The sequence below is a fragment of the Oncorhynchus keta genome, chromosome 6 (genome assembly GCF_023373465.1).
Source record: "Oncorhynchus keta strain PuntledgeMale-10-30-2019 chromosome 6, Oket_V2, whole genome shotgun sequence".
In the NCBI taxonomy this organism is placed as follows: Eukaryota; Metazoa; Chordata; class Actinopteri; order Salmoniformes; family Salmonidae; genus Oncorhynchus; species Oncorhynchus keta.
The window spans coordinates 20,192,928-20,245,884 of NC_068426.1; the positions used below are offsets into that span (position 1 = coordinate 20,192,928).

Below are 52,957 nucleotides of genomic sequence, written 5' to 3' on the forward strand. Positions count from 1 at the left end.
AAACATTTCAAATTTAAAAAGTAAATATGTTGTGTGAGCAAAAAGGGTGTGTGCCATAATGTATGTATGCCTTGATAATAATGGTGTTCAGTTATGACTTTACTCTGGCCAAATTTTAAAAAAGGCAGTGATCAATTCAAAACTCACAATTACCGGTTGCTGAGCAGCTATACCATGCCCATACCACCCTACATCATAGACAGATATCGTATGCTTATAGGTTCAGATAAAATGCTAGAACGTGACATGTAGCCTAAATTAGGTTATAAAAAGCTATTTTGAAATCAAATTTGATCAGATGTGTCCTGTCCTGTGAAACGTTCTGTGATCATTAACACATGGCAGCACTTTGAGTGTCCTGAGCAAATTTCCCACCTGACCCTATCATGCTATCCATCTAACCCCCCCCCAAAAAAAAATGCTAACGTGGCGACTTCTGACACAAAATGGCTGATCCATCTCATACAGCTGGGTTACTACACATCGGCATTAAATAATCCATACACACCAAAGTGCTTCAAGATCTGATGCAACGCTATTCACTACTGTGGGTTATCAGTGTTTCTGAACAGCTGGGGTAGAATGTCCCCAGACTGCATCTGAGTGAATGAACTGATTAACCTTAGAGACTGTCCGTGCTGGAGAGGGGGTTGGATGCCAGCCTGACTGACTGTATCATCAATGTTATATAAATCAGTGGCCGACAGGACTTTAAAGCCGTTGTATTGGACACCGTGAGACGGTGTCTGGGTAAGAGGTATGGCTTGACTTCCAGAGGAGATGGAGATAGAATACACCCACTGTGTTTTAGGATGTATTTCATAAGAACTGTCTCTCCAGTGAAAGTATAGACAGATGGAGCAGGACACACCCATGTCACTTGGACAGGATTTGGATGCATTTCATATGAAGGAAAATGTGAATGTTATGAAGTTATGTAAATTCAGATTTGTTCAACATGAATAACATTGCATCTTTCCAGGCATAAACCCAATGACCTTTATAATGATCTAAAATAAAAGACGATGACTCCATATTAAAAAGGTCAGTCATTTTTATGGCGTTTATTTGATATTATTTTTTGATTCAAGGCCTCTTCGATGGATCACATACGGGCGTAAATGAGGGAGGGAAATGTAACATTGACATTCATATCATTTTTATTTTCAGTTTGAAAATTCCAACATAAAATTGAGAACAACAAAGACAGATGTTCTCGTGGATATGCTTGGGGGTTCATGATGCAGAGAGTCAGGAGACTTTTACTTTTTCACCAGCTGGATTACATCCTCATCTTCCATGACATGGTCTTTTCCCACCTTCTGGGGGTTGTGTTTCACTGAAGCACCCCATACCAGAGCACTGAAAGGACAGGAAGACAGAGAGTTAGAAAAATGCCAGGCAGGTGCAACATTGTGTCATATGTGTCTGTGTGCTGTGCTCTCCCTTGTAGGGTAATTCTACCGTTATCATTGGACACCTAAGTGCATTTGGTGATTTTTAAATGTTTTAAGGACATTATTTCTTACGGATTGTTGCTTTAATCGGTTAAATACTGGGGCGGGTATACCTCAGTCTTTTCCAAAACATTAGCACAAAAGCCATTAGCTAATAGTATAGTACTCACTATTTTAATTCTTTGAGGAGGCTTTTATGAATCTTCAGACAGAAGTCCTCCACTGCAGTATGTTCAGTAGGTAGAACGACTGGAGATGTGTAGTCAGGAAGCTGGCCTTTGGGTTTGGTGTATCTGGGGGACAACACATTCAAATCATTTATTAATTTAGACACAAAACACACATTTATCCAAGCAGTGTAATATGGATTCCAATAACCCTATATGTCTCTTCTAGGGGCTGTTAGGTTGAGAGAGCGCCTCCTTACATGCGCACTAGGTGCAGGTAGTCCCACATCTTCTCCAGTAGGTCATCAAAGTTCCAGCGGGAATGGGCAGAGATGGGCACACAGTGGGGTACCTTGTAGATGATGTCCAGCTCTTCAATGGAGATCTGGTCGATTTTGTTGAGCACATAAATACAGGGGATGTACACTCTGGTGGGATTAAACAGAGCATGTATGTCAACAGGTCTGTGGGGGAACGCTGACCATACTTTGGAATGGGGTATAGAAGTCTTTTTGGCTAAGGGGTATAGGTCAGACCCAATTCTAGATGAATGGAGGATTATGTCAGAAAAACATTAATTCCTGCTTAATCAGGAAGATTACATCCCTGAGTTTGTAAAGTGCTCAGCTGCTTACCGGTTTCCCTCCACCACGTCGATGAGGTCATCGGCAGTGGAGTCGCTGCGCAGGGTGATGTCAGCGTTGTGGATCTTGTACTCGGCCAGGATGCTCTTCACTGCGTCACCGTCCAGCTCACTCTGTGGACACTGGAGAGAAGGAGAGAGACAGGAATAACACCAGAGTAAGCCAGCTCTAAAAAGAGACAGAGACACAAGAGAGAAATGGGGACAGATTGAGCTGGACGTGAAACCTTTGTGTTAAACACACGTACTGTGACGGTGAAGTTGATGCCTCCTTTGTCCTTCTTCTTGAAGCCGATGTTGGGCGGCTGCTTGTTGAGGCGGATTCCGAAACCCTCCAGCTCGTGTTCAATCAGCTTCTTGTGGCCCAGAGGCTTCAGAACATCCAACACTATGAGGATCAGGTTGCAGGTCCGAGCCACTGGGAAGAGAAAGACCACAGTAACAAACTACCTTCAAGGTATGTGAGTGTGGCACATGTGTGCTCTAAACTATCACATGTAGTTTGTGTATGGTTCTGATGCTTCACTGATGGTTATCACCTGCGATGACCTGTCGTCCTCTGCCCTTGCCATCTTTGGCCCCCTCGATGATACCTGGAAGATCCAGGAGCTTGGAGACACAAAAGTAGAATACGCATCCTAATACTAAAACATCTTAAATAGAAAAATAAACACAATTGTTACAGATTGGCCTCTGTTGGCCTTAAGGTGCCGTGTGAAAGGTACAAGACGCATGTAAAGTACCTGTATTTTGGCACCCTTGTAGCGGATCACTCCTGGTACTGTGGTGAGGGTGGTAAACTCATAGGCCGCCACCTCTGAGTACACCCCTGCCAGGTTACTTAGTAAAGTAGACTTGCCCACTGAGGGGAAGCCTACAAACCCGATACGGGCGTCACCTGTTTTTGCCACATCAAAGCCTATACAACAGAGTGACACATTAGTATTCATTACAATGTGACATGAGCTTGTAAATCTCAACTTGCTACATCTCCACTGCACTGTTGTGTTGCAAAGGGACACATTCTAAAAGTGAACGATGATCAGGAGTCAGGACTCACCTTCCCCTGTGCCTCCTCCACTGCCTCCCTTTGGTGTGATAAGTTCTCTCCTCATCTTGGCCAGGCGAGCTTTGAGCAGCCCCAAGTGGTTAGATGTGGCTTTGTTCTTCTGAGTCCGAGCCATCTACCCAACACAGAAAGGATGCTTTAATCCATTCATATTCTACACAATACAACAAATCGGGACTAGAATATTAGCTAGGCCTACTTGTTCAGAGCCAAGTTGTGTGATGGCTGGATTTCGACTGATCACTAATAAAGAAAACATATTGTCATCATGACACCAACACTACCATTACACTTGTTTATACTGAGCTGCACTGAGGTCGGAACGTAATCATGGTTGCATTAAGACACCGTGGTGCCGGCGCGATACATGGGTCGAAAAACGTACCTCAATGCAGGGATGGGATATGCCACTGTAGTGCAAATTTGACCTTTATCCACTTTAAATACTACCATTATATATATATATACTCACACACACACACACACAACCGTTCAAAAGTTTGGGGTCACTTTGAAATTTCCTTGTTTTTGAAAGAAAAGTAAATACATTTTATGTTATTTAAATGGACAAAAAATGTATCAGAAATACAGTGTAGACATTGTTAATGTTGTAAATGACTATTGGCTGGAAACAGCTGACTTTTTTAATGGAATATCTACATAGGCGTACAGAGGCCCATTATCAGCAGCCATCACTCCTGTGTTCCAATGGCACGTGTGTGGACGAGCGGTTTGCTAATGTCAACGTTGTGAACAGAGTGCCACATGGTTGCAGTGGGGTTATGGTATGGGCATGCATAGACTACGGACAACAAACACAATTGCATTTTATCGATGGCAATTTGAATGCACAAGATCCTGAGGTCTATTGTCGTGCCATTCATCCACCTCCATAACTTTATGTTTCAGCATGATACTGCTGGGCGGCAGGGGAGCCCAGTGGTTAGAGCGTTGGGCTAGTAACCGAAAGGTTGCAAGTTCAAATCCCCGAGCTGACACGATACAATTCTGTCGTTCTGCCCCTGAACAAGGCCCTGTTCCTAGGCCGTCATTGAAAATAAGAATTTGTTCTTAACTGACTTGCCTAGTTAAATAAAGGTTAAAAAAATGCATGGCCCCATTTTGCAAGGATCTGTACACAGTTCCTGGAAGCTAAAAATGTCCCAGTTCTTCCATGGCCGGCATACTTACCAGACATGTCACGCATTGAGCAAGTTTGGGATGCTCTGCACAACAGTGTTATTCCAGTTCCGGCCAATATCCACAATCTTCGCACAGCCATTGAAGTTGAGTGGGACAACATTCCACAGGCCACAATCAATAGCCTGATCAGCTCTATGTGAAGGAGATGTGTCGCGCTGCATGAGGCAAATTGTAATGAATAGGGAGAAAAAGGAAAAAAACGCAGGGGGCGGCAGGTGTTTATTTAGCCTTCGCAGAAGGTAGGAACCGTGGTCACAGGCAGGGAAAAACATGCCTTTTCTATTAATATACTGTCAATACACCATATATACTTTATATATATACTTACTTTCTCTCATCTTTTTATATGTGTGTGTGTGTGTATATATATATACACACACACACACAGTGGGGCAAAAAAGTATTTAGTCAGCCACCAATTGTGCAACTTAAAAAGATGAGAGGCCTGTAATTTTCATCACAGGTACACTTCAACTATGACAGACAAAATGAGAAAAAAAAATCCAGAAAATAACATTGTAGGATTTTTAATGAATGTATTTGCAAATTATGGTGGAAAATAAGTATTTTGTCACCTACAAACAAGCAAGATTTCTGGCTCTCACAGACCTGTAACTTCTTCTTTAAGAGGCTCCTCTGTCCTCCACTTGTTACCTGCATTAATGGCACCTGTTTGAACTTGTTATCAGTATAAAAGACACCTGTCCCCAACCTCAAACAGTCACACTCCAAACTCCACTATGGCCAAGACCAAAGAGCTGTCAAAGGACACCGGAAACAAAATTGTAGACCTGCACCAGGCTGGGAAGACTGCATCAGCAATAGGTAAGCAGCTTGGTTTGAAGAAATCAACTGTGGGAGCAATTATTAGGAAATGGAAGACATACAAGACCACTGATAATCTCCCTCGACCTGGGGCTCCACGCAAGATCTCACCCTGTGGGGTCAAAATGATCACAAGAACTGTGAGCAAAAATCCCAGAACCACACGGGGGGACCTAGTGAATGACCTGCAGAGAACTGGGACCAAAGTAACAAAGCCTACCATCAGTAACGCACTACGCCGCCAGGGACTCAAATCCTGCAGTGCCAGACGTGTCCCCCTGCTTAAGCCAGTACATGTCCAGGCCCCTCTGAAGTTTGCTAGAGAGCATTTGGATGATCCAGAAGAAGATTGGGAGAATGTTATATGGTCAGGTGAAACCAAAATATAACTTTTTGGTAAAAACTCAACTCGTTGTGTTTGGAGGACAAAGAATGCTGAGTTGCATCCAAAGAACACCATACCTACTGTGAAGCATGGGGGTGGAAACATAATTTATTTAACCAGGTAGGCTAGTTGAGAACAAGTTCTCATTTACAACTGCGACCTGGCCAAGATAAAGCATAGCAGTGTGAACAGAAAACAACATAGTTACACATGGAGTAAACAATTAACAAGTCAATAACACAGTAGAAAAAAAAGAAAAAAATAGTCTATTTACATTGTGTGCAAAAGGCATGAGGAGGTAGGCGAATAATTGAGTGATAAATGATCAGATGGTCATGTACAGGTAGAGATACTGGTGTGCAAAAGAGCAGAAAAGTAAATAAATATAAACAGTATGGGGATGAGGTAGGTAAATTGGGTGGGCTATTTACCGATAGACTATGTACAGCTGCAGTGATCGGTTCGCTGCTCAGATTGCAGATGTTTAAAGTTGGTGAGGGAGATAAAAGTCTCCAACTTCAGCGATTTTTGCAATTAGTTTCAGTCACAGGCAGCAGAGAACTGGAACGAAAGGTGGCCAAATGAGGTGTTGGCTTTAGGGATGATCAGTGAGATACACTTGCTGGAGCGCGTGCTATGGGTGGGTGTTGCCATCGTGACCAGTGAACTGAGATAAGGCGGAGCTTTACCTAGCATGGACTTGAAGATGACCTGGAGCCAGTGGGTCTGGTGACGAATATGTAGCGAGGGCCAGCCGACTAGAGCATACAGGTCGCAGTGGTAGGTGGTATAAGGTGCTTTAGTAACAAAATGGATGGCACTGTGAAACTGCATCCAGTTTGCTGAGTAGAGTATTGGAAGCTATTTTGTAGATGACATCGCCGAAGTCGAGGATCGGTAGGATAGTCAGTTTTACTAGGGTAAGTTTGGCGGCGTGAGTGAAGGAGGCTTTGTTGCGGAATAGAAAGCCGACTCTAGATTTGATTTTAGATTGGAGATGTTTGATATGAGTCTGGAAGGAGAGTTTACAGTCTAGCCAGACACCTAGGTACTTATAGATGTCCACATATTCTAGGTCGGAACCATCCAGGGTGGTGATGCTCGTCGGGCATGCGGGTGCAGGCAGCGAACGGTTGAAAAGCATGCATTTGGTTTTTACTGGCGTTTAAGAGCAGTTGGAGGCCACGGAAGGAGTGTTGTATGGCATTGAAGCTCGTTTGGAGGTTAGATAGCACAGTGTCCAAGGAAGGGCCAGAAGTATACAGAATGTTGTCGTCTGCGTAGAGGTGGATCAGGGAATTGCCTGCAGCAAGAGCAACATCATTGATATATACAGAGAAAAGAGTCGGCCCGAGAATTGAACCCTGTGGCACCCCCATAGAGACTGCCAGAGGACCGGACAACATGCCCTCCGATTTGACACACTGAACTCTGTCTGCAAAGTAGTTGGTGAACCAGGCAAGGCAGTCATTAGAAAAACTGAGGCTACTGAGTCTGCTGATAAGAATATGGTGATTGACAGAGTCGAAAGCCTTGGCCATGTCGATGAAGACGGCTGCACGGTACTGTCTTTTATCGATGGCGGTTATGATATCGTTTAGTACCTTGAAGATGAAACGAGTCTTTCAGCATGACAATGATCCCAAACACACCGCCCGGACAACGAAGGAGTGGCTTCATAAGAAGCATTTCAAGGTCCTGGAGTGGCCTAGCCAGTCTCCAGATCTCAACCCCATAGAAAATCTTTGGAGTGAGTTGAAAGTCCGTGTTGCCCAGCAACAGCCCCAAAACGTCACTGCTCTAGAGGAGATCTGCATGGAGGAATGGGCCAAAATACCAGCAACAGTGTGTGAAAACCTTGTGAAGACTTACAGAAAACGTTTGACCTCTGTCATTGCCAACAAAGGGTATATAACAAAGTATTGAGATAAACTTTTGTTATTGACCAAATATTTATTTTCCACCATAATTTGCAAATAAATTCATTAAAAATCCTACAAATGTGATTTTCTGGATTTTTTCCCCTCATTTTGTCTGTCATAGTTGAAGTGCCCCTATGATGAAAATTACAGGCTTCGTCTTTTTAAGTGGGAGAACTTGCACAATTGGTGGCTGACTAAATACTTTTTTGCCCCACTGTACATACGATCCCCTTGCCTCCAGAACAGACTGAATTATTCAGGGTATTCCACAAGGTGTCGGAAACGTTCCACAGGGATGTTGGTCCATGCTGAAGCAATGGCATCACGCAGTTGCTGCAGATTGGACGGCAGTACATTCATGCTGCGATCAGCCGGTTCCATCTCATCTCAAAGATGCTCTATTGGGTTGAGGTCTGGGGACTGTGCAGGCCACTCAAGTAAACAAAACTTACTGTCATGTTCCAGGCAATGTTTTTCCACTTCTCAATTCTCCAGTGTTGGTGATCACGTGCCCACTGGAGCCGCTAGGAGCTGATAGGAGTGGAACCCGCTATGGTCATCTGCTGCAATAGCCCATCCGTGACAAGGATCAACGAGTTGTGCGTTCTGTACACCACTATTGTACTAAGCTGTTATTTGTCTGTTTGTGGCCGCCTGCTCGCTTGCATGATTTTTGCCATTCTCCTTCGACCGCTCTCATCCATTTCTGAGATACTGGATCTGGCGAGCTTGGCACTGACGATCATACCACACTCAAAGTCGCTTAGGTCACTCGTTTTGCTGATTCTGCCTGCTTCACATAACAAGCCACATGATCCATTTGTGATTTTTATATATATATATTTTTTTTACCTTTATTTAACTTGGCAAGTCAGTGAAGGACAAATTCTTATTTTCAATGACAGCCTAGGAACAGTGGGTTAACTGCCTTGTTCAGGGGCAGAATGACAGTTTTTTACCTTGTCAGCTTGGGGATTCGATCTTGCAACCTTTCGGTTACTAGTCCATTGCTCTAACCACTAGGCTACCTGCCACTCCACAATGGGGCGGTGTACGCAATAAACTGGCCGGTATACAAAACATTCCAAACACCTTTATTTCCATGGCAGACTGACCAGGAGAAAGCTATGATCCCTTATTGATGTCACCTGTGAAATCCACTTCAATCAGTGCAGATGGAGGGAGGAGACTGGTTAAAGAAGGATTTTCAAGCATTGAGACATGTGTATGTGTGCCATTTGGTGAATGGTCAAGACACAAGATTAAAGTGCCTCTGAATGGGGTATGGTAGTACTGTAGGTGCCAGGCACACCGGTTTGAGTGTACCAAGAACTGCAACGCTGCTTGGTTTTTACGCTAAACAGTTTCATGTGTGTATCAAGAATGGTCCACCACCCAAAGGACATCCAGCCAACTTGACACAACCATGGGAAGCATTGGAGTCAACATGGGCCTGAATCCCTGTGGAACACTTTTGACACCTTGCAGTGTCCATGCCATCACGAATTGAGGCTGTTCTGAGGACAAAAGGGGTGTTGCTAATGTTTTGTACACTCAGTGTATATCTATTTATGTTCCGGACTCTGACATTGCTCATTCTTGGATTATGTGCGTATTACTGCACTGTTGGAGCTAGAAACACAAGCATTTTGTTGCACCTGCAACATCTTCAAATCTGTGTACGTGACCAATAAAATTTGAATAGATTGAAAGAAATTTGCAGTACAGTGGCATGTCCTATCCCTGCATTGAGGTACATTTTCCAACCCATATCTTGACCACACAAATAATGTAACCATGATTGCGTTCCGAACCCAGTGCAGATTGTCATGTAAAAATCTTCCCAGCATGAAATAGTTCTCAATCGTTCTGACATCATGCAGTAAAATGTCTCCCAGGGTGAACATTTCCCCCCTTCGATAATTGCACGCGCATCTCTTTATGTGGATGGCTGAGATTGTTTCTCTCACATCGTCCCTCAACAACGAAAAACTGTTCTGTGGGCACGCGCATTTGCTTCACACATCTGCCAATCAATGGTGGCCAGGAGTATTGACTCTGACCAATCAGAAGCTTGTGAAGTGTGAGGTCAGCATATAAATACCCAAACTTGCGCGTCAAAGTGCTGAGGGTTGATTTGAGGAGAGATTTAAAATAAAAAAATTTACATTTTAATTTTTAAAAATTACATTATTTTTATAAATATATATTTATACACTGCTCAAAAAAATTAAGGGAACACTAAAATAACACATCCTAGATCTGAATGAATGAAATATTCTTATGAAATACTTTTTTCTTTACATAGTTGAATGTGCTGACAACAAAATCACACAAAAATGATCAATGGAAATCAAATGGATCAACTCCACCCACGTACCTGTATGATCTCCCTACAACGCCAGGGCATGCTCCTGATGAGGTGGCGGATGGTCTCCTGAGGGATCTCCTCCCAGACCTGGACTAAAGCATCCGCCAACTCCTGGACAGTCTGTAGTGCAACGTGGCGTTGGTGGATGGAGCGAGACATGATGTCCCAGATGTGCTCAATTGGATTCAGGTCTGGGGAACGGGCAGGCCAGTCCATAGCATCAATGCCTTCCTCTTGCAGGAACTGCTGACACACTCCAGCCACATGAGGTCTAGCATTGTCTTGCATTAGAAGGAACCCAGGGCCAACCGCACCAGCATATGGTCTCACAAGGGGTCTGAGGATCTCATCTTGATACCTAATGGCAGTCAGGCTACCTCTGGCGAGCACATGGAGGGCTGGGTGGCCCCCAAAGAAATGCCACCCCACACCATGACTGACCCACCGCCAAACCGGTCATGCTGGAGGATGTTGCAGGCAGCAGAACGTTCTCCACAGCGTCTCCAGACTGTCACATCTGTCACATGTGCTCAGTGTGAACCTGCTTTCATCTGTGAAGAGCATAGGGCGCCAGTGGCGAATTTGCCAATCTTGGTGTTCTCTGGCAAATGCCAAACGTCCTGCACGGTGTTGGGCTGTAAGCACACCCCCCACCTGTGGACGTCGGGCCCTCATACCACCCTCATGGAGTCTGTTTCTGACCGTTTGAGCAGACACATGCACATTTGTGGCCTGCTGGAGGTCATTTTGCAGGGCTCTGGCAGTGCTCCTCCTTGCACAAAGGCGGAGGTAGCGGTCCTGCTGCTGGGCCTCCTCCACATCTCCTGATGTACTGGCCTGTCTCCTGGTAGCGCCTCCATGCTCTGGACACTACGCTGACAGACACAGCAAACCTTCTTGCCACAGCTCGCATTGATGTGCCATCCTGGATGAGCTGCACTACCTGAGCCACTTGTGTGGGTTGTAGACTCCGTCTCATGCTACCACTAGAGTGAAAGCACCGCCAGCATTCAAGTGACCAAAACATCAGCCAGGAAGCATAGGAACTGAGAAGTGGTCACCACCTGCAGAACCACTCCTTTATTGGGGGTGTCTTGCTAATTTCCTATAATTTCCACCTGTTGTCTATTCCATTTGCACAACAGCATGTGAAATGTATTGTCAATCAGTGTTGCTTCCTAAGTGGACAGTTTGATTTCACAGAAGTGTGATTGACTTGGAGTTACATTGTGTTGTTTAAGTGTTCCCTTTATTTTTTTGAGCAGTGTATATATTTTTTAAATAGATTGCAAAGACTTGGGAGCTACGGTTTCGATTTACAGTGCCTGTTTGTTCGTTAGCTATACATACAAGTTAAAACAGCACACCTCTGAGAACAAGCCATCTTGACCAGTTTACCGCTAATTCTGCTAGCTAAATCAAAGAGAAACATCTGCACCAGTTTAGCCATCCACACAGACGTGTGTGAAATTATTTCACACTGTGAACATTTTTACAACAACGTTACAATCAGAACGATTGGGAACAATTTCAGGCTGGGAAAATTTTTACATGACACAGGTCAGTGTGAACAAGTAACCAAATATTTTTTATAACTAACCAAAGACAGACCACTGCCTGTCATTTCCAGAACAAGCAAGGTGGGCAGAGCCAAGCGCAAGCTAGTGAGATCCTATTGGCACGTTCTAGCATGTGAGTCATTCCAATTTAAAAAATAAATAAATAAATAGGATTGACACACACTGTCTCCGATAAGATTAGCATTCCTGAAACATTATTTTGTTTGAATATTAAGCTAATTGATTGCGCTCAAATTTGCCATAATAGGTTTCATATAATCTTCAATAAATATAGTACCCAGCATCTGATTTGGGCCATAATTCTTCCTAACAATTAGTAAGACATGAGGAATCCAATAAAATTATAAAAAGGTCACCAAACACATATAGATGTTTTCTAATAATTGTATTGAAAAACATGACTTACAATGCAAAGGTTTATAATTGTATTATTTTATTAGGGTTGTGACAAGATTTTAGTCACTATCCCATTTCTCCATCAAAGTTTTGGGTTTGTAGGAAAAGTCTTCATATGAGAATTGCACCATACAGATAGCCCTCTCAGAGAGCTGCTATTTGTTGGACTTTTCAAGGAGAGTTGGGTTGACCACCACATTTATTTTCATCAGGAGCAAAAGATAATAGTTTTCTACACAAAGTTGCAAAGAAAATGTTGTGATCCCTTAAATAAACACAAGACAAGAAAAATTGATAGAAGGGTGTGGCGACAGTAGCAGGAAAAGCGGCATCTAGCGGGTAAAACATGCAAAAGGACTTCAATGGTTAATTTATCTAAACAGGGGGGACTAAAGATCATCAGATTCACATGAAATACATTACAAAGGACGAAGAAGCAATACTCCAAGCCGCATCTCCATACCAGTTGTTAGACATAGAAAACCGATTCTGTATACTGGTTGATGGGATGGTATTGGCGGGTTGGGGTTCTGGAGCTGGCCTTTGACTATTTTATTGGATTCCTCATGTCTTACTCAATGGTAGGAATACGTTTGGATTTAATCAGATGTTGGGTACTATATTTTGGAATATTATGTGAATCCTATAAATTAAAAGGGCCAATTTGGGTGAAATCAATTTTCTTAATTTCTCAGATCAAATTAAATTCACAAAAGCTAATCTTATGTTTCTAACTTAAGAAACAATTTCAGAACAATCTGACATGGTGGGTGGCATGGCTTGCTGAAATGACATGGAATGACCCATATATTTGCACGTGTGCCAATAACTCAATTTGCCCTTGCAGTCCAAAAAGAAACAAAAAATGAAAACTATGGCAAAGGGTAAAGTCTACAAAAACTTTGTCCATAACAGTTTACGGGTTTGGGAACAGGAAACTGTATTGAGATCAAATGTTTCATCGATGAGAAAATGAGCAGAATTTCGGTCAAAATCTATCTTCTCCCACTGCCGGCCACAGCTGGACTTCCTCTTGTCACCATATTTGGTGGTGAGTGGAAACGCCAACCAAATGCTTCGGATTTACACATCCGGTCAAACATCTGGCTCACTGTTCCATCTGTGGCGTAAAGGTAAGGTTGGTATCTTCAGACAACTAGTTACCCTGCCAATAATAACACATAGCCAGCTAAAGTTAACTACTGTAGCCAACTACGTTAGAATCATAGACTAACGTAGAGTTGAGAATTCTTAGCAAAATAACACCCAGCTATGCGCAGACTCGGTGTCTGCCATCATATTATGTTATATAATATATTTTTTTTGTTGGGGGGGGTCCATTGTAACGCTACATCCTCAATTGGCCAAGTTAACTTTAGCCATAGTAGCTATAGTTGCTAGCTCCCTTAACGTTAGTCAAGTGGCCAAGCGAAAACGTGAATCACAACTAACGTCAGCGAGCATTCGCTACCGTTAGCTAACTTACCTCGGCCTCAATTTCTGCTATTTTGGCGAGTAAACTCATCTTGCAGCTGGTCCTTAGATGATATCACATAACGATTAAATCACGCAAGTATACAATGGCAAACTAGCCAAAGCTAACACTCATGTGTTCAACCTGCGGCTCTCGCTAGGAGGAAGAGGCAGCCGGCAAACCAAAGAAACTCGAGAGCAAACCGATAACTCAAAAAACGGCGACGCCGTTGGCGCTACCTACCGGAATTAAGTTGTTTGCAGGTTTATGTAAATTTGCTCACTTCCATGTAACAGCAATGACATACACTTTGCAGAAATTATGTAACACATTTCAGGTTTGCATTTGACAAATCAAACGAATGTATCTGACACTGCATAACTAATCACATTAAAAGGCTACTGCATGTTCTCTCTCAATTCAATTTCAATTCAAGGGGCTTTATTGGCATGGGAAACATATGTTTACATTGCCAAAGTAAGTGAAATAGATCATAAACAATACAAAATGTACAGTAAACATTACTTACAAAAGTTCCAAAATAATAAAGACATTTCAACTGTCATCTGTTTATATACAGTGTTGTAATGATGTGCAAATAGTTCATGTACAAAAGGGAAAATAAATAAACATAAATATAGGTTTTTATTTACAATGGTTTTGCAACAGGTCTCTCTCTCACCCCAGTCAAATGGTTTAGTATTAGTAATGCACACACATCTGGTAAATATGCTTTTTTTTTTTTTATTGTTTCATATTTTGTTTGCATACAGTACATAATATCTCAAAAGTTTCTATGTTGCTAAAATTTCTGGATTGACTGCCAATGTTTGAAAGCTCTAAAACCAGCAACAGTACATTCAACACTGTAGATGGGATTGAGCTTTTGGTTGGTTGGACAATGTCATTGCAGGAAGTTGACTAGATAAATGCCCACCGGATGATCCTGGCACACTCATCTAACTTCTGAAAACCTTGCAGAGGGAGGGTGCATATTGCCAAAATGTGTATAACTGGTGGAAGTTTACCTTTATGACTGGCTAGTGGCCAAGCTATTGCTGTTTTAAACAAAGGGACAAAGCTTTGTTGAAATCTAATTCTATAATCTTGAGCACCTACAATATTCCCCCCACAATTATATGTGTCAGAGAGAGGTTTTTTTTTTTGCAGTTAGGTTTTGACATTTTAGTGACCAGGCCCAGCCCTCTAATACAGTAAATTGCTATACCATCTTTTATACATTCCTTTTGAATTAACAATGTGTATTCCCAGGTATCTTAACCTTGGTCCTGGATGGTTTAATGGAAGATATGTTGAATATGCTGCATTTCACCTCAACCAATTAATGTTTTACATCATGTATTCTGTTCATATCTCTCCGTCATTATTTGTGTTGAAGAACGTATGCTGTAAGAGGTGTGCGGAGGTGTGCTTATCCTCATGAAAGTACAAAAATATGAATTTACTTTCAAAAGTGGCTACAGAGTTATTGGTTTGCATTGCATCCAACTATTGTTGCTCAGTTTGAGGCAAAAACCAGCATACATACTAAGTGCTTCCAGGACAAGGGTTGAGATATGTTGAGGAAAGAGCAAACTGTGTTTGTGATCATTGAAAGTATTCATTTCAGTAGCCTATCAGTTTTAAATTGAGGTCCCTTTGTGGTACATAGCATGAGGGCTTTGACTTGAGTCCTCTTCACTAATAATACAAATGAATTAATTAATTGACAATTGACCATAAGTCCATGCCCAAACATCTACATTTTTCTTATTTTAATGAGCAACACAGATTTATATCATACGTCAGTCAGCATTGAAGTGCAATGATTAAAAAGTAAGTGCAAGTACAGATTTAGATGCATTCATTTTGATAAGAGGATTCAATTGTTTGCAGTGTGGCCCAAAAAATAGTCATTCTACAGGGGCATTCTGCAAAAGAAAAAACTCCCTAGTTTGATGCTGTTTCTAACCTAAAATATATATTTCAAGCTCTATATGGTACCTCTGAGTGACAGTATGTGGGTGCATTCTTGTGCTGCCCTCTGTCTTCGTTTCAGTCATGTCCATGAAATAGCACTTTTTCCTCAATAAAAAGTATTACTGTAATGCTTGCTGATTGATAGGTCCCGTGATTTCTCAGCTTGCTTTAAGGAACACGGTAACTGAATCAAGCCAGCAAAAGCACAAAGTCCGTGAGAAGAAGCACTATTTTAGTGCATTATCTTCACACCCGGCCGGTAACCTTACTGTCCTAAAACTGGCTACCTCTGCATAGAGATGGAGTATAGTTCTGATCACAGCCCCCCATCGATAGGCCTAATAGTTTTTACTGAGGAAAGCATCATTTTCTATGGTCATGTCACCAGAGCAAGGATAACATCTTTTGAGGTAATAAAAATAAACAGCATCCCTTTTAAAATCCATTGTCCCAGTAGCTCGGATTCTGTCATCAGAATTTGGATAATACTTATTGAAACCATAAGGCTTTACAATAAATGCAACTTGGCCATATGATGGCAAAAGTCTTCTCTGTAGGTGTTCCCCTTGGACTCTAGCTGCTCTCGGAGGAGGTGGGTGGTGCAGTGGAGGATGACCTCCGTCTGGACACAGACTGCGATCGCTCAGGGCTGTGTTTGTTGTACGGCTGGAGCTGCACCTCCAAGAAGTCCCTGTGCTGCTGGCCGATGACCTGGCTGATGAGTCCTGGCAGGGCTTGCAGGTTCCCCAGCAAAGTCTCCAGCTTGGTCTCCAGCAGGGCGATCCTCTTCTCCATGTCCTCCCCTCTCTCGTTCAGGTCTGAGATCAGGTCATACATGATGTTCTGAGTCTGGAGGAGGAAAGACACTCAGTCATAGTAAGAGGGTGAGACCCTTACAGAGCATGGGGTGTTTTAGGCTAGAAGTTGCAGGCAATTGTAAAATTATTTGTTTTATTTACCTTATTTTGTATATTTTAATAACCTTTATTTACACAGGCAAGTCAGTAAATAAGAACAAATTCTTATTTACAATGGCAATCTGTCCAGAGCCATTTGAGGGGCAAATCCTAATTTTGTCACATTTTCACTTAGTCATGGATGTCAAAAGGCTAAGTGAAAGTTTGACTGAAATTGAAGTTATGAGTTGCCCCTTCGTTGAAAAGAACCAGCATGAAATGTATACTTCTTAAAAGGAACAGCTTGTGAATAATTTTATTATCAGTTGCATCATTCTAAGTATCTAATCATGCCACTGTTTCCCACTACAACACTAAACTGTTCCCTGGAGATGATTTTTTTCAGATTATTAGTCTGCCCTCCGTGGCAGAACTGAACTCAGTCTGCAGCTATTCTCAGTGCTACAAGACAACTGGCTCTGTCTTTTCAACCATCTTGAAAAAGTGTTAAGAAATATAATAAAACGTGTTTGGATACGGGCAATTCAAATTTCACAGATCTCCATCACAACAAACAAAACCTGATGCTGTAAATAAGCCAATAAAATATTACTTGATAACTTGCAGAGAAATTCTGCTGTATACACTTACTAACTTCTGGACCAGGAAGTTGATCTTCTTCCTCTCGACACATGGCATGTTACCAAACAGTGAGATATCCAGTTCCCGGGGGGCTGGAGATTGGGAGAGGGCTGCTGTGTACTGAGCTAATGTTCACTATGAGAACAATCGCTGCCAGCATGTGGCCAATGCCATCCATCCATCACTTACCTTGTCCTTTCCTCATTTGGGGTAGGAATAATGGGCTGGGTGGCTTGTTTAGAATCACAGCGATCCACCTCGGGCCAAAACAACACTGACAGCTTTTCACCACCCTGGCGCTCCAACTTGGGTGGGCAGATAGGGTTTCACTACGTTGCATCACTACCAGAGCCACTCATCACTTCCTATGATATTTTAAAAGGCAATTTCCACAGATGATCAAGGAAATTAGAATTGACATGGTTAGAGTCTTTACATTTATCTTGGAACTTTATGAAAATAAGGATGGAACCTTGAGGCAATAGCAAAATGCAACATTATGAGATGTAGAACTGCCTAAATTTGAGATTTTCTGGAGGTAACAAGTGAATTTTGGATAGACACCAATGAACTGACTCGAGTTTGCCTCAGTTAATCATGAAAAATTAAACTGAAAATTAATTAAATCTTTATAATACAGCACTAATAAAATAAAACCAGAACTCTGTCAAGAGTAGACTGGGACTGTAAGTATATTCAGTTAAGGCACAAAAACGCTTGTGTAAGCCTACACGACTGTGCATTGTGGGCTGATTTCAGACTCTGATTAAGCCGACTGGATGCAGGAAATTACCTGTGGGTATACATAGGCCTTTGATGTACTAAAACCCTGTTACTGTAATCCAATACCACAAGTAGCTGAAATTATAATGGCTCCAAACTCAGTAAAAAGACAAGTGTAGAAAATTACAATGAAAATCATAAAGAAAAATAATATCCTGCATTTTCAATAATAAAAGGCTTATTCAAGGTGAGGACAAATGCTGAAAAGGGAGTTTGATTCTCTTAACTGTAGGCCTACTACTGTATTAATATATTCTGACTCAAATGATAGCCTGCTTTATGTTACGCCCCAAATAGAGGTATTTGTTTTTACAACTGTAGGGAAACCACTGCTATGCGAGGGATTTCTCATAGCTTTGCAGAGGCTATGCAGCTGCCAAAGTTATTTTAAGCTCCATTATACAGCTCTATCGATCCACAGGGAGCTCATGTACTGTGATTTGTAATGCTATGCTGCCCTCTGGTGGCGAAAGCCACTTATGACAATGATTAAAGATGACTGTATGAGTCATCTTCTTCCCAAATGTCAACCACCTTTCTAACTCACCGTGAGCCACTTGTTTCATAGCCCTGGGTGACTGTAATATTAACTAGCTAATGTCTTTCGTGGCATGGTAGCATGAAACTGATTTGACCGTGGTGGATATTTTAATGTCAAAGCTCTCCAACTCTCTCCCTGCTATATTTCTGGCTGAATCATCACATCACACTCACAGCATGTTTCCCTTCCCTTAATGTTTTTGTTGCTGCGTCAGGCTGGCTCTGTGCCAGGTCTTTCCCTAAGGTTTGTCAACTTCTGTTTAGTGCATCAAAGGATAAACACCATAGAGAGATTTGCTGAAACATAGCAATGTGTTAATTACCATCAAGGGGCGGTTTCCCAGACACAGATTAAGATAACTCCTGGACTAAAAAGCCCTTTCAAGATTCTCCTTGACCATGCATTTTAATCCAGGACTAGGCTTAATCTCAGTCTGGAAAACCAAACCTTAAGGTATTTGACAAACTGATGACATATAAATTACAGTTTTACTTACCTATCAGGGTGGGGATCCTGATCTCATAAAATAATATGCATACCTTTTATATAATCTTTAAAATCAAGATATTGTAGGTTTCCACTAACAACCAGGGTTGGAAATGCTGGGGAAAATGGGTTCCCCCTCGGAGATCGTTTTGACATGCAGAAATGTGCATCTTTAAATCCTCAATTCAAGGATTTTTACATTGGAGGGTTCCCCATAGTGATTCTTATAATTTTTCACCCCTTATAATATGCATATCTTCTTATCATCTTTGAAACCAAGATACTGTATGTTTCCATCAACAACAGTTCTGCATCTACCCTGAGTGCCAGTCTGTTTTAATGTGCTATCCTGCCAACTCATTGTCATGCCAATGACAGCAATGGAGTTGGCAAGAGCTCAAACAGATCTGGGACCGGGCTATCCTGCACCCAGTTCAAGAAGTGGAAATATATCGTGTCTTATTTTCTTCCAATGACCGTACACAACTGGTTCCTCTTAACATTCATATGAAAAAGTCTGTTTATTTGACACCTGTAGACTTTGTTTGTTTTATATGAAAAGGTGTTACTAATTCACCCGATGCGTCGATATCACATGTATCAAATGGAATCCTTCAAATCAAAAAGTGGGTTAGATAGAGATCAATCCAAATGCACAACCAAACTTCACAACCAAAATAAACTGGAATATGTGACGTTTGTCAGTCCAGCTTACCTTTGCAAGGTCCACTAGTGAGTTTGCTTGGTCATTCAGCTTGCGTTGCTCCATTTTAACACTTCTCAATCTGAACAGAAGACCATTCAGAACCCAATAAATGTATCTATTTGGTAAAGATGGGTTTAACAGATCTGTGCACACAGAAGGCATACACATAGAGAGCACTCACTCCTAGGACATGCACAGGATGTGTGTAGAAAATGCAGGAATTGGTTTAAGACAGTTTGATTGGTTGAGCTGCATGCAAGTGAAGACCAGAGTATAGAAGCTGCCAGAGAGGAGAATGTCTATTACTGCAGTAAATCTTCAGCCCCTGAACTCTACAACAAAGTAACATACAAGGGCTCAACTAGGGAGATAAAATCGCTTGCAATGGGATTTAGCTGAAATATAGGATTAAAGCAGTGTATATAAACTATAATAATACAAGCTTAATCCAAACACTTGGAGGTTTCTCCATTTCAGTGAATTATTTAATCCCTCAAAAAGCTGCAGATTGTTCAAGTGACAGTGTTTTTCTATTTTGAAGATCAAAACTGTCAATCAGAGCAATTCCACCTGAAGTGCCATGATAGCCAAACTCTATATAAAAGGGGATACAAATAAATGTTCAATTAAAAGTAGTTGAAAAACAAATACAGCATTGTAAAATATAATTCAATGATCAAAAAAACAAGATTATATTACTGAGCTTTATGCAGTATACCAGCGCATATCTTTGGACTGTGAGTGTGTTATTGATAAGAGAAAATCCATCTGGTATATTATGTAAAATCACCTTAGTTACTGAGTACTGACAGTGATGTGCTGAATTGTTACATAGTGGGAAACTCATCCAGCTGACATAAAGCTTTTCTGTGTTGGTGACGCAGACTGGTTAAAAAAATACAAATAAAATACCCCTCTTCAAGAGCCAGAGTAAAATTAGTAACTTTCTTTAATCCATAAAGCTGACTTAAATAATTCACATTTCCTGTTTAATTAGGGTACTAAGCAAGTGATTTCCACCCACACTAACTGGCACGTCGAAAACAGCAAATGTGCAGTACTCAGGACCACACTCGATCTTTCAAGATAACAGGAGAGCTTTTTTTTTTACCGCAACCACCCGTGCTGCATGCTAAATCAGAATGAGACCAACACACGGGGCGAGCTGGAGGTAGGACTGTAACATAGCCCTTGTGGTCAACTTTTTCTTTCAGATAAAACCCAATGCTCTCAGACTAGCTGATGAGATAGGCTTTTGAGTTTGCGGGTCTAATTGGACTGTGTGAATTTGATGGTGTACAGCACAGTAGATCAAGGGGAAGAATATGAGGGGTCTGTAGTGACTGCTAGATTAATCTATTCTCATGCAATGGTGCATCATTGTTAGTCATTCCAGTTCACAGGCAAAGATGTGTGGAGCTGGATGACAAGTTAGACCAACAGGGGGCACCAAAAGTGCCACTGAAGGATCCTACAGGCAAAAGACGATGCCTCAGCAGCTAGTGACAGGGTAGCCGTATGGTCCAGAAGAAGCACATTCTAAAACGAGTAGCCAATGTTATTGCAAAAACAGCACTTTTATTGTTCAAGTAATCTGGCAAATTGAAAATAAAAAATGTACTAAAGTGTGAAAGACATCAGCATTAAAACGTTTGTGCAGCTGAAATGTTAGACTTGTCAGAATTCTCAATTTCACGGTTGGATGACCAAAAGCTGTCAAATGGTGTTGATGAACAAGGCAGGCAGGCCCCCTCATACTCAACATTCTATGTCCTTCTGTGATTCAATGTTCCTGAATTTTCAATAGTTTCTTATTTGCTTTGCTATTCATCAGGGGGGAAACAGCTATGCTAAGCTTTTCAACACCCCTTTGAATTCTTTAAAGGAAGAATCTGCTGTTCAAACAATAACAAAGTGGGACCCCTCCACTGTTTCAAAAGCTGAGGGATGGGGTTGGAGAAATGTAACCACTCAAATTCATAGACAGTGCTATGGATTCAAGCACTGACCACCCATGATATCAAAATTATAATTGAGGCTATACAGTGTTGGCTTACAATTACATTGTTTGTAAACAATGTTGGTTCGTTCTACCTCAAAGCACAAGAAAGAGGATTTCCACATCCACCAAATGAAAATAGTTTCTGCAGTTAGTAACATATATACGATTAGCATTCCAGAAAGACTGTCTTGTTGAAATATAATTTAATGTCTTAAAAAAGCTAATTGTTTGCATCCAAATTGGCCTTTCAATAACTATAGTACCCAACATTAGGACCAAACCTCTTCCTACCAATGAGTAAGACACAAGGAATCCCCCCCAAAATCATGCAAATCCCACAACAACAACCGGTATACAGTATCAGTTCTCTATGTTTGACAAGTAGCATGAAGCTGTGGCTTGGAGTATTACTTTTCCATACTATGTAATGTATTCACTGTTTATGTTTTTGTTCCCTTTTCAGAGAAATTAGTTATTGAAGTTGCTTGCATTATTTACCATAACGTAATAGGAAAGTACTAGGCTTTGACCACTAGATACCACTGTACCTGTTATACCACCACACATCAATGTTGCTGCTCTTGTGTTTATTAAATAGATCACATTTCCTTTGAAACTTTGGGTGGAAAACCTATATACACTGCTCAAAAAAATAAAGGGAACACAATGAAACTCCAAGTCAATCACACTTCTGTGAAATCAAACTGTCCACTTAGGAAGCAACACTGATTGACAATCAATTTCACATGCTGTTGTGCAAATGGAATAGACAACAGGTGGAAATTATAGGCAATTAGCAAGACACCCCCAATAAAGGAGTGGTTCTGCAGGTGGTGACCACAGACCACTTCTCAGTTCCTATGCTTCCTGGCTGATGTTTTGGTCACTTTTGAATGCTGGCGGTGCTTTCACTCTAGTGGTAGCATGAGACTGAGTCTACAACCCACACAAGTGGCTCCGGTAGTGCAGCTCATCCAGGATGGCACATCAATGCGAGCTGTGGCAAGAAGGTTTGCTGTGTCTGTCAGCGTAGTGGCCAGAGCATGGAGGCGCTACCAGGAGACAGGCGAGTACATCAGGAGATCTCAGGAGATGTGGAGGAGGCTGTAGGAGGGCAACAACCCAGCAGCAGGACCGCTACATCCGCCTTTGTGCAAGGAGCACTGCCAGAGCCCTGCAAAATGACCTCCAGCAGGCCACAAATGTGCATGTGTCTGCTCAAACGGTCAGAAACAGAATCCATAAAGGTGGTATGAGGGCCCGACGTCCACAGGTGGGGGTTGTGCTTACAGCCCAACACCGTGCAGGACGTTTGGCATTTGCCAGAGAACACCAAGATTGGCAAATTCGCCACTGGCGCCCTATGCTCTTCACAGTTGAAAGCAGGTTCACACTGAGCACGTGACAGATGTGACAGTCTGGAGACGCTGTGAAGAACGTTCTGCTGCCTGCAACATCCTCCAGCATGACCGGTTTGGCGGTGGGTCAGTCATGGTGTGGGGTGGCATTTCTTTGGGGGGCCGTACAGCCCTCCATGTGCTCGCCAGAGGTAGCCTGACTGCCATTAGGTACCGAGAAGAGATCCTCAGACCCCTTGTGAGACCATATGCTGGTGCGGTTGGCCCTGGGTTCCTCCTAATGCAAGACAATGCTAGACCTCATGTGGCTGGAGTGTGTCAGCAGTTCCTGCAAAAGGAAGGCATTGATGCTATGGACTGGCCCGCCCGTTCCCCAGACCTGAATCCAATTGAGCACATCTGTCTCGCTCCATCCACCAACGCCACGTTGCACCACAGACTGTCCAGGATTTGGCGGATGCTTTAGTCCAGGTCTGGGATGAGATCCCTCAGGAGACCACCCGCCACTTCATCAGGAGCATGCCCAGGTGTTGTAGGGAGGTCATACAGGCACGTGGAGGCCACACACACTACTGAGCCTCATTTTGACTTGTTTTAAGGACATTACATCAAAGTTGGATCAAGTTTGAGTGTGACTCCAAATCCAGACCTCCATGGGTTGATCAATTTGATTTCCATTGATAATTTTTGTGTGATTTTGTTGTCAGCACATTCAACTATGTAAAGAAAAAAGTATTTAATAAGAGAATTTCATTCATTCAGATCTAGGATGTGTTATTTCAGTGTTCCCTTTATTTTTTTGAGCAGTGTATTTGGCTCATTATGAAAATAAATTGTCTGGTCAACCTCACAAGTCCTCTGAAGCAATTCAGTTTGTCCTTCTCTTTGCAACCTAATGCTTCAACCCAACTCTCCTTGAATAGTCCAACAAGTGGCATCTATCTGAGAGGACTATCTGTATGGCGCAATTGTCATATGAAGACTTTTCCAACAAGCCCAGAACCTTGATGGAGAAATGGGCTAGTGACTAAAATGTTGTGACAATCCTAATAAAATAATACATTGCATGGCAGTCTTATGTTTATTAATACAATTATCAGGAAACAGCTCTATATCTATTGGGATTAGTGACATTGCCATTTAACCCAATACCATTACCATTGCAAAACACTATACAGTGTGTGTTTGGGACTGTTACCCGTGAAGACCATTAGAGACCATAACATTGAAGCCATCAGAAATGCTGTAGCCTAATGGTTTGCTTGTTCACAAGGAATGGTCTAACAGTAACGAAGCTAGAATTCTTTCAAAGGGAATAAACCACATACAAAGGGGACATTTCCTGGACACAGATTACACGTAAAAGAAGGATAAACTGCATGGTTTTCATGGAGGACTGGCTTGAATTGTGACTGCAATTTATTTTCATCATAAAAGCCAAATCTATTGGTTTTCTACCCAAAGTTGCAAAGGAAATGTTGTGATATACAATATTTATAAACACAAGAGACCAGCAAAATGGATAAAAGGGTGTGGCGGGATAGCAGGAACCACAGCATCTCGCGGGATAGCAGGAACCACAGCATCTCGCGGGATAGCAGGAACCACAGCATCTCGCGGGATAGCAGGAACCACAGCATCTCGCGGGATAGCAGGAACCACAGCATCTCGTGGTCCAATCCCTATACTTTCATACTACTTTATGTAAAATGATGCAAGTGACTTTAATAACTAATTTCTCTGAACAGAGGAGAAAAACATGACCAAATTCACAATGAATAGATGACATAGTATGGAGAAGCAATACTCCATGCTGCAGAGTGATACTACTTGTCAATCATTGAAAACTGATATTGTACACTGGTCATTGGAGTGGGATTGGCATGGGGTGTGGGGGGTCAATGGGTGGCTTTTGGCATTTTGGGGGGATTCCTCATGCCTTACACATTAGTAGAAGTTAGGTCCACATCGGATGTTGCGTACTATTATTATTGAAAAGTATATATTTTTTATTGAACCTTTGTTTAACAAGGCAAGTCAGTTAAGAACAAATTCTTATTTACATCGACAGGAATGCTAATCTTACCTGTTTCTAACTACAGAAACTATTTCAAGAACAATCTGAGATGGTGGGTATCATGGCTTGCTGAAATGACATGGCGCAAATCTGTAGTAAAACAAGCTTATATTTTGGGTTCTAATGGGGTACAACAGTTAATTTATCAATCCCTCATGGGATTAGTTGATGTTCTTCAAGAATCAATGGGAATATTTAGTTAATTTAAAAGTTTAAAAAATGGATGTAGCAATCACAGATGGCCCCTTTAAGGCATTATCAACTGTGCTGCACCATATTTTTTTGCGGTTGCTATCTTTGTCTTGACCTGTTTACCTCGCTGTAGGAAGACTGATGCTAATTAGTCTTCAGTTTAATGGGTAGGCCGTTCTGCTGCCTGACTCTGCCCTTCCTGTCTTACTACTGGGATTTGTGCTGAGGAGGAGAGTCTCACGCTGTGTCAGTTACAGCACAGAGTCTCTAAAGCAGGAGGAGTTCTCGGAGGCTTACCCCGACCTTTGCCTCTCAGGTCGTGTCCCTGTTTCACACCCCCACTGAGTCACCAAGCTAACTGACACATGCTGCTTCCTGTCCCGCTTCCTCCTGTACCCCTACCTTCCTCCCTGCCTCTAAGAGTGCAAGGGTGGTGTCATTATAAAGAGGAAGATCTGTGTGCCTGCGAAAAAATCCTCTCATCTTCTCCAACATAGTGGAAGACATCTGGTTGTGTACATGCATCATGCTAGTTGTAGGCAAATGCATCACACCACTAAGGGTGTTACGAGCCATTACGCTAGACTAATGAGTGTGGATAGCTCAGTGCAGCTATGCATGTAAAATGCGTCTTCCTAAAATCGGTGAATTCTGCTGGTGGTCATAATGGCCACTGTCTTTATTGCTACCAGTCATCCAAGAGAAAAATGGAGGAAATGCAAATGTTTCAGGCGTCACAATGGTTTCACAAGCCGAAAGATGACCCCTAGCCCTGGTTAATGTAGCTAAGGCAGATTGACGGGGGAGTATGCATTAACCTGGACAGATGTGTTCTATTCTGTAGTTATTACAGCAAGCCTCTCCTCTCCTCAAGCACCAGCGGTCATCCTTCGGTTCATGAAAGCACAGATTATTGGAGTTTAATCAGTGGATTTCTGATTAAAGATCAAATTCTCATCACATTCATGCAACAATGGAAAGAAAAACACCTTCCATCACCGATAATTGAAATTCATCAAGGGAAAGTGACATGGAAACATTAGCAGTGTATGTGTCTTCTCATTAATGAGGTGCAGAGGGAAGGGGTTGGCATTGATGCTTAATTGGCAGATGTGTAATGCTTTGATAGATAAAAAAAGTAGGGCAGAATTGATCAAGAGGTCTTTGCCTTTTCTAAAGAGACCATGCTGGGTTTCTGTAGGCTAGTGCGTGATTAACTTATTTTGGCCTTATCATCATGCTGTTCAGCTAATGATCTAAAAGCGAAATTAAAATCTTGACGGTGTTGTAACTGGCTATATAAATTGAAATATAGCGTTACAGACAAATGTACATTTATGTGACATGATCTAATCAGTCATTGCTCGATGGGAAATCAACATGTGTAGCTGTGGTATGAATTTCACTTATCAAATGAGGGAGTGACATTTTTAGTCACATCATTGAGTCAAAAAGACAAGCTCTCATTTGCATGCACACACCATATCTGTAGCTACATGTTAGGCGAAGACTTACTTTCGAGCTCTATTGCATTGTGTCGACACAAATAGGAAAAAAAGGAAACATAAAATAGACAAAATAATTATTACAACATCAGATAAATGTGTCCAGATGGCAGGATCAGTCTCCTGCTCAGGCCTGGGTACTGCAACCCCAATCCCACTGCTGCCATTTTGAATAACAACAACACATAAAAATCACAACACTAACATCAACTTAATACCATCATCACTATCACCATCAGCAGCACCTCATAGCTATGCCTCACCTCAGGCCATCACAGATGGAATCATCGGGTTTACAACTTCAATTGTCCTGTCACATTATTCTGGTCCGGCCCTTGCTAGCTACTCCCTGAGGTCCTGTCCTAATCCTCCCCTCCAGCCGGCCAAGTCTATCAGGCATGCAGTACTGTATGTAAGACCAGCCTCACTGAGAGAACCAATGACCAGACAGGCAGCCGTGGCAGGCTGACAAGTTGTCTAGCTAACATTTACCTAGGTTTTCCCCAGGATCACACCATTGAAAAAGCCTCACTTCAGAAGAACAAAGTTACCTCCTCCCCTCAGATATGTCCCCTACGGTGGTGGAGGATCTTACAGGGTGATTGATCCAGCTCTGGCATAGGAACTATTCATACTTTTCCCACCGCTATTGCCTCAAGACAGGTCACTGACCCCTCTCCAGCCCTCCACTTGAGGGATGAGCATGCTCCCAGGTAGACCCTGAATGTGGCCACTGACTCATCCCAACACACGGGTGTGAGTACATCCACCCAGGCAAGCCACACTTGGAGATGAACCCTGCAGCTGAGGCCACAGGCATCACTTGACTTAGCACACACCAGGAAGTGCTCTCAGAACCACAACTTCTATGCTAAGACCCACTCCCTCTTCATACGGCTTACTGAGCCTGTACAAAAGGGGAGATGGACATGCCCTTGAACAAAGTGGTGGAAGTGGCGTTTTACAGCTGAATCTGGTGCTGTGGAGATTCTGCCTAAACCCTGAGGGTTTCCTATTATTTGCTCGTCCTAAAGAAGAGGAGGTCGACATGATATGCTGTCATTACCACAAATAGCCCGAGGACATAATAACCCTGCCCGAGCAACTATGACAGAAGCCTATAAAACAGCTGCATTTTGGATGGGGGTTGCAGAAGCCAATACTCCCTTTCAAGAATCAAATATTTTAATGTCGTCATTGTATACGATGCATATATATAAAAAATAATCATGAGCAAATTAAAAGCTGCACACAGGAGACCACACAGTTCAGTTAACACAGATAAAACATACAACACAGAAAAGTATATCAAAACAAAGAACAGTTTCACTGTAGCATATGAATATAATCTGACTCTAATCATAATAATAATTTCAACCAAACCTGACCTCAAAAAGAAGAAATATCTCATTGAGTTTCATATGATAGTCAGTCGCTTAGTTAAAAATTGGGGAAATGCAGTGGTAAAAGTAGGCGTAGGTTTATAAAAAGAGAGAACATTAACATCAATAGGGTTTTGGAGATAGAGAGCAGAGACTATCTCAGAGACTACCTGACAAGTAACTGACTGATCATACAGGACTAAAGGAACCACACGGATGTGTAGGCCCAGAGGTCGGCATGACATCTGACTCCGATCTTAGATACACAACAGTCATGTTGACATGCAATAGAACTGGCAGGTCCTTACATCATGGTGATGCAGGATGAGATAGGGGGTGGGCAGAGATAAGTTCTCCTGTCAACACTGAGAAGGCAGGTTAGTTTAGGTTGTGGTTCAAATGGTTTAGAGTTGTTTTGAAGATACTGGATTGCACAACCAATAATTAAATGCCGATAAGTTATCTGCAATTGAGAAAGAGCTCCCAGTCCTTTTACATTCTTCTGATCTAATAAGTAAATTGCTTTCAATAAAAAGATTGAATGACTACTTTGCAATTCTTACCACATTTTAGCTAGTAACACCACTATGACACCATTATATTATAATATAGAATTTAACAGTTAGTATCAGAATTCTCTTACTACCAAGTCAACTTTGATGTTAAATAATTGACCTATGAGGGTTGGTTTCTAGACATTCTAGTGAATACTAATACAGCTAGCATGACTGCTACTATAATTCATTTCTTCTCAAGAGCTGTTAGGGCACTACTGACACGTTTTGGGACTAAATACTTCCCGACTCCATTCCAACTTATCAATATTACAAAACAATGTAGTGAAATGAGAAACAACAAAAGAAAAAAAGGTCAACATTGTAAATACAGATTTGGGCTACAGGTGTCAAACAATTCAGATCTCAGGTTTGTATTATTATCTGTGATACTGTATGACAAAGTGTGGGACTGCAGATACCAGTGTGTAATAAGTATTTACCACACTGCCAGCAGCGTTTCAGACAGGGTACCTACTGATGAATGGCTTGGAGGAATTTCCTCTGGTGCTTCCTGACTCTGGCATGGTCCATCTTCCTCACAAGTTTGGTGTTCTTGTAGATGAGCCAGGTCTCCCTCAGTACATTTGCAGCTGTGTTTTTCACCTGGCACACAAAGAGCACGGTTAGAAACACTGTTCCCGGTAAACAAAATACTACTCATGTAATGGAAAACATACTGTACTCATTTTCAACCATGCTTGGTCTTCCTGAAATAGAACACAATGGAGAAACGAGGGGGCTGAGATTATTCTTTCCAGTTTACACTTAAAACGACATGCAAGTGAAGTATTTCCTTACTCTTTTTGTCAGCTGGGTGTCCATCATAAAATTATGAACATGTTTTTCAGCTTTGGTTAACTCCAGTTTCTTTGCAACCACAGCCACTACCAAGGCTGTGCAGCCGGCTCCCTGGGAGGAACAAACAGACTGTTACACGTTGCCTGTATTTAGTCAGTTACATTTGTTTTTTGAACCTTATTGGAATAATAGGGAATTATGCTATAAACAAAAAGGAAATCACAGATTCTGACTTCTGATATCCTCTGGATATGAATGTATCCGCACTGCCACCCCAACAGAGATTTAAAAAATAAATATTGGCAGGTTTTTAAAAAAGTAATAAGACACATAAGGGCTGGATTTAAAGATACAACCTCATAAGCAGCATTGCAAAAGAGAGCACAGCTGTGGCATGAGAATGTAATATCATTTCTGCAGTAAGGCTCACCATAATACCAGTGAGGAGACAGACTCCTTTTCCACAGTAAGTGTTGGGTACCATATCCCCATATCCAATGGTTAGAAAAGTGATTGATATCAACCACATGGCTCCTAGAAAGTTGCTGGTTATGTCCATGTTGTCATGGTATCTGGAATGGAAGGTTCCAGATAAGTGTCAGACTGGAGTCAGCTTGCCAAATACTTCAACGTCTTATACATTATAGAAACATCTGTGCCTAATTCATGTGCAATATAAATAAGGTGTAAACAGATTCGCATATCTTCTAACAAAACGTAAACTATGGGCCATGATTGTCTATCTCTTGACATTTCCATGGAGAGAATCAGAATTAAATGCAAACTGGTGGTATTGCTGGGAATGTGTGGATGGAGCACTACATCTGGATGGAAGTCTAAAGTATGACACATAATGAGTTAACGCCTGTTTCCCCAGCAAACCATGAAGCCTTATTTATGGTTCATGCAGTGTTTTGTGCAGCATAGCGTGACTGTGATAGGGCAGCAGGTCCAGACCTCTCGCAGGCCCTCACGGTCCACGCAGCGATGATCCACAACGAGATGGTAAAGACCAGCAACACGGTGCCAGGGCAGATGGTCATCAGGGTCTTCATGACGAAGCGTGTGTTGAAGTTGATCTTGTTGAGCGCCCCGATGCTGCGGGACGAGGCGTCTGTGAAGAGCTTGCTGTGGAGCAGCATGACGCGGGCGATGAGATACAGCCGCAAGAACATGGGGATGGACAGGATGATGTCCACGTCTGCGTCCGTCTTGGACGGGGTGTAGGAGAAGGCCAGGCGCGCTGTCCAGGTGAAGGTGTAGTTCCCTGGGATGGGGTGGATGGCGCACACCAGGATCTCCAGGCAGATGAAGAAGATGCGCTCGTAGGTCATGGCTATCCTCCAGTCATCTGCTGCATTGTCCACCATGAATAACTGAATAACAACATGGATGGAGGGGGAGAGGGAAACCGACAGAGGTTACTGAACAAGCTCTGGTTAGATGCAGCCTTGCATTTTAATCATGGTGGAATCAGACTAGATTGATCAAATCTTTAAACTTTACTACCATACTCAGTCAATGGAAATTCAGTTTCTGTCTTGGCTGATTGGCATTCAGTGATTCCAATTATTAACTGTCAGCGTTCGCTACACTCTTCACAACATCTGTCACAGAAGTTTATGGGACCTCCTGCATGTGACTATCATTTCCTATTCCAACGCGTTAGACTGATGAGAACATCTGCCACTTCCCGCATTAGTATAGGTCTCGTATTGCCTGGCCACAGAGCAGAAGGCCACTCTACTGGGAGCTTCGATGTGGACGGATTTCAACACCTTTAATGATTCTCTATCCCAACTCGTACACACTCACTCATGCATGCTGTACCCCCTCTCCATCTCATCCTTTCCCACTTGTCTCCTCTTACACACCCTTCATCTCTCTCACTCCAATCTAAAGCTCTTCACCATGCTAGATTACGGAGATGTAATTTATAGATCGCAGGTTAGAGGTTCTTTACCATTCGGTCATCCGATTTGCCACCAATGCCGGGGTGGCAGGGTAGCCTAGTGGTTAGAGCGTTGGACTAGTAACCAGAAGGTTGCGAGTTCAAACCCCGAGCTGACATGGTACAAATCTGTCGTTCTGCCCCTGAACAGGCAGTTAACCCACTGTTCCTAGGCCGTCATTGAAAAAAAGAATTTGTTCTTAACTGACTTGCCTGGTTAAATAAAGGTAAAATTGTTTAAAAAAAAAAATAAAATAGGACTGCAGTCTATACTCCTCTGTAAACTGGTCATTTCTGTGTACCCGTCACAAGACTCACTAGTTGATGCTTATTTATAAAAACCCTCTTAGGCCTCACTCCCCCTATCTGAGATACCTACTGCAGCCCTTATCCTCCACATGCAACACCGGTTCTGCAAAGTCACATTCTGTTAAAGGTCCCTAAAGCAAACACATCCCTGGGTCGCTCCTCTTTTCAGTTCGCTGCAGCTAGCGACTGGAACGAGCTGCAAAAATACTTAAACTGGACAGTTTTATCTCCATCTCTTCATTTAAAGACTCAATCATGGACACTCTTACTGACAGTTGTGGCTGCTTCACGTGATGTATTGTTGTCTCTACCTTCTTGCCTTTGTGCTGTTGTCTATGCCCAATAATGTTTGTAGCATGTTGTGCTGCTGCCATGTTGTGTTGCAACCATGTTGTTGTCATGTGGTGTTGCTACCATGCTGTGTTGTCATGTTTTGCTGCCATGCTATGTTGTTGTGTTTAGGTCTCTCTTTATGTAGTGTTGTGTTGTCTCTCTTGCAGTGATGTGTGTTTTGTCCTATATTTTTAATCCCAGCACCCATCCCGCATGGCTTTTGGTAGGCCGACATTGTAAATAAGAATTTGTTCTTAACTGATGTGCCTAGTTAAATAAATAAAACTAGTCTCACGATTCAATGTTTCGATCTACCATGAACTAATGACCTTATTGCCCCATACCAACAGATCCACCTACCCCTCGGTGTCATTCAGTGAGAGTGATCTCTGACTGTGTTTGTGATCTAGGTATGGCGTTTCCTTCTGCCCCGCATCCTTTTAAATACTTCTCTGCACATGGAATAAATGCAATCGAGCCTCTCTAATGTTCCTCTCTACAGTTGTCAAATTATTCCCCTCTCTGACACGCAATGCCGATAGTCTGCACTATCCCGATAGTCCAAAATATGCACTCAGCCGCTCCCTCCCTGCACTCAATCACTTCGATCTTTGGGTTGTGTATGGGGCTGTCACAACTGGCGGGAGATATTTCACAAAACGTTGCCGTCAGCCAATTTCAGAGAGCTTTCTTTCACTAGGGTATATCCATCGTGACTATGCCATTCAATATAAAGGAAAATACAACAAATGACAAACCACATTTTAACTGAAGCCATCATATGATGCTTTGTGATTAAATGAATGGTGCTGCGTCTGGAGACATCTGGCCCTCCGGTGTGTGGGGGGGAAAAGATTATGCAAATATGTTTTTGATCTTTCTTCTGACTTTTCAAACAGCGTTTTCTTCCTGCTTCTGTTTGAGTATCTGTAATTGGTCCTGTAAAGTATGTGCTTCCCATGGCTCCTCTCTGTGAAAGAACATTTTAGTTTCAGGATGAATTCATATCAAACAAAAAACAGAAGAAGTCTGTAATCCATCACATATCAGCCAACATGTATTAGCAGATCAGTCAAAAACATCAGAATGTTTAATAATTCAGATTTCCCGATGAACACAAAACCTTGGGAGGTAAGTGAAGTCGCACATGATGACTTGACATCCTGCCAATCAAGCCGCATTTAGTACAACTCCAGGATCCTTGATGGTGGAAAAAAGTGCTGTCCCATTCCTGGATGCATAAATGGGATCAATGAGATGTATTTAGAGATAATAATACATGACAAAATGTTGAATGTTGAATCATTCAACTATATACATACACACACACATATATATATATATATTTTTTTAAATATATTTTGATATATATATATATTTTTAAATATATTTTGATATATATATATATGATATTTATATAATATACACACACACACATATACATATATATATATATATATATATCCCACTGCCAAAGAAAGCTTTTATTCCACATCTTTAGCTCAAGGACACCCTGACAATAACAAATGTACACTTCCAGGATTTTTGCGCTATAGTGCCACCCACATCAGACACACACACGCACGTGCACTGCACATACTACAGCCCTCCAATCCCACAGGCCCACTGACACTACAGCCACCCACACCACATTGCCACACAAAGAACATTCCACTTGAACATCCGGGCAAATTTCACACTCTCATTAAAGCTAACCTGCAGGCCAAACGCTTCCCACAGACAGCTGCAGGAAATTCCAAGCAGTTACCGTACAAAACACTCCCACGCAACATCTCTACCAAATTCATTCATCAAAGCAACACATTTAAAAGGTTCCCCCACAAAGATCATTTTAAAGCACAAAACTAAAGAGGCTTTTGCCCATACGTAACAACATCTAGCTCCTTGAGAGCACTGACATCTGTCAGACTCTGAGGCTGAGAGACGCTGTAACACTAACCAGGCTCTCTGTTGGTATAGCCCTGCTTGTTAAGCCGTTCCAAGGGAGTGTAACTTAGACATGGAAACGCAAGCTGTTACTCCACTGTGTTGTGACAGACGCTTTCTTACTCCCAGACCTAAGCCATCAAAACGGCTCAAACACAATATCGTCTTTCTTACTCCCAGACCTAAGCCATCAAAACGGCTCAAACACAATATCGTCTTTCTTGCTTCCAGACCTAAGCCATCAAAACGGCTCAAACACAATATCGTCTTTCTTGCTCCCAGACCTAAGCGATCAAAACGGCTCAAACACAATATCGTCTGCACACAGCACAAAAAGCTCTCATTTTAATAAATAATAATGGCAACAACTTCATGTGACAAAAGTGGTTTCAAAATTATTTTTTTTTTTAAAACAATGTAATTAAACATTTAAAACTCGGTTACGTAAGGAAAGCCTACTTGGTTGGTAAAAGCAATTATGGTAATGAAGGACCTGAAATACAATACTCGAGCTCTTTACCTCTCAGCATTAAATATTCCATGCCAGTAGCAGAAGCACTAGTTATGAGAGGGGGGGGGGTGTGTGACTTTCATCTGCAGCTGATAACCTGGAATTATGTATGTGGCATAAGGGACAGCAGTCATGTCTCTTTCTACAGTATATCATATGCACATAATTGATAACTTGTCTAGGTTATATCCTGCTAGAATAAACTAGATTGAAGGGGTTTATGGCTTACAAAGTTTAAAAGACCCTCAATGCTACAACAATAGTCCATCCTATGATCCATGGCCTAATAAAGAGCATACCAGAGAAGGGCCAGAGAGGGACAGAGGAATAGAAAAACCCTGTTGATGAGCCAAACAAACTCTCAGGTCACTCAGCTCAAATTCTGCAGGGCTAAGAGCCATTTCACCCACATGGACCAGTGGACCACACACAAAAGCACATTAGAAAAGTATATTTATAGGAGAGGGCAACAAAGCACACATGCACGTGCACACACACGCACACACACACACACACACACACAGATTGTATAACAGCGAGAAAGAGCGGTGTCGCTACACGTGGTGTCCTACAAGCAGAGCCCATGAAATGTACAATGGTGGTTGGAAACAGAGAGCCTTCTTTAAATATAGCCTTCTGCCACGGTCCAGTGGCTGCTCTCAGACGGATGACTTGTCATCTGATGGATACAAATGGTGTTTCATCATTAATTCCTCTGCTCATCATGGGAAAGTTTCACCCGTGCCGGCCGCGGTGAGACTGTGCCACTGTGGTGACATTATTGCCCAGACGGCACCATTAAGGAGGCCCTGAGGTCATCCCATTCCTTAGTCGGTCTTCTTTCCTATAGAACTGGTGTAATTTGGGGGTCGGAATACAATGCACATTTGTATCCTATTTCTCCCAGACCTTCAATACACGTCTTCCAACATACAGTATGTCAGGTAGACCAGATCAGATTGTCAGGGAGACATTCTGTATACAGTATATAACTCACACACTTGGTTTGTATTGCATATTTGAAATATTTACCTGAGTACCTTACCACCCCACTAAATGTAATAGTAAAAGGATGCAATAAAAGGGAAGAACAGATTCATTACAGATTCATTTTAGACATTTTATTTTGGATACCAAATTAACAAAATAGTAAAAACATGCTTTTTAACCAGATTTTCAAAACCTTTAAATTGGAATTTAGAGAAATATAATCTCTATTGTTCTCTGTAAAATGTTGATTGTATGAATCTGAAACTTGTTGAGTTATTGAATAACTTATGCAACTAATTCATTATGTTGTTAGATGTTTAAATTAACACTTTACCTATCTTTACAGGCGTTTCAGTATCATGTGTCAATCTTTGAGATAAATAGGGGTATCTTGTTTTTTTTATAGACATTGCCATTGAGGGCTTCCACCATTTAAAAGTGGTCAACTGGGTGGGGATTCCTAGGGGTTGGAAATTATCAGCCAATGATCAGAGAGCATTATCTTCTACAAAGTGGGTTGCCTGTGGTCAGAGGAAGAGGCAAAGTGAGAGGTTTTACTCCTCCCATAATCCCATAATTTTGTATGGAGGTCAATGAGGGTCAAATTTGGTTAACAAAAAATTGAATTTCTTATTTGCTACGTGATGCTTATCTGATTGAATATAAGTTTCAAAATGGTTAGGTTGTTACGAATGCAATGATATAAGTGGATGCGTGTGACATTTCGGCAATTTACGCAAAAATTACTTTATTTCAGACTTGTGCCTGTTGTCAGAGTCCGAGAGATAGGTTGAGGACTCATCATGGATATACAACAAGTTTTAGCATAGACATTGCCATTGAGAGCTTCCACCATTTTAAAGTAGTCAACTCGGTGGGGATTCCTATGAGTTCGGAGAAATCAGCCAATGAAGAATAAGAAAATGGAATACTTTAAAATAGGGGTTGGAACCGGTTTAGGGAACAGAACCGAAAACCAGAAAATAACTACATTTTTAGAGGAACAGCATCAGAACCACAAACGAAAGTTATATATACTCTTCCGGAACAGAACCATCATTTTAAAAGCATGGAAACTGGTTAATAACGTTATTTTATGTCCCAGACATTTTTTTCCAGTCCAACAAAAAATGCAACAAAGCTCCAAGGCAAAGCCCTCACTCTGTCACGCAGAAACGTATTCTTGTGTCTGCCTACCTGCCAGCTGAAAATCTTTGCCTGTGTGTGTGTAGGCAACCCACCCCTCCCCCTGAAGCATAGTCTAGTAGCCTACTGACGTTACAAGCATGATTCAGAAATTAGGGGGAAAGATTTTTTTATTCGAGAAGAATGGATTAACCTTTCAATGCTAGTTAAGGATACTATAGACACCATGTTTCATATTGGATTTAATAGCTACTAAAAGGTGAGATGTGTTTTTATTTGAATTCTGGTGGCGCTATGCATACACAAGCTTATTAGCTAGCTAAACTCAGGACCCTGTCTTTCAAAGATAATTCGTAAAAATCCAAATACCTTTACAGATCTTCATTGTAAAGTGTTTAAACAATGTTTCCCAAGCTTGTTCAATGAACCATAAACAATTAATGAACATGTGGAACGGTCGTTAAGACACTAACAGCTTACAGACGGTTGGCAATTAAGGTCACAGTTATGAAAATCTAGGACACTAAAGAGGCCTTTCTACTGACTCTGAAAAACACCAAAAGAAATATGCCCAGGGTCGCAGCTCATCTGCATGAACGTGCCTTAGGCATGCTGCAAGGAGGCATGACGACTGCAGATATGGCCAGGGCAATAAATTGCAATGTCCATACTGTGAGACGCCTAAGACAGCGCTACAGGGAGACAGGACAGACAGCTGATCATGCTCACAGTGGCAGACCACGTGTAACAACACCTGCACAGGATCGGTACATCCGAACATCACACCTGCGGGACAGGTGCAAGATGGCAACAACAACTGCCCGAGTTACACCAGGAACGCACAATCCCTCCATCAGTGCTCAGACTGTCCGCAAAAGGCTGAGAGGCTGGACTGAGGGCTTGTAGGCCTGTTGTAACGCAGGTCCTCACCAGACATCACCGGCAACAACGTCGCCTATGGGCACAAACCCACCGTCGCTGGACCAGACAGGACTGGCAAAAAGGGCTCTTCACTGACGAGTCGCGGTTTTGTCTCAGGGGTGATGGTTGGGTTTGTGTTTATCTTCGAAGGAATGAGTGTTACACTGAGGCCTGTACCTTGGAGCAGGATCGATTTGGAGGTGGATGTCTTCCCTGTAGCGTTGAGATTGTTGCCTGCAATGACAACAAGCTCAGTCCGATGATGCTGTGACACACTGCCCCGGACCCTCCACCTCCAAATTGATCCCGCTCCAAGGTACAGGCCTCGGTGTAATGCTCATTCCTTCGAAGATAAACATGAATCCGAGACTAAAACGCGATTCATCTGGGGCAGTGTGTCTCGCAGCATCATTGGACTGAGCTTGTTGTCATTGCAGGCAATCTCAACGCTATGCGTTACAGGGAAGACATCCTCCTCCCTCATGTGGTACCCTTCCTGCAGGCTCATCCTGAGATGACCCTCCAGCATGACAATGCCACCAGCCATACTGCTCTTTCTGTGCATGATTTCCTGCAAGACATGAATGTCAGTGTTCTGCCATAGCCAGCGAAGAGACCGGATCTCAATCCCATTGAGCACGTCTGGGACCTGTTGGATCAGAGGGTGAGGGCTAGGGCCATTCCCCTCAGAAATGTCCAGGAACTTGAAGGTGCCTTGGTGGAAGAGTGGGGTAACATCTCACAGCAAGAACTGGCAAATCTGGTGCAGTCCATGAGGAGGAGATGCACTGCAGTACTTAGTATCTGGTGTGGCCACCAGCTGCATTGACTGTTACTTTTGATTTTGACCCCCCTTTGTTCAGGGACACATTATTCCATTTCTGTTAGTCATATGTCTGTGGAACTTGTTCAGTTTATGGCTCAGTTGTTGAGTCTTATGTTCATACAAATATTTACACATGTTAAGTTTGCTGAAAATAAACACAGTTGACAGTGAGAGGACATTTATTTTTTTTGCTGAGTATAGCTAGCTAGTTGGTTCAACGTTAAGCCAGCTCTGAAGTTCAAAGATACAGAACTGGTCCTCCGTAGGTATAATTATGTGTGCCTAATTCATATAAGATACCCAGCGCTTCAAGGCAAGCCACCTCCTCCACTCTCTCTTGCTTTCGCGTCTGTCCAATTGCATGTAAATAGCTTGCCCCCTCCAAAGCAAGCTGCTCTATCGGAAGTAATTTAATGTGGAGCTAAATGTTTTTAATAAAAAATATTTTGGAGGTTTAAAACAGAACAGAAAGGAATTATATAAACCAATAATTTTGATTCCAACTCCTGCTTTAAAATGTAGATAGCCTCAATGGCGCTGCCCATGCTGTCACAGGTGCTATAATGGCACAGATACAAAGATGAGTCCTCTATCTATCTCTGTGGCCTGTTGTTCATACGTGTATCTGCCCTCTTATTGGCTAGAATGGTCCCACCTGATCTTGCCTCCTCCCATCTGCGTTCCATCTCTAAGGACATATATTTACATTGTTAGAGCAGTCACTCAAATATCTTGTCAATATAATAGATCATCTTTGCTATGGTTTGTAAACCAAGGAGTAAGTGCATATCCAGGAGCCAAGATTTATACCAGAACATTGGTCCCAAGATCCAGGCCCAAGAGACCATGACAAGTTAAAGACTGAATTTGTGGTCTTGAGTGGTCTCAAGATCAAGACCACTAGATAAAGAGTCCATGGGCCCTTTCTTCAATTGTAAGAAACTCAAGTAGAGTAAAGTAGAGCACAGTACAGTAGAGTACCGTACAGTAAGAGTACAATAAATTAGGGCACAATGTAGTGGAGCACACAGTACAGTAGGTTACAGTATAGTAAAGCACAGTACAGTAGAATACCGTAGATTAGGGTACAGTACAGTATAACACACTACAGTACAGTAGGTTACATTATAGTAAAGCACAGTACAGTAGAATACCGTAGAGTAGGGTACAGTAGAGTACAGTACAGTATTACACACTACAGTACAGTAGAATACCGTAGGGTACAGTACAGTACAGTATAGCACATTAGTGATGTCAATATGTTTTGGCCAAATACAATACTCGACACCTTTTCCTGAAGTGTGCACTTGTCCACTACACACATGGTGGTCTTCTGTAGATCAGTTGGTAGAGCATGCAACTTTAAATTGGAGACAGCACAGGCACTTCATTGAGGCTGTCACAGAATCCATCATCTCTATGGTGTCAATTGTTTCAGATGTAACCATTTAATTTTGGACAATTTTGGCTTATTTTGGACTTTAAAGAATCCCTATAGCTAACATATGGCTTGTTATTTTTAATTTGGACAGATGTACAGTGACTTCGGGAAAGTATTCAGACCCCTTGACTTTTTCTACATTTTGATATACGTTACAGCTTTATTCTAAAATTGATTAAATAATTTTTCTTCTCATCAATCTACACACAATCCCTCATAATGACAAAGCAAAAACGTTTTTTTTGTCAATTATAAAATATAAAACAAATACCTTACTTATTCAGACCCTTTCCTATGAAACTCAAAATTGAGCTGAGGTGCATCCTGTTTCCATTGATCATCCCTGAAATGCTTCTACAACTTGATTGGAGTTCACCTGTGGTAAATTCAATTGATTGGACATGATTCGGAAAGGCACACCTGTCTATATAAGGTCCCACAGTTGACAGTGCATGTCAGAGCAAAAACCAAGCCATGAGGTCGAAAGAATTGTCGTAGAGCTCTGAGACAGGATTGTGTCGAGGCGCAGATCTGGGGAAGGGTACCAACAAATGCCTGCAGCATTGAAAGTCTCCAAGAACACAGTGGCCTCCATCATTTCAAAATGGAAGATGTTTGGAACCACCAAGACTCTTCCTAGAGCTGGCCACTTGGCCAAACTGAGCAATTGGGGGAGAAGGGCCTTGGTCAGGGAGGTGACCAAGAACCAGATGGTCACTCTGGCAGAGCTCCAGACTTCCTTTGTGGGGATGGGAGGATCTTCCAGAAGAAAAGGCCATCTTTGCAGCACTCCACCAATCAGGCCTTTATGGAGTGGCCAGACAGACCCCCCCCCTCAGTAAAAGGCACATGACAGCCCGCTTGGAATTTGCTAAAAGGCAATGGGGACTCTCAGACCATGAGAAACAAGATTCTCTGGTCCAATGAAACCAAGATTGAACTCTTGGCACCTCCCTACGGTGAAGCATGGTAGTGGCAGCATCATGCTGTGGGGATGTTTTTCACCGGTAGGGACTGGGAGACTAGTCAGGCTTGAGGGAAAGATGAACAGAGAAAAGTCCAGAGAGATCCTTGATGAAAACCTGCTCCAGAGCACTCAGAACGTCAGACTGGGGCGAAGGTTCACCTTCCAACAGGACAACGACCCTAAGCACACAGCCAAGACAACGCTGGAGTGGATTAGGGACAAGTTTATGAATGTACTTGAGTGGCCCAGCCAGAGCCCAGACTTCAACCTGATCGAACGTCTCTGGAGAGACCTGAAAATAGCTGTGCAGTGACGCTCCCCATCCAACCTGACAGAGCTTGAGAGGATCTAAAGAGAAGAATGGGAGAAACTCTCCAAATACAGGTGTGCCAAGCTTGTAGTGTCATACCCAAGAAGTCTTGAGGCTGTAATCACTGCCAAAGGTGCTTCAACAAATTACTGAGTAAAGGGTCTGAATACTTATGTAAATGTGTGTTTTTTTTATACATTTGCAAAAAAATGGGTATTGTGTGTAGATTGTTGAGGAAATAAAAATGCTTAAATCAATTTTAGAATAAAGCTGTAACGTAACAAAATGTGGAAAAAGTCCAGGGGTCTCAATACTTTCCGAATGCAGTGTTTGTACCAGCAAACATATTTGAGTCCTAAAATCATACTTTACGTATTTCCTGATATACAGTTGAAGTCAGAAGTCACATAACCTTAGGTTGGAGTCATTAAAAATCGTTTTTCAACCACTCCACAAATGTCTTGTTAACAAACTATAGTTTTGGCAAGTCAGTTCTGACATCTTTGTGCATGACACTAGTAATCTTTCCAAAAACATTTTACAGACAGGTTATTTCACTGTATCACAATTCCAGTGGGTCAGAAGTTTACATACACTATGTTGACTGTGCTTTTAAACAGCTTGAAAATTCCAGAAAATGATGTCATGGCTTTAGAAGCTTTGGATAGGCTAATTGACATCATTTGAATCAATTGGAGGTGTACCCCAGGGGTATTTCGCAAATGGGTCTTCCAAATGGACAATGACCCCAAGCATATTTCCAAAGTTGTGACAAAATGGCTTAAGGACAACAAAGTCAAGCTATTGGAGTGGCCATCACTAAGCCCTGACCTCAATTTTTTTTCTGTTGAACATTTGTGGGCAGAACTGAAAAGGCGTGTGCGAGCAAGGAGGCCTACAAACCTGACTCAGTTACACCAGCTCTGTCAGGAGGAATGGGCCAAAATTCACCCAATTTACTGTGGGAAGCTTGTGGAAGGCTACCTGAAACGTTTGACCCACGTTAAGCAATTTAAAGGCAATGCTACCAAATACTAATTGAGTGTATGTAAACTTCTGACCCACTGGGAATGTGATGAAAGAAATAAAAGCTTAAATAAATAATTCTCTGTACTATTATTCTGACATTTCACATTCTTAAAATAAAGTGGTGATTGACCTAAGAGAGGGATTTTTTAGTAGGATTAAATGTCAGGAATTGTGAAAAACAGCATTTGGCTAAGGTGTATGTAAACTTCCAACTTCAACTGTATTAGATATTTGGTAGTGACCCCTCTTAAAAATACATTAAGATTCATCCAATTTGCTCATTTATTTTATAAAAATATTTGCAGACTGACTACTCACCATGTGGCCATAGTGGAGAGGGTTGCAATCCCATCTCCTGGTGATATGTGTAGTGTTGTGGCTTAAGGCACATTCATTCTGTTGTCTTTCAAAGTGTGTGCTTCGGTAGTGACATCAAAAGTGGGGACAGCATTTTTCAGAGATAAAAAAATATATAAAATGAAATAAACAAAATGAATAATTAGATAAAAGTATCTTTCAGTGTAATCATAGATAAACTCAAGATGTTCTATTGAAATAAGTGTTAAAAAAAAATCACTGATTGCTTTATTTTCAAAAATGAAGTATAGGAGTGACGGATTGGGACAGCCACCTCTCAATAGAAATAGGTGTATAAACACTGACTATGAACTATATTTATTGAACAATATGTTTGTTATTGCCTTGGATAGAGCTAGAACATATCATGGTGTAAATAAATGTTCTAAGTTTGGAGACTTAACTGTTTTTTAAATGTTTTTTTGGGGGGTGGGACAGCAATATACACCACTTACGTTGAATCACCCATATACTGTATAATAATAATAATAATTAGGTGGGTGCTTATTTGTCCAATTTCACACATGTACAACTGTGTATTAGTACATGTGTGAATTGGAAAAAAAATGTTTTTGCATATCCCAACTCCCCCTGAGACACCCTCAGAGATTGAGGTCATGGCCAGTGTCAGCCATTATCAACAGCGACCCTGGAGCAATTAGGGTTAAGTGCCTTGCTCAAGGGCAAATCAACGAGCAACCTTTCCATTAATGACGTAACGCTCTAACTGCTCGGCTACCTGCCACTCCTATAGGAGTTCAAGCAGCCTGGATTGGTTACTGGTTTCAGAATGCTCAATATAACTAATGGAGTCCAGCTCAATATTTAATCTGTGTAATGTGGAGATAGGAACATATATCTTGTAACTGAGACAAACAAATCGCTCAATCTCATTAGGGAATTAGGTTGAGAGGTTCAGCCCAATAAGGAATGAATGCAATGGTTTATGTATGATATCAAAGTGAGGCACTAAGAGGCCACTTTGCTGAGTAAATCTCAAACTGTAGGTTACATTTTCATTGCATCTGAAATCAAGTGATTGCTTGATATCAGTTTCTCTAAGTGTAGCATTCAATTGGAATTCAAAAATATGCACCACTATCTGAAAAAAAGAATATAATAATGAAATAAATAATTCTCTCAACTATTATTCTGACATTTCACATTCTGAAAATGAAGTGGTGATTCTAACTGACTTAAGAGAGGGAATTTTTACTAGGATTAAATGTCAGGAATGGTGAAAAACTTCAGTTTAAGTGTATTTGACTAAGGTGTATGTAAACTTCCGACTTCAACTGTATCTGTGTCCTTGAAAGCCTGTTTGTTCAGTGAAAGCATTGAGGTCACCAGCCAGTAATGGCTATCTGACTCCAGTCTGACGTCTCAGGTTGAGGACAGATTTCACTGTGAGAAATGCATAGCATCTCCTGCAGTAACACAATGGTGTCTCTAATACACACACAGGACACACACACACACACACACACTAAGCTAGGCAAGGCTGACTTTAGTCACGACAGATTGACAGCTGGGACTCAACCTATTATTATGACAACCAATTGAAGGAAGGGTAGATTTCTGCGATTACATAAAACTGTACATGGCCACTGTATTGGCCTTTACATAAAAGCCTCTCTGCAAATAAACATTAACTCAAGGAGAAACCAAAGTCACATTTCAAAGTGTCCCTCACAGTCCTTTTTAAAGTAATCAAACATCTTAGAGAGGGCAAACGACATGCTTTTCTCTTGATAATATGAAACCTTCATAGTGACAGTGACAAATCTAAATCAGAGTACAAATCCAGCTTCCAAGCTGAGCTAAGTTCACACACCACCCTAGTCGGCTGCCTGCCACCAGAGGAAACAAAGGACACAATTATTATAGATTACTAGCTGTCACCAAAAGACATATGACATCTGTATCATACCTTGAACAGATTGTATTACCTGAAATAGCATGTCCTACAACATTTGTCGATGCTTGCTGACGTTTAAATCCAGAATAGTGGATAGAAAAACAGAGGATGGCTTCTAATTGCATAGAGAAGTCTGGAGGGTCTCTGAAATTTGAAACATCACACTGAGAAGACAGAGATAAATCATTTTACTGTACCATGTCACCAATCCTTGCTATCATGTACAATGTGTGTCCCCTAAGCCTGCCTGTGACAGTCTGTGTCCAGGAGATGTCCTCTGACTGACCTTGGGACATTTCAGACACTGAAAACAAAAGGGGTGTCCATGTACTGTCAAAGCAGCCCAGAAAGGTGTGGAAGTCAACTCTTTCCAGCTTATACAGTTGGGACAAGTAAGATGACTTTCAAGAAGCTAGCTGTAGAGTGTGGGCACCTCTCTTCAGTCTGAACTATGCATCTATATTTGACAGACAACTGTGAGTACAGATGGATGCACATGCATAATCTATCTCACTGAGGATGGAAAATAGCCCATACAAAGAGCAGGATAGGGTGCAAGCTCTGCGCTAGAGCGATATACCAATACTACCACAACTGATACAGCTGCAAGCAGCAATAAAAGAGCCATTGAGTGGGGCCACAACCTGGGTGACGAAGGATAGTGTTGAGTAATAATATAGCTTCAAACAGTAGATATGGAATTTAAGTGAGAATCACTTGCCAAGGTTAGAATTGCAATATCGAGTCATATACCAGTCTGAATAAGACTGAAGGATATGAAAATCGAATAACTGAATGTAAACTACACGTATCAATCTGATGTTTCTAATATAAACAAACATATTGCAACCCATTTTACTTTGAAAATAATATCACTGAGCCAAAACAACCATTTTTCCATAATCACAATAGTCATTCACAATACTGCCTTCCTTTTGATGTTGTCCGGAAAATGGTTTGATTCATGAAATCTCAAATTGGTGTCTAGAAATACAAAGGGCTGACAACTAGGTAAGAACCATGGAAATCATCCATCTTGGAAGTTTACACTTCACACTATAGAGAACTATTTCTGAAAATGGTTTTGTTATGAATCAAAATATGGTAATGATCAATAAATGTTTCTATCATCCCATGCAGAAAAGAAAAGTACAGTAGGCCATTTGAAAGGTAGACATGTTTTACTGTTGAGCAATTTCAATGATTGATATCCCTCTGAGGGCTTTAAAATCCTAATTATAAACTGGTAGGTTCGAGCCCTGAATGCTGATTGGCTGACAGCCGTGGTATATCAGACAGTATGCCACGGGTATGACAAAATGTTTATTTTACTGCTCTAAATAAGTTGGTAACCAGTTTATAATAGCAATAAGGCACCTAGGGTGTTTGTGGTATATGCGTTGTGCGTAAGAACAGCCCTTAGCCGTGGTATATTGTTCATATACCACACCTCCTCAGGCATTATTGCTTATATATACATTTAGGCTAATGGATAAAGGCAATTAGCCTAGTGGGATTCGAACTCGCGACCTACCAGTTACTAGCCCAACACTTTAACCGCTAGGCTACCTCCCGCCCAATGCAGCCTCAGCAAGGTTATAGAAAATACCTGGCATTGGCAAATACATTTCTTCTCTGGTCAATTTCATTCACGTAGAGCAACGTAATGGATTCCTGACCAGACTACCTCTTGATGAGGAACACCATTGACGGCGCACCATTTAATTGTTTTTTTTTTTTACAACATGGTTCTACAACAAAGACGCAGGTGCTGAATTGCAGGAAGAAAACTCATAAGTAATGCAACAATGCTCAGACGCAAGGTCATAAAATGTAGTTTTGTCCAAGTGCTGGAACTATTCAATGAAGCTGACAATCCAGACCAGTTCACCGCTGGAGGTTTGGAAGATGCAGGACACAATCTTGAGATGCAAGTTCCAGCCACTATCATAGTAACATATTGATATGGCTAAGAGTGGGAAAGGAATGACATTCTATAAGAGCAAAGTAAAAATGTATTATTTGTTCATAAAGTCTTCAATGACAAGAAAAATATAAACAATGGAGCAATAGTGTTTTGGTGATGACAAGGTAAGACACTTTTCCTGACCTCGTGAAGGTGTTTATAAATCCTATACTTCAAGAGCTATATTTGAGTACTTTAAATCACCAGAAGTCTTACAGCTTGACAGCTTATGTTTTCAAGGTATGGGTTAAGATGTCAGTCAACTGATTTCATGCCATAATTAGATAATGTCACCCGTTAAAGAGGAAATGTAGGCCTACTTCATCTGGAAATAATCCACTACATTTCAGAGTAATTGCACTCATTGAAGTCACTGAAGGCACGGCACTAAACCTGTATATAAGACCTGTATATAAGACCTGTATATAATTGTATTCTCATGTTTCTTTCACGTTTCACATGTTTTCATCCCATCAATATTACTACCTTTTATTGTGCATTGTTGGGAAAGAGCTTGCAAATTAAGCATTTTATTTGACTGTTTTACACCTGCTGTATCCTGTGCATGTGACAATAAAACTTGAAACTTAAGTCGGTTGAGCACATCAATGTCTTGAATAGAATTATTCTGCAAACTCGCACCATACTAACAGGCAATGACAGCACTGTGCACTTAAATAGCAAATGTGTAATAACACGTATGGCACTATTATAACCATAGTTAATGTCTGGGGATGTGAATGACAATGACATGAAAAATAACCATGTTACCTGAATCTCCCTTGCGTGGTATATGATAACCAGACCAAGAAGAATGATTGTAGAAAGGCTTATCAGGCATTTTAGAGCTAATGAATACAAGGATTCCTGCAAAAAAAGAAAAATAGCAATAGTAATACAACAAACAGTAGTAATCTTTAAAAAAAAAGAAAAAAGAAGCTATATTAGTAAACCCTGTCTAAATGCTCTTAACGCTTGGGATACCATGTGTCACTATGTCAATGGAGCATGTAAACCTACCTGGACTAAGTGATCGAGAGCCTATCCAGCCATGTAAAGTATAGCTGATTGCATGGTTTACGGAATACATCTTCAGTCTTCACTGTCTAAATATTTTATTCGTAAATAAAAACAAGGCGACTATACTACTACTGGTTTAATGCACTTTAAAATCAAACTTTCCCCGACCTAGATAATACTGCACAGTACCGGGATTGAGTTGAAAACGTACCTTTCCATATGCTCCCCATGAGAGTTCAGTCTCTATAACCATAACAACGATCCCAAACATCCCAAAGATCAAAGCATAGTCGCTGAGGCGCTTCCTTTTCTCAAACAAGGCCCTTCTATGTCCAAGCTTTTGCCCAATGTTCTGGTTCTTCTTTTTACCCGATTTACTGCCACTGTTGTTACATCCACCCCCTCCGTCTCCCGATGCGTAAGGCATCAGGGTGGTCGAATTGTTCTCCGGTTTAGAGGCTAGGGTGTCCGATGCATCTGCGGTGGAAATTGGTTGTAAAGGCTGGGACTCTGAATCAAACTCGTGTAGGTTTCTGCGGGACGAGCTCAAGTTGCTCAGCGGCCGCATTACGCCGCCGTTGTATCTGCAGCTGCTCATGGCTATTTCGTTATACGAGTTACTCTCTTTGTGGCTGCTGCTCGGGCTGCCCCGCGGCCGATTGTGGCAGTGCTGATGGTGGTGATGTCTGGGTGAACTACCATGACTGGAGGGCTTAAACTCACAGACGCTAAATTGACAACCTTGTCTCGAAGACGTTACGGATGGCGTCCTTAAAGTTCCTTGAGTGGTCGCCGACGTCCCGCGAAAAACTAGGCTTTTTCTTGCACCACAGGTACAGTTCTTGCAGGTGCAGCATTGGTTGCGCTGCTTAGTGGAGCGTTCCTCTGGTCCGCAGTAGTGCTGGTACTTACAGTGATGCTGGAACTGCTGCTCTTGAAAGAAATCGTTCTTCAACTGCAATGGGGTTTCCATGTCAGTGCTGCTGTTTAAAGCAGCAGTCGAGTACCACCATGCACCCGCCGAAGGGCGTTGTGGTGGGTAAACGAGGACAGCTACAGAGCAAGATTAGACCCATTTCGGCTCCTGTAGAATGTCAGCGATGCCTCGGATTGGATAGACAGGACCAACACAACAGTCTTGACGTCACTGAAAAGGTTGCAACATCTTTTCGAACATTCACCCAAGGAACGTAGCATGCCAGTAGAGGAAAAACAATCTTACAAGTGAGACTGCTCACGATGAGGAATAACACCATTGAGGGTGAAATATACGGTTATTTCATAGGCTCCTAAACTAAGCCTACTGCTATGCATGTACGTTTGATCTCTCACCGATGTTCAGCCGGATGTTCACGATAATATAACAGTGGGGTAGCCTACCATACACTAAAACAAATGTGCTAAACAACACATATATTGTTTGGTGTACACAATGTCTATGTGGGTGCCAATGAAAAATGTCAACTTGGATTACATTGTAAATGCACATATCCATTGCATTCGTGAAATAACAACCCAAACAATGTTAAGCCTTATAAAGATGTTAGCTTGAAATTGTTTTTCCATCATCCAATATTCTTCTGGTTAAAATGCATTTTATCAGCATGCACTATTTTAGGCTGGCATTGGAGGTAAGAGATAATAATCATGAAAACAAGTGTTGTGCATTTTATGTAGCCTAGCCTACTGACACAGATAAGTCACCAGAGGATTTTGGCGGTGTGGGTTTGAATGGGCTCTTTGGCTCCAAACTGACTACCGCAGTCGAAAGCACTACAAAGATGTTGATGGTAAACACGCAACGTCAACACCATAGGAACCAGTGTCTCTCTCATTATCTACAAAAAAAAAACTACTGCACTTGGACACATTTGGGAGCCAAAAACTATAGCCCCACTCCTGGGATAGGATAGGCACATTCGATTCCGACAGGAACCCTCTATTGGAGATCCTATATGGTCAGAATAGAACACATGCAATGGTATCACTCAAAACCATTGTCTATTGTTTTCAATCGGTAGCAGGCAGCCTATGCGTTGCGGATGTGCCGATTGATCCACTCAAGATGTTGGAGGTGGATATTAAATTCACAAGGTATGTGCCTGTTGCCTGTTCATCTTGGTTACAGTTATTGGTCAGAGACCATGTGACTTGGAATCCAGCCAGACTGCGGGTAGCCGTCTGAAACCTCAGACTGATGTGATCGCTGGTGGCGGAGTTATTAATGGAGTGGAGGAGTTATGTCACCCTGAGGAAATATAGGTAACTGTTCCATATCGAGCATCTGGGGAGTCATAAAGCAAAACCTGAACATAATCATCCACAAGTCTCGGGTGCCGCTGTAACCACAAAGTAGATTTGAAACATCCAAAATCTTTCTCTCAAACTAGGCCTAATCTTTTTAAATCCTGAATTGGAATCCTGCATGTTCTGGTTGAGATATACTATTTAAATAATTGTAGAGCTCAATATACAGTAGACTACGTGGTTAATAAAACTACAGTCCCCTCTCTAATTATGAAGGGATCTCCAGGTTAGAACAATTAACCTATGCACCAGTGACTCCAAACCTTGAAATAAGGGGAGCTGTCCACGGTCCTGAAGAAGAGTGACCAACGTCTGTCACCTGCAGACTGTGTTGGCCCTTTAAATCCTTTCTTTCTTTTTTTACACGAGATCGCAATGCGCACTTGTCTCTGATTGGCTGGTCTGACTGCCCACGTGTCGTTTTCGGAATTCGTCAGAAACAAAGTTGCTAGCAAGCTAGCTATTTCAGGCAATGAAACGTTACAAAGGGTTGTAAATATGTTTATGTAATCGGTAAAGAGGACGCCCGATGGCAATAATGTAGATAGCTATTTTACGAGTATAGGTCAGAGGTAGAATCATTCACGTTGCAGAACGCATCTTACATGCATGAATTAGCGTCGTTAGCAACATCTATCTATACACGGAATGCAAGACAGCTAGCTAGCTAATAAGCGTCAATCGAAAAACAGAATAACGTTTAATATCCTCTCTTGTGAAGGACCCATTAGCTAGATTGCTATTCTTGCCGACAGCGAACGGTCATTGTAGGCCGAGTTGTTTGATTTCACGATGATGCTTGTTAGGTCGAACACACATTTTTAACACTCGACTGCAGCTACCGTGGTCAATTGTTGTGAGCTCATTTTGAGTAGGATAATACTGTAGCAGCTAGCAGAATCAAATAATATTACAACGATGAATCAAAGAAGATTTATCAACCATAACACAGACTCAGTGAATGAAGATCTCACGGGGCAACAAACACATGGTAATAGAGCACACTTACGGTTTTGTCTCGGACACAGCTTTGGTCAACATAGACTTTTCGTAGGAGGTTTGGATAATTAGGGAAAGGGTTAGGGTTACCTAACAGAAACATTTGGACGTCAATTTGACAAAAGCTGTATCCATTCTAGACATGACCCTTTCTTACATAGACCACACACTTATCCCCACATGTTCGATTTCCTGTTGGCAAAGGTGGTCCCTGTAGTGCCTGATACCAGAACCAGTATTGACACTGGAATGTAAACCAAGACATGTTTGGACATTTTTTACCCATATAAAACCCCCAACCAAGACTATCTATCAAAATAAGGCCTTTTCGACAAGTAGTCAACATGCCCATCCAGCCCCCACAGTAGGCACTTTTGTGTTGATTCTTTTTGCTTTTACATTTTTCACTTGCAGATACTGTTGTCCCGGAGACCCCAGAGCTCAAGCGTCCCCCAGGGCCCGGCTCAGTGAGAGGCATGGAAAGCGTGGTACTAGACTCTGATTCAGATGAGGAGATATCAGGGTCTTCCATGATGTTGTCGGGGAAGTAAGTTAGTTGCTACCAAACTCATCTAAATAATGTAAATCAGACTACACCACTCTAGGTTTATACAGGGTCGAGGAAAGCATGTGTATTAGCATATATAATCAAGATTCTACTAAAGTTAACCTGCCACAGGTCACATGGCTCCATCCTTACCTGCACCAGGCCTTCAACACGAGGCATGTACAAGTGATTGGAGGGATTTGTCACACCTGTGACGTACTAATAGGCAGGTGGATGTACTGGTGCCATACACACATTTTCTATCTACATTTCTACATTTTCTGCTTGAGCTCCTTTGAGAGACCTATTTCAGTCCATGTCAAGTACTGGACATACACACACTAATCAAAATCGTGAGGATTTATTTTTTAATGTTTCAAGACTCCTGCTTTTTATTTTATTTTTATAAAGGAGTCTGGAAAAGGAACCAGTTATGGGTTCTGTTATCATACTGTCAGATGAGGAGGGAGAGGAGATGAAAACTACTCCACGGAGAAATGGCAGCCAGCTCCCCCAAAACATACCAGGAAGTCAAGGTAAGGGTTCATTAATCCTATCCCTGGCCTTAATACTTTCTGTTGCACAATTACATGCACAGTGATGCAATCTATACTATTGAATGGAATGGAATCTGCTGTTTCATGTTCTGTAGCCTGCTCCGTGACATGGAGGTCAATGAGTTAGGGAAACGTTAGCCCATTCAAAGAGGCTAACTACCTTCAGCGCCTATTGATGATAGTATCTTCTGGCCGAGGGAGTTTTGTGAAGAGCCCCGACACTGGCTCTAAATATTAACACGCATCGCTTGCGGTACAGTTTTGGAAACAAAAGGTTCAATTACTACACACCTTTTTACAGGGTTAGGGTTTCCACATGGCCATAATTCCATGTTGCAGCGCTTGTTTACAGAAAACAGAAGGAAGACGGTCAACTACTTGTGTTAATTAGCTATCTCTGAAAACCTGTGTGTTACAGAAAAAGGACGTCAGAAACGTGTTGTAACTGTGTTAAAACTGTGTACAGTAAGTGTGTATTTTCCATTTGTGAAATTACTTTGCTGTGCTATGAAAGTAGAGGGGCTTTATGTTTCTAGAACTGTACCAATGAGAATCGATTCACTTTTTAGATGGCTATTTTGGATGCCAGAGCCAGTTTACCTCTGAATATAACATACGGTCCTTGGATGTTAAAGGAGTAGGCTTTAACAGTACCTTCTTGGGTTAGAGAAGCATGCAAAGTACATTTAACTGAGACTTCTATTCCCAGCAGCACACACTAGATCCAGTGTGGTGTTGTTCACGCTGTGTTAATATGCCCCCTTAATGTCCTGCTTTAGACCCAGACCGGAAGAGGAGACTAGAGGTGTGTGACAGCTCCCAGCAGAGTGGGGCATCAAACTCCAGCAAGAAACCAGCCCTTGAGGAGGATTCAGTGGTGAGTCCAGCTGTCTGCACTCCTATCGCTCCTCCAGCCTCCCTGACACCCCAAACCGGGGGTGCATATTCAGTTTACACCTGACATGTGAGATCTGTGTTGAGCTAGAGATTTACTCAAGCAATTTAGCAATAGTGCCACGCTCATGGGTTCAACAGCTGCATGGCCCACCTGAGATCCTGACCTCTAGGTTATTACCCTGACCAAGATGATGTACTGCCACCCTGCTTGTTCATGTATTATCTGTCTTCTCCAGTAGAGAGGGGGTAGGCTTGCATGAGGCTCTCACTCTAACTGGTCTGCCTGCCTTGGGACTTCATGCGCCAGTGTG

At 41.9% G+C, this 52,957-nt stretch overlaps 3 protein-coding genes and 1 long non-coding RNA gene across 6 annotated transcripts in view; 1 reads left to right on the top strand and 3 right to left on the bottom strand.

The window, feature by feature from the left end:
• Positions 1-1,036: 1,036 nt before the first annotated feature.
• LOC118385210 (developmentally-regulated GTP-binding protein 1) lies at positions 1,037-13,746 on the bottom strand. Its single transcript, XM_035772162.2, has 9 exons — positions 13,505-13,746; positions 3,328-3,451; positions 3,011-3,186; positions 2,807-2,876; positions 2,516-2,685; positions 2,260-2,390; positions 1,885-2,052; positions 1,628-1,750; positions 1,037-1,362 (listed from the first exon to the last, which is right to left on the bottom strand). Exons 1-9 carry the CDS (start codon positions 13,541-13,543, stop codon positions 1,263-1,265), a joined length of 1,101 nt encoding a protein of 366 aa, XP_035628055.1. The 5' UTR covers positions 13,544-13,746; the 3' UTR covers positions 1,037-1,262.
• A 165-nt stretch (positions 13,747-13,911) lies between these two features.
• Positions 13,912-48,418, bottom strand: LOC118385209 (small conductance calcium-activated potassium channel protein 2-like). Of its 2 annotated transcripts, XM_035772160.2 has the most exons (9): positions 47,551-48,418; positions 47,091-47,186; positions 30,355-30,773; positions 29,828-29,969; positions 29,398-29,508; positions 29,075-29,202; positions 26,671-26,679; positions 19,536-19,605; positions 13,912-16,321 (listed from the first exon to the last, which is right to left on the bottom strand). In XM_035772160.2, the coding sequence occupies exons 1-9, from the start codon at positions 48,310-48,312 to the stop codon at positions 16,046-16,048; spliced, it is 2,013 nt and encodes a 670-aa protein (XP_035628053.1). In that variant the 5' UTR covers positions 48,313-48,418; the 3' UTR covers positions 13,912-16,045. The 2 variants fall into 2 exon arrangements, with proteins under 2 accessions (XP_035628053.1, XP_035628054.1); XM_035772161.2 differs by lacking the exons at positions 19,536-19,605; positions 26,671-26,679 and having other exon boundaries at positions 16,151-16,321.
• Positions 32,193-34,204, bottom strand: LOC118385211 (uncharacterized). Its single transcript, XR_004825975.2, has 3 exons — positions 33,951-34,204; positions 33,114-33,221; positions 32,193-32,960 (listed from the first exon to the last, which is right to left on the bottom strand). It is a non-coding gene; the product is annotated as an uncharacterized LOC118385211 (long non-coding RNA).
• Positions 48,419-50,057: 1,639 nt separating the features above from the next.
• smarcad1b (SWI/SNF-related, matrix-associated actin-dependent regulator of chromatin, subfamily a, containing DEAD/H box 1 b) overlaps positions 50,058-52,957 on the top strand; it is a 14,878-nt gene continuing 11,978 nt past the window's right edge. The window contains exons 1-4 of one of the 2 annotated variants that reach the window (XM_035772156.2): positions 50,058-50,637; positions 51,060-51,192; positions 51,604-51,728; positions 52,529-52,626. In XM_035772156.2, the coding sequence (XP_035628049.1) occupies positions 50,565-50,637; positions 51,060-51,192; positions 51,604-51,728; positions 52,529-52,626 (429 nt within the window). In that variant the 5' untranslated portion in view covers positions 50,058-50,564. Of the gene's footprint in view, positions 50,638-51,059; positions 51,193-51,324; positions 51,419-51,603; positions 51,729-52,528; positions 52,627-52,957 lie in introns of those variants that run through there. The other variant, XM_035772157.2, reaches the window with a different exon arrangement.

Bases quoted from the DNA above. Each gene is read 5' to 3' on its own strand.
- LOC118385210 (XM_035772162.2), bottom strand. From the start codon at position 13,543: ATGAGTTTACTCGCCAAAATAGCAGAAATTGAGGCCGAG. The intron at 3,187-3,327 runs GTGAGTCCTGAC...TCTGTTGTATAG, and splicing joins TGGAGGAGGCACAGGGGAAG to GCTTTGATGTGGCAAAAACA. The intron at 2,391-2,515 runs GTACGTGTGTTT...CCTTCTCTCCAG, and splicing joins GCATCAACTTCACCGTCACA to TGTCCACAGAGTGAGCTGGA.
- LOC118385209 (XM_035772160.2), bottom strand. From the start codon at position 48,312: ATGGAAACCCCATTGCAGTTGAAGAACGATTTCTTTCAAGAGCAGCAG. The intron at 30,774-47,090 runs GTAACATGGTTA...GTTGTTATTCAG, and splicing joins ACCACGCAAGGGAGATTCAG to TTATTCATGGTGGACAATGC. The intron at 29,509-29,827 runs GTGAGCCTTACT...TGTTCCTCCCAG, and splicing joins GTCTCCTCACTGGTATTATG to GGAGCCGGCTGCACAGCCTT.